The sequence below is a fragment of the Danio rerio genome, chromosome 21, assembly GCF_052040795.2.
Source record: "Danio rerio strain M-AB ecotype USA chromosome 21, GRCz13ab, whole genome shotgun sequence".
NCBI lineage: Eukaryota > Metazoa > Chordata > Actinopteri > Cypriniformes > Danionidae > Danio > Danio rerio.
Window position 1 is genome coordinate 14777243 of NC_141041.1, and position 66828 is coordinate 14844070.

General features: G+C 35.3%; 1 protein-coding gene and 2 long non-coding RNA genes across 6 annotated transcripts; 2 read left to right on the forward strand and 1 right to left on the reverse strand.

Moving 5' to 3' along the window:
• The first annotated feature begins 983 nt into the window (after positions 1-983).
• On the forward strand, positions 984-6908 carry LOC147838796 (uncharacterized). The gene is made up of 5 exons (XR_015520067.1): positions 984-1098; positions 1212-1312; positions 1667-1736; positions 2229-2330; positions 6778-6908. It is a non-coding gene; the product is annotated as an uncharacterized LOC147838796 (long non-coding RNA).
• LOC147831868 (uncharacterized) lies at positions 6580-23610 on the reverse strand. 4 transcript variants are annotated; one of them, XR_015520101.1, is made up of 10 exons: positions 22921-23384; positions 21223-21347; positions 19320-19478; positions 17536-17562; positions 17086-17140; positions 13331-13401; positions 10704-10817; positions 8992-9064; positions 8820-8873; positions 6691-8096 (listed from the first exon to the last, which is right to left on the reverse strand). It is a non-coding gene; the product is annotated as an uncharacterized LOC147831868 (long non-coding RNA). The 4 variants fall into 4 exon arrangements; XR_015520103.1 differs by lacking the exons at positions 8820-8873; positions 17536-17562 and having other exon boundaries at positions 6580-8096; positions 8992-9090; XR_015520100.1 differs by lacking the exons at positions 8820-8873; positions 10704-10817; positions 17536-17562 and adding an exon at positions 14425-14545 and having other exon boundaries at positions 7040-8096; positions 8992-9090; positions 22921-23386.
• Positions 23219-28628, forward strand: si:dkey-248f6.3. Its single transcript, XM_087300903.1, has 9 exons — positions 23219-23659; positions 24459-24956; positions 25626-25934; positions 26118-26215; positions 26316-26366; positions 26460-26841; positions 26925-27101; positions 27218-27347; positions 27508-28628. The coding sequence occupies exons 1-8, from the start codon at positions 23530-23532 to the stop codon at positions 27334-27336; spliced, it is 1764 nt and encodes a 587-aa protein (XP_087157029.1). The 5' UTR covers positions 23219-23529; the 3' UTR covers positions 27337-27347; positions 27508-28628.
• Positions 28629-66828: the final 38200 nt, after the last annotated feature.

Genomic DNA, 66828 nt, shown 5'->3' on the forward strand with positions numbered 1-66828 from the left:
GGTCATACTCTAGACAAATAAATAAATAAATATCGCATTTGCAAAAATAAATTCTGTATCACTTAATGTCACTTAATGTTATTTACACAAAAACATTCTTGATTTAAAAGAGGACAAACCTGCAATGTTAAAAAAAAATAAAAAAAAAACATATACACTCACCGGCCACTTTATTAGGTACAACTTACTATGACCGGGTTGGACTCCTTTTTGCCTTTAGAACTGTCTTAAGCCTTCGCGGCAGAGATCTAACAAGGTACTGGAAATATTCCTCAGAGATTTTGGTCCACATTGACATGATAGTATCACACAGATTCATCGGCTGCAATCTCTCGTTCCACCACATCCCGAAGGTGCTCTATTGGATTGAGCTCTGGTGGCTGTGGAGGCCATTTGAGTACAGTGAACTCTTTCAAAAAACCAGTCTGACATGATTCACGCTTTAAGCGTTATCCTGCTGGAAGTAGCCACCAGAAGATGGGACATGTGATCAGCAACAATACTCAGGTACACTGTAAAAAATTTCTGTAAATTTACGGTGAAAATAAACAGCAAAATACTGTTTTAATGTAAAAACAGCAAGTTGCCGTTTTTTACAATGCATCATGGGAAGACTTGCTCACTTCAGTTTGAGTGGTTGAGCAACAACAGTAAGGGCACTGTAATTTAACGGTTTTATACCATATTTTTTTCTGTGTACACAAGACGCCATTTTGGATTATCTACATGAGGTAAGTTTGCAGCTCCATATGTGACTAACTATCTGTAAAGTTTAGTAAAAAAACTACCTGTTAGTTTTTAAAATCACATGTAAACATCCAATAAACACACAACTGCAACAATGATTTGACTGTGTGAATTTGAAAAGCAAGATTAGCATAAGGACTCGGTAACGTTAGTCCTCACATCTCCTGGAGCCTGGATGGATATTTTACCTTAACTTTTAGGAACAGTGCAAATGTTGAACGTTATAATTTGTGGTTACATGAACTGGTACATTGCCCTGCATTTTATGACAGATTTGAACTGCGTGCCTGTTTGAAACTCCAAGGTACTTACAAGAAAGGATAATTGGATAATTTGGATATTTTCGACGAGGTAAGAAGCTATATCTGTAAACGTACTATCTTTAAATTACTTATTAAATTTAAATATCATGCCATAAACATCCAATCAACACATAACCAAAGCACCTGTTTATTTAATTGCAGGATCCGACCGTGTGAATGTCTTGAGAAGAGAAAGGGGGTAACTTTAGCCTAATTTAGCAAGCTAACGATAGCTGGAGGACTCATTTTCACATCACACACAGGTAAGAATGTTAAACCTAGATTTTACATGAACTTTGAGTGAAGATTGTACAGAATCTTTTTTTTTTTCATATGGTTACATGTGTAACTTGCATATTTGGTCCATTTTATTACAGATACACCTTTTCATTTGCAACTCCGGTGCTTCTAAAAATAACATTTTAAGATCGAGTGAGACCTTTGTTATTTTTACGTTATTGCAGTTGGTTTATATAGAAATTGACTAGAGTTACGATCAGATTTTATGCTTGGTAACGTTACCTAAAGTGGCAGAGCTTTTAATCTTTTTGATGATGTGAGTAAGGAGTAACTGCTATTATAATGAAAATTCTTTACAATTCATTTTTGACCAATAGATGTCTGCCACCACTGCTAATCTTGAAAAGATGGGTAACCTGCCTGTGACTCCTCAATTGATTCTGCCTGGTAAGTATTTTGTGATTAAGATAGGGAAAAAATCTAATTTGTGTCCCGCTATAGACTTTGCTGGTTTGTATTTGACGAAATAGATTCATTCATTTTTAATTCATTAAAGCAAAGTCTCATTTAGTTAGAAATGTATGTATTTGTTTTGATCTGATACCCAAAGAAATAAACTTGCCTTTTAGAAGCCTAGTTATCCTTTAGTATTACTATTGACATACTATTGTCAATGTTTTAACACATGCTTAAGACATTCTGTCACTTTTCATTATCTTTGAATCTCAGATTACCTGGTTTGATTTCATGTAGTTGCTTATTATAGTTATTTAAATATTTATTTTAATTTTAAAAAAATATATTGTATGGCTTTATCACGTCTTGCATAATTTTATCATGGCCCTTTCTACACCAAGCCTTTCAAAACAAATGATAAATCACAGAATTAATCTCCAGAATAATTCCTAAATAATACTTTAATCAACCAATTTATTAAAGGTTCAGATGATACTTTGGGCCAGTGGATAAAACAATGGATGATCAGCATGGAAGGCAGAGTAATCTGTGAGGGTGAGCATGCACACTGGAATTCCTTCAAAGGTAATATGTTTGCACTTACATATTTTTTGTTTAATTTAGCATGAGGACTTCATAGAATAGAATATTGTTATGTCCAGCTTGTCACATGTGTGTTTGTGTGTATACACTACAAGTGAAAAGTTTGGAATCAGAAATATATATATTTATATATACGTTATATATATATATATATATATATATATATATATATATATATATATATATATATATATATATATATATATATATATATATATATATATTTGTTGTATAGTAAGCTTCTTGTGCTCACAAAGGCTAAACAATACTGTAATAGAAACAAGGACAAATACAGCAAAAACTGTGATATAGTGGAATGTCAGTTAAATAGTATATATTTATCATAAACTAATTAAATCATGTACTGGTATTTTATTGTATTTAGTTTAAAATGTGATTCTTGTATTTTAAAGTTAAATTTTGATCATCATTAAAAATACTAGTCCTCAGTGTCACATAATTCTCATGGTGCTTAATATAACCATCTGCTAAGAATAAACATTTATTGTTGTTGTCATAACTTTGTGGAACAATACAATACACATTATTCATTCATTTTCTTTTCGGCTGAGTCCCTTTATTATTACAGGGTTGCCACAGCTTAATGAACCGCCAACTTATCCAGCACATGTTTTATGCAGTGGATGCCCTTCCAGCTGCAACCCATCTCTGGGAAACATCCATACACACCCATTCACACACATACACTACGAACAATATAGCCTACCCAATTCACCTGTACCACATCTTTAGACTTGTGGGGGAAACCAGAGCACCAGGAAGAAACCCACGCGAACACGGGGAGAACATGCAAACTCCGCACAGAAACGTCAACTGACCTAGCCAAGTCTCGAACCAGTGACCTTCTTGCTGTGAGGTGACAGCACTACCTACTGCGCCACCATGTCAGTACACATTATACAATACTATTTCAAAGTACCATTGAAAATTAATTACTTTTACTCATCAAACTAAATTGTTCAGGCATGAAAGTAAATTAGACAACGCGGTGGCTCAGTAGGTAGTGCTGTCACCTCACAGCAAGAAGGTTGCGGGTTCAAGCCTCGACTGGGTCAGCATTTCCGTGTGGAGTTTGCATGTTCTCCTTGTGTTCGCGTGGGCTTCCTCCGGGTGCTCCGGTTTTCCCCACAGTCCAAACACATGCGATACAGGTGAATTGGATAAGCTAAAATTTTCTGTAGTGTATGAGTGTGAATGAGAGTGTATGGGTGTTTCCCAGTGATGGGTTGCAGCTGGAAGGGCATCCGCTGCGTAAGACATATGATGGATAAGTTGGCGGTTCATTCCGCTGTGGCGACCCCAGATTAATAAAGGGAAAAAGCCAAAAAGAAAATGAATGAAGGAATGAATAAAAGTAAATACATTTTTTATAATGCAAAAAAGATTTTTAAAAAAATTTACTTATTTTTTTTTATCAAACAATCGTAAAAGAATGTATCAGTTTCCAAAATACTTTGAAGCTTTTTTTTAGCACTGATCATTATAAGAATCAATATTAGTGGTTTTGTACCAATAATATAATGATTTCTTAAGGATCATGTGACACTAAATTAAATGTGAAACTACGTTCAATAAGAAAATTTTTTTTTAAAAATTTGAATTATTTAAATTGTGTAGTAACTAGGGATGTAACAGTATTGTAAATACCGTCATACCGCAATAATAATTTTTTTCAATATTACCGTAGGCGCATGACTCAATAAAACTATTTTTCTGAGAAAAGTTTGCTTAGGCGAATGAAGTGAACGGGAGGTAGCGGGAACTACAATTCCCATCAGCCCAGCCGTGGCCATCATCCTTTGTAGTCTGTTGTCGCTACAGATCCAGTAATGCGGAAATGGAGTGTGTTGCTAGTAGCGGGGAAGAAAAAGAGCTGGAAATGATCGAACCTAAAGCGGGTTTTAAACCGGATGTGTGGAAGCATTTCGGTTTCTCTCTAAAAAGATACAAGAAAGGAGAAAAGGTGACAGACAAAGAAAAAAAACAGTATGCAGGCACTGCCAGACTGTGGTGAAATATAAGTCGGGGAATACGACTAAAAACAGTCATGGGGACTGCAGAACACAGCACACCTGTTAGATTGATGCAGACATTGATTTGTACCGCAAAAAGACCTCTATCTCACTCATGGCTTGTCCTCTCAAGTGGTGGAAAGACAATGCACAGTGTTACTCACTGCTGTCAACCTTGGCTTAATCATATCTCTCTGTCCCAGAAACCTCAGTCCCAAATGAGAGGGTTTTTTTTTCTGTTGCAGGGGACATGCCCAGAGATCCCAGCTTTTACAAGATTAGTTATATGATCATTTCTTTAAAAAACCCATCTCTATCTAAGTGAGTGAGTGATTAAATGTTGAATGTGATGAGTTTTCAACAATACTAAATTGAAACTTTTTTTTTTATATATATGGTTTAATAGTTTTTTGTTGTTAAAATTTAAAAATTGAAGTTCCTGTTTCGAAACTTACAGATAAATGGCTAATTTGTATGTCATTGATATGTTCAGTGCTAAGGTAAATAAACACTTTTGGCACTTTTTTCGAGTCTTTTCATTAGTTTTATTTTTCCAGTAAATTATTCAATAAGTATGCCATTCATACCGAGGTATTATCGTACAGTGTATCGTACAAATTCTGATACTGTTACATCCCTAGTAGTAACACTTTAAAATTCAACATTTTTACTTTATTTTTGATCAAATAAATGCAGCCTTTGTGAGCAGAATAGCCTTTTTAAACATGACCTCTAAAAAATCTGTCCTTCAGATTAATATTTTGAATAGAATGCTTTACAATTATATATTTGTGCATAAACATTAGATTAGTCAAAGCCAAAATTGGAGCTAATAAACTTAGTACACGCCAGTGAATATTTTGATGAAAAAAAAATAAATACAACTTTAATAATAAACATGAAAAAAATATTACTCTGTTTAATAAAACTGTTTTGTTTAAATGCACCAATATATATTTGTCTATATTCACTGAGGGATTTATACAAATAAACATTTTTTAAAGGGGCTGTTCATTTATGCTGAACACTATATGTGGTGTGTGTGTGTGTGTGTGCGTGCGTGCGTGCGTGCGTGCGTGCGTGCGTGGTCAAAATTATTAGCCTCCTTGATTTTTTTTTCTTTTTTCAATATTTACATATTTATGTTTAACAGAGCAAAGAATATTTCACAGAATTTCTGATAATATTATTTCTTCTGGAGAATTTTTTTCTCATTTTTAGCTAGAATAAAAGTATTTTTTATTTTTTTTTAAAAACATATTAATGTCAATATTATTAGTCCCCTAAAGCAATACATATTTTTGATATATTTGACATATTTTTACAGAACAAACCATCGTTATACAATGACTTTAATTAACCTAATTAACCTAGTTAGGCGTTTATATGTCACCTTAAGCTAAACACTAGTATTTTAAGAAAATATAGGCAGTTATTATCTGCTGTCATCATGGAAAAGATAAAAGAAATCAGTTATTAGTTTTTACAAATTGGTTATTAAAACTAGTATGTTCAGAATTGTTGAACAAATCTTCTCTTTGTTAAACAGAAATTGGGGAAAAAAATATGTATTATATTATATACAGTTGAAGTCAGAAATATTAGCCCCCTGTTAATTTTTTTCCCCAATTTCTGTTTAACGGAGAGAATTTCTTCTACACATTTCTAAACATAATAGTTTTAATAACTCATCTCTAATAACTGATTTATTTTCTCTTTGTCATGATGACAGTAAATAATATTTGACGAGATATACTTCAAGACACTTCTATACAGCTTAAAGTGACATTTAAAGGCTTAACTGGGTTAATTAGGTTAACTAGGCTGATTAGGGTAATCAGGCAAGTCATTATATAGCAATGGTTTGTTCTGTAGACTATCTAAACATTATATAGCTTAAAGGGGCTAGTAATTTTGACCTTAAAATCAATATTTAAAAAAATTAAAACTTATTTTTATTTAGTCAAAATAAAACAAGACTTTTTTCCTGAAAAAAAATATTATCAGAAACTGTGAGCATTTCCTTGCTCTGTTAAACATCATTAGGAAAATAATGAAAATAAATAATTCAAAAAAAGGGGCTGATAATTCTGACTTCAACTGTACATATATAATAGCAAATAGGGACTTTAACTATGTACACACACATCACTGGTGTTGTTCAAAAATCAAACATTTTAACATTTGAATGCCCTTTTCATGTCTTTAATCTTCATCATATAATAATAACCTTTTTTCAGGGAAAACCATTTTAGTGCTGCAAAAATGCATGTGCTTTTTCACTAAAATTTTCTTTCAGAACAGAAAATCACTTTTGCAGATAGTTTATTTATTTTTGTAAGTCATACAGTTTTAAATACCTTGTTCACAGAAAATCTTTTATTCTTATTATTCAGATGCTTTGCTGGCATAAATCCAGAGAGGGGAACCAAGGCTGAGAGAGGAAATGTGACGTCAAAAAAAAAACTGGCAAAACAGTTCAGAAGAAGACCATGACTGTAAACCCCAAGGTTTCAAACCTTTTAAAGAAACTAACGGACTTTGAATGGGACTTTATTTAAAATGCAGCTTGCTTGCACCCCCCTACTTTTGCAACACAGAGGCCTTTTTTTCTTTATTTGCTAAAGCTCATTTTGGGGCTATATATTTTTATATTTTATATCCAAGACTAAATTGTAAAGTGGCTATTTATAAATTTTTTCTATGACATTCGGTAAGTTGCTTCTTGTTGTACAATGCTGAAAACGATCTTAACATTTCTGGAGAACTTACAATTTTTGCTTGTCTTTGGCTTAATATTTTCACAAACACAATGCAGATTTTATTTTGTGTTGTTTGAAAATAAAAAATGTGAAATATAACTTGGATTTATTTCTCTTTTTGAATCATTTTAATCTAAAATAATATGGTTAAATATGGATTGCAATTTAACAGCTTTATGCTTCTAAATAACAGATGCATGCTGTAGATAAAATGTAAAAAAGGTAGGGCACTGTATTTTTACATTAGAATAACAGTGGTATGCTGTATTTTACAAAACAGTATCATGCTGTTAATTTAAAATGGCAGGGTACTGTATTTTTACAGTTCCATAACAGTAGATTACTGTGGCTAAAAAAACAGTATCATGCTGGTAATTTAAAAAACGGTAGGGCACCATATTTTTACAGTATGATAATGGCAACCACAGCTGCCAGTAGATTACCGTTTTTTTACAGGGAAATTTTTTACAGTGTAGGCTGTGGCATTGGCATGATGCTCAATTGTTACTAATGGATACAAAGTGTGCCAAGAAAATATCCCCCACACTATTACACCACACCCATCAGCTTGAACCATTGATACAAGGCAAGATGGAGCCATGCTTTCATTGTGTTGATGCCAAAATCTGACCCCACAATCTAAATATCGCTGCAGAAATAGAGACTCATCAGACCAGGCAATGTTTTTCTAATCTTATATTGTCTAATTTTGGTGAGCTTGTGTGAATTGTAGGATCAGTGTTCTTTTCTTAGTTGACAGGAGAGGCACATGGTTTGGTCTTCTGCTGCTGTAGCCCATCCGTCTGAAGGTTGGACGTGTTGTGCATTCAGAGATGCTCTTCTGCAGACCTCATTTGTAACGAGTGGTTACTGTTGCCTTTCTATCAGCTGCAGTCTGGCCATTCTCCTCTGACCTCTGGCACCAACAAGGCATTTGCAATAACAGCTAAACTCTGAGAGATGATCAAAATAATTACATAAATGCTTACACAAACTTATTAACTTATGATTTTAACATTTATACAAATATTTATTAAGTCCTAAGTTTATACAAAAGTCCAAAGACACTAGAGATATTTATTCTAATACGTATTTTAATATGATAAAATATTTAGTAATTTAGCTAAAGTCATTGAGCTGTTTGAATTTCAATTGATATAATCAGTGTAATTTCAGTGAATTTCTATGTGAATAGATATAAATATTATATATTATTAATATATAATAGATATAAATATTGACCTTCCATGTTTCTAGAAAAACATCTTGCAATTCTTAGAGTGCTTCATGCAGGTGAGTGGGCCTGACAAATGCTCGACTGGAAAATAAAAAATAAATAAACTAAATCAGCCTTGTCATAGGATTTCTATTCTGCTGCTAGCGGATGATTTGAAGTGCTTCTTTTATCCTCACTTGTAAGTTGCTTTGGATAAAAGCGTCTGAGCTAAATGAGTGAATGAAAGCAAAATGTAAATGTCTTTTTTATTTATTTTGTGCCTTCTTTTTAGCATTTTTAAAATGTAAACTTAATAAAACCTCTTATCTATGCATGTCTGAATGCATAAATATGTACATATCTACATTTTCCAGTAAATATAACTAAAAAACTCATACTTTCGTGACAGAAAAGTCATCCAAGGTAAACATTTACAATCCAAAACTGAATCTATTCTTACCTGTTGTTTCACTCTCATCGCTGTTGTGTTTTATTGGAATACAGTAAGTGTTTGCTTTGGGAATGACATTATAAAAGAAACAAATTTTATAAATGACACCGAGAGCTGTGAAAAGAAATCAGTGACAATTTCAGAATATCACCAAATATGCAGCCAAACAACATTTACTCACATAATAATAAATCAGCCGTAATCACATCCGTCACGACTCCATCTCCTCCATCTCTCTCTCTCTCTCTCTTACACTGCAGCAGAGGAGAAGATGAGCAAGCTAGGCACATGAATAATGATGTTAATGTAATGTAAATGACAGGGAAATGACATTTCAAATGCATGCATAGAAAACATATTCCAGGACTGAACTTAGCATCTCAGACTCACAGAGCTTGAACAAAATGAACAAAACTGATCTTAAATTCAACACGAGGGAGCAACAAATAAAAAAACTCAAACACAGTCAAACTGTACACTATCTGACAAAAGTCTTGTCTTCGATCCCAGTCGTAAGAGCAACAAATAATAACTTTTCTTCTAGTTGATCATTTGGAAAAGTGACCAAGGGTCGATTTTTCTGATTGATTATCTATCTATCTATCTATCTATCTATCTATCTATCTATCTATCTATCTATCTATCTATCTATCTATCTATCTATCTATCTATCTATCTATCTATCTATCTATCTATCTATCTATCTATCTATCTATCTATCTATCTATCTATCTATCTATCTATCTATCTATCTATCTATCTATGCATGTATGCATGTATGTATGTACATATACATATACATATATATACATATATATATATATATATATATATATATACATATATATACATATATATATATACATATATATACATATATATATATATATATATATATATATATATATATATATATATATATATATATATATACACACACATACACACACGCAACAGTTCTGTCTGGTTCTCAAATCTGATTGGCTGATAGCCGTGCAATATTCTGCAATATCAGAACTCCTACAGACTCTTTACCCTTTGTGTATTACTCCGCCCACATACAGCCAGCAAGAGCAGACACTACATATCTAAAGTTTAAAAGATGCACGCTCAACTGTTTTAACTGTCAGCTTAGGATTTGAATCCAACGTGGAGGAAAGTAGTCCCACATACAAAAGGGTTTTTGAGACTCTCCATGTTTGATTTTGTTTTTATATACACAATTACAGTATGCCGTCAAACTTTTGTATAAACGCAATATCACACTCGTAGCAGTGCGATATGGCTGTATATCGGCACTGGAGGGGGCACTAAGGCACGAGGCTGCACGCCTCCCACCAGTGCCGATATACAGCCATATCACACTGTAACAAGTGTGATATTGCTTATATATATTTATATATATATATGAGGTAAAAGAAAAAAATAAAAGGGGGCACTTGGATTTGCTATAGCCCTAGGGCCCAATGTGTTCTTAATCCGGCCCTGAGCATAACATACAGTTCATTAAAATAAATAACCATTACTACAGCAGTTTTCAACAATAAAGCTTTCTTTGTTCATAATATTGCAGCCCTACTGTTGTAAAACTTAAAATGTCATGTTAATCTCTGAGCTGAAGTGATAATGAATCCTTCACATCGTTTCGAAAGAATCAGGTTGCAAAATGTGTGCTAACAAGTCTCTAAGAAAAGATCTGATTTGGTGTTTTTGTGCTTAAAAATAGCAGTTCTCCCGTCTGAAACGTCTCACATGGTGTGCATGGTCTGTGTGTGTGCGTGAGCAGCCACGTGTGTAGTGGATCTGTTTTTAGATGCAGCACGCGCAGGGTGACGCACTTTTGCAAGGGGTGAAGTTCCCACCTATTTCTCAGCCCACAGAAATAAACCATACCTGCAAAAATAGAGGCGCTGCAGACGCACACAGACCCGCCGCCGATGCTGCAACCTTTAGATCCAGATCAATCAAGTCTGGACACGCACACACATACGCGCTGCACGGTCGTGACTAAAGAGTGAGGAGAGATAAACAGAGGCACAGAGAGATGAAGAGCAGAACTCAAAATCCCTGCTTCAAACAGCGCATGAATCAGCGCTGCCCGAGGGTCCAAATCATGTCTGAAAATACTACCATTTTCTGTTCAAACTTAATGCAGCTGTATTTTTGTAAGTCTTCCTCACATTTAACAGGTCATGACACCTTCCAAACTCATGCTAAAAGAGATATACAGATGCATCTCTATATATTAGAATGTCAATGATTATTTAAAGGGCAGCACGGTGTCGCATTGGTTAGCACTGTCGCCTCACAGCAAGAAGGTCATTGGTTTGAGTCCCGGCTGGGTCAGTTGGCATTTCTGTGTGGAGTTTGCATGTTCTCTATATGTTGGCGTGGATTTCATCCTGGTGCTCCAGTTTCTCCCACAGTCCAAAGACATGCGCTATAAGTGAACTGAATAAACTAAATTGGACTTCCCAGTCCTAGTACTTTATATATTTTACCTTTAGGATCTATTTTTGGTAAATATGGGGTGGCTTTTCATTTTTATGCTGACGACACTCAGATTTATGTCCATTTTAAAAAATAATGATAAAATGGTCTTGACTCCCTAATGAGATGTCTAATCAAGGTTAGGAATGAGGAAGAAACTGAGCTGGTCTGGTTTGGGGATCCTGCCCCTTTTAGGTTTTGGTGAGCTATCAACTTATCAAAAACCTGTTGTTAGAAAATTAGGGTTTTAGTTCATTTGCGATCTGAAATTTAATAAACATCTCATACGCAATATTAATTATTTTTCCACTGCACCATGACTTTATATTCTATATACATTAGTCCTGTCGCCTATCCAAGTTGTAGGAACAACAATTAATAACTTGACTTCTAGTTCTATCATATGGTATCATTTGGCTCATATGAAAGGCAAAGGCCTTCATACGTCTCAGCAATGACTTAAAATAACTTAAATTAAATGGCAAAGAAAGCGTTCTTGCAGGACTCACAGAGTTCATCAAGATACTTTAGATTCATCTTCAATGTCTCCTCCATTTTACTCCATACATGCTCAATTATGTTCATGTCTGGTGAGTGGGCTGGCTAATCCTGGAGCACCTTGACCATCATTGCTTTCAGAAACTTTGATGTGGAGGCTGAAGGATGAGGAGCAGTGCTATCCCGCTGAAGAATTTGCCCTCACCTGTGGTTTGTAATGTAATGGGCAGCACAAATGTCTTGATACCTCAGGCTGTTGATGATGCCATCCACTCTGCAGATTACGGAACTCCGGAAGGGATGTAGTGGAGGAGAAAAAAATTGGCTGGGTAATAAAAAAAAAAAATGGGTGAAAGAAAAAAATGGATGGGAGGAAAATATATATTTCTAAGTTTTTGCATTCTCTTGCTAAGATGTTTTGCGTTCCCTCGCAAAGTTTTGAGTTATCTCGCAGAGATGTTTTGTGTTCCCTCGCAAAGATGTTTTGCATTCTCTCGCAAAACTGTTTCTTCACAAACACTTCACTTATGTAAACCCTCCCTTTTTAGCCAAAATTATCCCATATTTTACCATTCTACCCCACTTTCTTTACATTAAATCTGTGCATCTATCGTCGCCTTTCACTTTGCAACCTCTGAACCAGCGAATGCATGTACAAGCGCTGACTGACAGATGCGCTCCATACAATAAATGAATCTCATGTTTTGTTTAGTTTGATAACAGAGGTGTCTCTGTAAGAATGCACAGATCAATAATGAAAGCATTCCATTACTTTAGAAACTGTTTGTGCTCATTTAAGAGAAAATTAGCTGTTTAAAATAAAACATGCAGGACGGAGATGTTTATATATTATTCAGTGTATTTGTCTGTTTAAACATACATCCGCTCCTCTGTGATCCTCTGTAAATGGCGCGTACAGACGCTGATCTGGGATCAGTTTATTGTATGGAGCGCGTCTGTCTGTCAGCGCTTATACATGAATTCACTGGTTCAGAGGTAGAATATGAAAGGCGACGATCGACGCACAGTAATGTAAAGAAAGTTGGATAGAATGGTAAAATACGGGTGCATTTCGGCAAAAACGGGAGGGTTAACGTGAGTGATCTTTGCGAGATAACGCAAAACATCTTTGCGAGGGAACGCAAAAACTTAAAAACAAAAAATATATATTTTCCTCCCATCCATTTTTTTCTTTCACCCATTATTTTTTTTTCACCCCTCCAATTTTTTTTTCCTCCACTACGTCCCCTCCGGGGTTCCGTAGCAGATCTCTCCTTAGCCCTCACACTGAATGTAACCCCAAACCATGATTTTTCCTTCACCGCTCTTGACTGATTTCTATGATTATCTTGGGTTTATGTGGGGTCCAATAGGTCTTATGCAGTATTTGTGATGATTGGGGTGCAGCTCAACAGAGGATTTAAATCTACCTTCTGCCACTTTTGCAAGTGACCAACAAGACAGTCAAGTAATTTTTTGCTGCTCTTTCAACTGGGATCAACGACAAGACTTTTGTCAGTTAGTGTACTTACCTTCAAAAAGTTCTTGAACCTCTAAAGGAAAGGTCACTTATTGAAGGGCTTTCATTTCTCTGGCACTGAACCTGAGGAACACAAAAAAACCAAAAGCCAGTGAATTAGGAAAAACATCACATCCCAAAGATTAACAATGCTCTAAAAGCAAAACCAGCTGTGCTACATGCTGAAAATGATAAAAGATCGATAAAATAAATGGAGATGTTCTGTAAAACAGGCTTAACAGTGAAAGAGATCGACTGATAAAAATCCATGCAGGTAAAAACAGAAACTGTTTGGTCTTCGAGGCACTGTTACAAAGGAAAGTTTTATATGTTATATAACATGTTGTCACAATATTGCAATTACTAACTTTGATGCGATACCTTGAAAAAAATGACATTCAACACCATTTTCAATGCCATCAGGAAATATTGCAACAGCATTAATTAAAACAACAATATTAGGATAATGCTTATCTTCATTTGTTCATTTGCCAGAGCTAAAACAAGAAGTACTGCATGTCTCCTATTGACTTTTACCACTGGTAATCAGGCCAGTAATGTAGATCATCATGTGTCCTGCCAAAATAATAGCAGCAGATTGCTTAAATCAGTGGTCACCAAACTTGTTCCTGGAGGGCCGGTGTCCTGCAGAGTTTAGCTCCAACCCTAATCAAACACACCTGAACGAGCTAATCAAGGTCTTACTAGGTATACTTGAAACATCCAGGCAGGTGTGTTGAGGCAAGTTGCAGCTAAACCCTGCAGGGACACCGGCCCTCCAGGACCGAGATTGGTGACCCCTGGCTTAAATAAATGAATGAATGAACGAAAAAGGGAATTAAATAAATGAACAAACGAATGAAAAAAATGAACACATTATGTATGACCATGAAAGAAAGACTGAGCTAATAATAATAAAGCGCTTCATTCCAATAACGGCATTTTAGAAACAAACAATTCTGCATACAAAGTGTCCAATCCAGCACCAAATCCCATAAGAGATACAAATGTCCTGACAGCAGTGGCGTTACTAAAGGAGGAAGAAAAGCCCTGATATCAACAACACGCAGAAGGCTAATCTGGAGCATTGTGATGAACTGGATTTACAGCAGAACCGATGAGGCGAAAATAGGCTGGAGTGACCATAACGGTTTAGTTCAAAAGAGTCCATCAGTCAGCCATGCATTCAACATCTGACCAGCAGTGTTCATGAGGAAAACTGTCCGAACTGCAAAAAATAATAGATGTTTACAAACAGGTCTTCTGAAATATTTTTATCACAACTTTCTTAACATTAAAGTCACTTTTAAATAAAAACTTTTAAAACTCAATGGTAGCAAAATAACATTAATAATAATTATAATAATAAAAAAGTTATGGTAACACTTTAGAATAACGGGCCATTAGTTTATGCCTTTACTATTAAGAAGGCTAATAATCTAGTAAACAATTTATTACTCATAGTTCAACATTTACTAGTGCAAATCTAAATTCATGCGTGAATACTTTAGTGAATACTTTAACTAATGGACTATTATTTTAAACTGTTACCAAAGTTACATAAAACATGAGCAAAATTATATTTCTGTGCAATCTTTCATACCAAATAAAGGTGTGTGGGTTTACAAATTGTTACAAATATAATTATATTATATTATTATATTATATTCTATTATATTATTCATTCATTCATTTTCTTGTCGGCTTAGTCCCTTTGTTAATCCGGGGTCGCCACAGAGGAATGAACCGCCAACTTATCCAGCAAGTTTTTTACGCAGCAGATGCCCTTCCAGCTGCAACCCATCTCTGGGAAACATCCACACACACATTCACACACACACTCATACACTACGGACAATTTAGCCTACCCAATTCACCTGTACCGCATGTCTTTGGACTGTGGGGGAAACTGGAGCACCCGGAGGAAACCCACGCGAAGGCAGGGAGAACATGCAAACTCCACACAGAAACGCCAACTGAGCCGAGGTTCGAACCAGCGACCTTCTTGCTGTGAGGCGACAGCACTACCTACTGCGCCACTGCCTCGCCTATATTATGTTCTATTATATTATATTATATTAATAATAACTTAATATAATAATCATTAATAATTCTAATTAACAGTATTAAATTATCATAACATGGACCTACACTACCTGACAAAAGTCTTGTCACCTATCCAATTTTAGGAACAACAAATAATTACTTGACTTCTAGTTGATCAGTTGGTTTCAGAAGTGGCTTATATGAAAGGCAAAGGCCTCTAGATTACGCTTATTTTACCAAAATAAAATATGAGCATGCCTTGATTTTTAATTATTTAAATAGGACAGTAAGGCCTGATTTTGCTTAGACAAAAGTCTTGTCACTTAACAGAAATAACGTACAGTATAGAATATAAGTCATGGTGCAGTGGAAAAAGAATGAATATTGTGTATGACTCCCATGAGCTTGCAGGACTGCATCCATACATCTCTGCAATCACTTATATTAAAGCCATCTGGAATGGCAAAGAAAGTGTTCATGCAGGACTCACAGAGTTCATTTATTTTCAATACCTCCTCCATCTTACCCCAGACATGCTCAATAATGTTCATATCTGGTGACTGGGCTGGCCAATCCATGAGCACCTTGACCTTCTTTGCTTTTAGAAACTTTAACGTGGAGGGTGAAGTATGAGGAGCGCTATCCTGCTGAAGAATTTGCCCTCTCCTTTGGCTTTTAACTGCAGATCTCTCGCACACTCCTATACTAAATGTAACACCAAACCATGATTTTTCCTTCACCAAACATGACTGATTTCTCTGAGAATCTTGGGTCCATGCTGATTCCAATTTGTCTTCTGCAGTATTTGTGATGTTTGGGATGCAGTTCAACAGATGATTCATCTGAAAAAAAATCGACCTTCTTCCACTTTTCAAAATGATCAACTAGAAGTCAAGTTATTGTTTTTGCTGTTACAACTGGGATCGACGACAAGACTTTTTTCAGGTGTAGTGTACATTACAATAATATAAAATAAAATGTCAAAATAAAACATTTATTTTTTGTTTTAAATGTAAAATGATTTTAAAAATATTATATTATTATATTATATTATATTATACTATATTATATTATATTATATTATATTATATTATATTATATTATATTATATTACATACACTGAACCAACACTGCATTTACTTACACATACCATGCAACCTACTTTCCAAATGAGGGATGCAACAGAGTGATTCATCCTAAACAAAGTAATTCGTCTTAAATGACAAAAACGTGATTCATCTTTAACTAAGCCATTCATCCTCACACTATTGCTTGAGTCCAACTGCTGTTTTAATATGACACAATCATGTCAAATCTGACAAACGTGTCTCTTGAAAGCCAACAGCATCCACTGATTTAGAAGATGCTGACAAATACCTGAGTGACAGTGAAATTATTGTGAAATAGAGGAGATTCGGGTCAAAGCAATTTCCATACAGTTTGTTCAATTCTGATAGAGGTGACTTGAGTCAAAGCTTCACACACACACACACACACACACACACACACACACGCACACACGCACACACGCACACACGCACACACGCACACACGCACACACGCACACACGCACACACGCACACACGCACACACACACACACACACACACACACACACACACACACACACACACACACGAATATGTAAACAAACATTTGTACAGCATGAGGATGAATACTGGTCAGAAACCCAAATACACAAGTAGGGAGAATAAATACTTGCCATCAAATAATTCATCATGCACCTCAATGAAGCTCTGAAATGCATTCAGCCAGGCCTACAAACAAACACAAAGAGGACATAATAAAAGCCCAACAAGAACATTCGTACTGATTTAAACATTTGTGCACATCAAAGCTTTAATTGAAAACATCTAATGATGTTGCTTCAAAATTAAATGAGTTTTCTTGATAATCCCAAATCCAAGGGAAAGAAGAAAACCAACCGCAACATTTTCACCTTAATTGCTCTTTTAGCCTGTGGCCATTTCATTTTCACATTTCGGCTCTGAATGAGTGTAGTTGAGGGCTGATCTTCTGTACTCATTCACCTTTGAAGTGTGCTCAATGTTTCTTTCTATGCTCTTAAAGTTTTAAGTATAGTATAGCAGCTATACTGCTTAACCTCTAGTATAGCAGTTTTAAAATATTAATACTGTAATTAATTACTCACCCGCATGTTGATCCAATCCCTTGAGACCTTTGTTCATTTTTTGGAACACAAATGAAGATATTTAAGTGAAATTTGAGAGCTCCAACATCCTCCATACTCATCATTACAAAAAAACATCCTCAAAACAGACCATTTGATATCCTTCTCTGTATCGTGTTGTTCAAATTGTCATTTACAGGAGTCAATATACACTTACTGGCCACTTCATTGCTTATTCAACTGCTTGTTGATGCGAAACAGCCAATCACATATCAGCAATGCATTTAGTCATGTAGCTGTGGTCAAAAGCAGATGACCTTAAATTATGATGAACATTTTTTTATTGGGGACAAAATAATTGAGGCACATGCTGTAAAGGCCCACACTTTCTGAAAGGGGGCAGGGATCAGCAGTTCATTTGCATTTAAAGAGACACACAAGAAAAAAGAAAATCTTGCGATCTGGATTAGGGTCAAAATTTGGCATCAACAACATAAAAAGCATGTATTCATCCTACTCTGTTTCAACAGTTCAGGCTGGTGGTGGTGTAATGGTGAGGGGGATATTTTCTTGGTACACTTTGGGTCCATTAGTAACAATTGAGCGTCTTGTCAAGATGCCACAGTCTACTTGAGTATTGTGGCTGACCATGTCAATCCCTTTATTACCACAGTGTACCCATCTTCTGATGGCTACTTCCAGCAGGATAACGCAAAATATCAAAGCACAAATCGTCTCAGACCGGTTTCCTTAACAAGAAAATGAGTTCACTCTACTCAAATGGCCTCCAAAGCTACCAGAACTCAATCCAATTTGGGATTTGTTGAAATGGGAGATTCGCATCATGGATGTGCAGCGCACAAATCTGCAGCAACTGCGTGATGCTGTCATGTCAATATGGACCAAAATCTCTGAGGAATATTTCCAGTACCTTGTTGAATCTATGCCACGAAGGATTATAGCAGTTCTGAAGGCAAAAGAGGGTCTAACCCGGTACTAACAAGGTGTACCCAATAAAGTGGCCGGTAAAATATGTATTTTTTTAAATCTAAAAGGACAAACAAATCATACAAATAAATAAATAAATAAATACATAAATAAAAAAAAGAACTTAAATCTATAAAGCAGAGCAAAGTCAGACTGTCCTTTTCCAATGCATTTCCCAGATAAAATGGTCAAATGGAAACCGGGGACAGATTAACTTTGAAAGAGGGCCTAGGAAATCTAATGAAGCACAATGGCTTGTTGGTATTAAATAAAAGCATAAAAGCCAAACTGAATAGTTTTGCGTAAATGGGCAGCGCAGTGAGCTCAGCGTTCACAGTGGAGACTCATTATCAGGGGAAATAAGAGGTCATTAGTAAACAGAATTCTGCTGGTCAGCAATAACACATGCTTTTTTCACACTGCCCACTCAAAGTCAGCAGACGCCAGAGGCTTTTTTGTTGTTTTCTGAGAGTCTGATGGAGGTGTAGGAGCGTAATGTACATGTGCGTCAGAGCAGAGGGAGATCCGGCTTCTACACAGTGACCCATTTACCTGTTGTAACCCACAATTGCTTTTTAAAGACAGGAGATGAATGGGATTTGGGAGAAACGGAGCAGCAGACAGAAACTCCATTCCAGTTACTTTTGGCCATTTGTATGTGACTGATTTTTTATTTTCTCGAGGATTTTTTCTTTAATTGATGACTAACACTTTTTTGATATAACAAACCTGTTGAAAGTCCCACTGAGATCAAGAAATATGATGATAAACACACATTCAAGTGGAACAGTTCAGTGAAAATCTGTCTGTTTACTTGCCTTCATGTTGGTTTGCGACGGGGGCGGGGGCGGAGGATCGGCGATGCGGGCTCAGCATTGTGTTGTCTATTGGCCATCAGCGATGGACGATGGCATCGTCTATCAGCCCAACTCTAACACACGTCACCATTTTTCTCAGAAAACATATTTCTAAAGGTGCTGTTGACGTGAAATTTTCATGAGATGTTGGTAACAACCAAAGAAATCCACATATGCAAAGAAAACATCTATTTTATATAAAGTAAACACCCATCAGATGATGAGCACTCTGAGCTTGTTAAGAAAGGGCCTGTTCCAATAAGATTTTCCTGTGAAACGACTGCCAATTCACAAACTGCAATTACTCAAATCATATGAAAAATTGTTGTTAAATGTTTAAAGTTATAATTTACTCACAGATTTCTTAACTGAAGCTCCAGAGCGAGAGAAATTGTTCACTTTGAGTTTGACGATTGCTAATGGAAAGCTGAAGAATGTTGATTTAGTTTCAGTAGCCCCCCTGAATTATCAGAACTAACTAATTAATTAGAACTACCTGTTAACTAGGTAGGTTAGGGTAATTAGTAGGCCCACACGGAAACTGCGCGCACAGAATTCCACAGATTTCTGCAGATTTTCAGCCCATCATTTATTCTGTTTATTTACTTGAGTAAATGTGTAAATCTGAATTTACTCATTTTTTTCAGTAATTTATTACTTTTTATTTCATATATTAAGGTTTTAGTTATGATACTCTGCTGGATACTCCCAAAATGATTCCGCAGAAATCCGCTAATTTTTTTACCAAAATTCAGAAATAGCAAAAAACGTCCGCAGATTCCGTCTGGCCCTGGTAATTAGGCAAGTTATTGTATAACGATGGTTTGTTCTGTAGACTAGCGAAAAAAATAGCTTAAAGGGGCTAATAATTTTGACCTTAAAATGTTTTTTAAAAATTTAAATCTGCTTTTATTCTAGCTGAAATAAAACAAATAAGACTTTCTCCAGAAGAAAAAACTGATTTATTTATATATATATATATATATATATATATATATATATATATATATATATATATATATATATATATATTAATAATATATATATTCACTGTATATATACAGGTGAAGTCAGAAGTATTAGCCCCACTTTGAATTTTTTTTCTTTTTTTAATATTTCCCAAATGAGGTTTAACAGAGCAAAGCAATGTTCACAGTATGTCTGATAATATTTTTTTTTCTTTTAGAGAAAGTCTTAATTGTTTTATTCAGGCTAGAATAAAAGCAGTTTTTATTTTTTTAAATTAATTTTAAGGTAATTTTTTTTTTTTGATAGTCTACAGAACAAACCATCGTTATACAATAACTTGCCTAATTACCCTAACCTGCCTAGTTAACCTAATTAACCTAGTTAAGCCTTTAAATGTCACTTTAAGCTGTATAGAAGTGTCTTAAAAATATCTAGTCAAAATTATTTACTGTCATTGTGGCAAAGATCAAATAAATCAGTTATTAGAAATGAGTTATTAAAACTATTATGTTTAGAAATGTGTTGAAGAAATCTTTTCTATGGTAAAGAGAAATATATATATATATATATATATATATATATATATATATATATATATATATATATATATATATATATATATATATATATCAGGGCCGCTGCTGGCCAAAAGGGTGCCCTATTCAAAATTTTACTGTGGTGCCCCCACAGAGGAACAAAATCACACAAAGATTTAAACGTAATTATCTATTTATGTACAAAAATATGCATATAAAGACTCAAGTTATACTTAAACATTCACATATTTGCATTACAAAATAATAGTTTAGATCAAAATAAATACTGACATGTCTTCTGCAGAAGCATTACCAATTTCAAACATTTACACAAGATAAGGGATAAACCCTGTCTGTACCTGTAGAGATGGACGGTCCTCAGTGCTGCATCCTGTACTTGTACCTGTGCAGCTGCTGGTGTCTTTGGAGCAGTGCTGGTCAGGCCACCTCATCTTCTTTTGTGGCAAACTTCAGCAGCATTGACCTCCATGTACAATACAGACGAAATTAGTCATTTAAAGAAAAACTCATGACATACCATTAAAACAACGGGCTAGTCAAGCACTCTTCATAATATTTACAAACTACAACCAAAATATTTCATTTACACTGTAATCTATGCTGACAATAGCTGACCCTTGCTTTCGGTATAAATCAAAGACATTTGTGTTTTTCAAGAATTAATTGCTGTAATTTTAAACCAAAAAACTTTATAATATTCAGAAAAAATTATCATTAATGAATTCATGCAATAAAAATGGTTTCTGGCCAGTGATTTACCGTAATTTTACTCATTTTATATTATTGATCTTTCAGAAATCACAGAATATTACTCAGTTTTGTTATTTCATACTGTAATGTACAAAAAAGACTAAAGAGACTTTATTGTCATTGCAATGATACAAGCAATAACAACAGCAACAATAAGAAATGTAAAGAAATAGATAAAACACTAAACAATAATAATTGCAGTCTGCAAAGAATGAAATAATATATAACATATATACAATATACAATATATATAATATATACATAATAATAACTATAATAATAAATAATACATAGAGTGAAGTAATTGTGCAGTGCATGTGTATTTACAGTTGGTGTGCAAGCAGAATTGTATTGCACAAGTTAATAACAATAATTGAGTTTGTGTTATTATCAGGGGCAAACGCGAAAAGTCATAGAACATGTCCTGTCTAAAGCACAATAGCAGTTGTGGCGAAGTTTAAACATTAGCCTCACTAGTATACTTGAATAACCAAAAATAGGTTTTCCAGATTCATGGAAGCTACCCGAAAGTGATGCATGCGATTCATATAGTACTCTCTTCCTCTTCTCGGCTCCAGACGGCTGTTGTCTTTTCCCGGGCATGAACCTGCAACTTGCATCTATTATAATTATATGCAGCTGGCAGCCGCAAGGATAGCCGCGTGCGCGGAAAAATTACGTCACATGTTTGTTAATGTGTCCGTCTTAAAATAATTTTTTAAACGTATTTAACAACTTATTATCAATATATATTTGATGTAAACTCAGTTTATGTTGATATCAGTAAATAAATATAAAAAAAATTTGAGCAACCGAGATGGTGCCCCCCTCCAGAGTTGAGGCTCTACGCAGCCTGCGTACTCTGCGTGTAGGGAGCGATGTTACTGATATATATATATATATATATATATATATATATATATATATATATATATATATATATATATATATATATATATACTTTTTATCCTGCAGCTTATTTCTCTAAAATGCTAGGGCCCTGAGTCTGGAGTGGTTTGAAGCTAAAAGATAAATCACACACAACAAACACTTTCACTGGTCACTTTTTTCACTTGGAACTTGCAGTTTTTATTGAGCAACTCAGCAGTTTTTCATCATTATAATGGGTTTTGATATAAACATACATCAATATCAATTTTTAATCAAATAAATATATATTTTTTGTTTCATGTTACTTCTGTGATCTTTTCATATTAGTCAAACATCGTACAGCATTAAACAGTGACATATCAATGATAAACTAATGACAAATTAAAAACACTCACCTCCTCTTTCTTCACCCATGTGGGACATGGACAATCTCCTCCAACCTGCAATAAAACAAGAAAATACAGATGAAATATAAAAATCAATTTAAAACAAAGTAAATAAATAAAAATGTAAATACAAGAAAATAAATAAATAAAAGTAAGTAAATAAATAAAAGGAAAAAACGAAGTAAAAAGTACAACAAAACAAATGTTTAATGAAATAATCTGAAAACAACTGAAATAAAAACTGATTAAAGAAGTTGTGCTCTTTTATAATTAAGTTTAGTCTTCTCTCAGGAATTCACGAACAGCTTCAGGATTCGCACAGAAATGCTCTGCAAAAAATCGCCTCGTCTCTCAGACAACAGATTGCGATGGTTTGGGTTTTTATTTGCAGACAGAACTTATATTATAACACGCTCAACGAACTTGACCGGTATCTTGGATCAACCCGCGGCCTGCCAACCCAACCCCCCCTCTCCCCCACCACCGATGACGAATAAATAGAACGAATTCGATTGCCGTTACGTCACTGGACAGAATTCAGATTTTCCTCAGAGTGACAAACGAACGAGTACAGTGAACATTGATTTAACGACTTTAGCGAATTGTTTTGCATCTCAAATGGCAAATAACACGTCAGCTGCGTTTTTTAATCGAGTTAATACGATCACGACTGAGTTTGTCAACGAAAATCATCGAAGTGACACGATGGCTTCTCCTTCACCTCCTACCGTGTTGAGAAGCCCAACAGGTGAGATGAGAGTTTACAAAAACGCTGTATTCCCACGTATTATTTAATAATACAGTAAATTATGAAGTTAAAAGTAAAATAATATTAATATATTGCCATGTAAGGTTATTAGTGTAGCAAATATGCAACGTCTCTTCATTGTAATGTGTTTTTTGTGTGTGTAGTTATGGTTTTGTATGATTTTGTGATAGAGCCCTGCTCTTATATGTAATGACATTCTGGTTTTTAAGTTTCTCCTTTCCACTTAACAGAAATTGTGCCTTGTTAATGTTTCTGATAAAAATCATTTTAATTTTACTTTAATTTAAATCCTTTGTGTAGACCTGCACAGTCATTTTCTTAGTTTTTGATGGTGTGGAGGAATATTTGTTATATTTTAGCAAACTGAGTGAGAATATTATATTTAAGTCTTTATTTGTTCAAGCAGGGATGAATACAATTGAGGTAAAGTTGGTTTTATAATTACACGTTCTGACTTTCTCCTTAATAATAATATAACAGAAAATTATTTTTGCTAAGTAGTTGCTTTTAGCTTTTTTCCTGATGTCTATCTAATATGGTCTTATGATTTACCGACTATTTGTCAGCTTGTGTTTGTCATTTTACATCATAGAAATGATTTGCAATTCCACATAATTAATTTTAGTTTTCAAAAATTTTCTATTATAATTGTACATTTATTGTTGTTGTTTCTTTTGTGTGATTGTCTTTCATATTTCTCATTTACAACAGTGTGTTTATTTTAAACCTGTGGTTAAAGAGTTTTCTAATATTTCCCTGTTCATTTCCTTTATTTCAGAAAACACAGAGAAAAGAAGGAAAGGGAATAAAGCCTCTGCTTTCTTTAAGAGAGCATGGAAGGCTGTGAAGCGCCCTTTCCTTTGCTGTGACCGGAACAGAGTGGTTCCCTTTGAACCACGGTCAGATGTCGACGATTTCCAGCATCTGCCTGTTCCAGGTCCCTCCAGGACCGTCGCAGCACATGCAGACCTTGAGCCGGTGTGGCAGCCAGGCCAGGTCTGTGAAGATCTTCAGCCGTTGAGTGTTCCGGGCCCCTTCAGCATCGAGCAAACAGCAGATGTGCCGAATGCAGATCCGGCCCGTCCAGAGTCCTCGACGGCCCTCACAGGTCATGTTGATACTGAGCTGGTGTGTCTGCCAGGCCAGGTCTGGGAAGATCCTCAGCCAATCAGTGTCCATGACCTCTCCAATATTAAGAACATGACGGATGCAGATTCGGCCTGTCCTGAGTCGCCTCCGTCTGTTCAAGACCCCTCTGATATTGATGGGACTGATGGTGAGTCATCCTGAATGTGGTTCATTTTATTTCTGCCGTCTGTTATTTTTTATGCTTTGTTGTTTTTAGCTTATAAATCAGACAGTGTCATTTGATGTACTGTTGGTTGTGTATTAATTAATACAGTGCTAAACATATATGAGTGCACCCCCCACTAATCTCTCATTTAAATTCAGATTTTCTATAGGAGGCTTTATAATATTATATTTGTGCATGTACATTAGTTTAGTCAGAACTGAAGCCAAATCTGGAGCTTATCTGACAAAATAACTAAATAATGGTTCAAAAATGAGTAGCCCAAATGTATATGTTCAGGGAAAATATTCAATTAATTTTTTTTAAATTAGCAAAAATCAAAGAGAAACAAAAAATATTGACAATTTTGTTGAAATTTTGTAGTTTGTAAATTTTGCAATATTTTGCATGATATTAATTGTGTTATCTTTCCATTTCTATAGATGTTCTGTGACTAAATTATTATTGTAATAAATAAATCTGTTTGATAAATGTGTTTTGTTCAAATGCACCACTATATATTACCCAGATTCACTGAGAAATGGATAAAAACATTCATTTTCTAAATGGGGTGTACTGCATATATGAATATGCTGAGCGCTGTAGCTGCAGCTCTGTTCATGGAGATGTTTCTGTTTGTTTTCTTCATTTTAGAAAAACCCAAGAAAGGAAGGAAAGGCAAAAGAGTCTCTGCTTTCTTCAAGAGAGTATGGAAGGCTGCAACGCGCCCTTTCCTGTGCTGTGACACGGATGTAGTCCAGCATCTTACACCACAACCTCAGCCCGAGCCCGAGCCTGACCCTGAGCCTGAGCCTGAGCCCGAGCCTGAGCTGGAGCCCGAGCCCGAGCCCGAGTCCGAGTCTGAGCCCGAGTCCGAGTCTGAGTCTGAGCCCGAGTCAGAGTCAGAGCCAGAGCCAGAGTCAGTTCTTGAGGAGCCTAAAGAGGCTTCTGGGCTCACTCTTGGTAAGTGATCATTTCCTTTTATTATTATAAATTAGTAATCAGTTTACTCCTGCAATTCTGATGGAAGTTTCTGCTTTCAGCTCATTGCATTAGATCCAGATTTAAAGGATTCGAGTCATTTATTTGATCCGTTTCACACCAGACAATGCAAGTAAATCTCCCTGCTGTTTTTCTGTGTTTCAGGATCTAGGGTGGGTCTTTTTGAAGTGAAAGACCTGATTGGAGAAGGAAGTTATGGCAAGGTGTATCTGGGATCTCACGTATTTAATGAGAGAACAAAGGTATAGAACTATTTTTCAAATTCAGTCAACATTTTCCTCCTGATTACTCAATATAAATTATTTGTGGGCTTTAATTTCATTTGTTGTTGTTTTTCCGCAGGTTGCCCTGAAGTACATCAAGAAGCGTAAACAGGACCGTTATCTCGACGTTGTAAGTTGAACAATTTACACAAAAGTGAAAATGTTTCTGTACTTTGTGCCATTCTGCTTTGGTAATATTTTTGAAATCTGTTTTTTTTTCTAGGATGGTCATTCCAAACCTGTGCTTGCAGAAGTGGCAATCATGCTTAAGTTGATGAAGGACCCACCTTGTCCCAGCATCATCACATTACACCACTGGATTAAGAATAAGAACGACTTCGTTCTCTTTCTGGAGTACGCCGAGTCATCCCAGATTTTGGCTTATTATCTCAGAAGTTCATTGGACATTGATGAAAACCACGCATGCCGGTTAATGCGTCAGTTGATCCAAGCTGTCAAGTTCTGCGCTGAGCGTGGAGTTTTCCATGGAGATATCCACTCGGGGAACATCCTGGTGACTCAACCCCGATCAGAGCTCAAACTGATTGACTTTGGTTGTGCTCGGCTAATTACCAGCGAGCCTTTCAACAGCAGTGATTATCGAGGTGAGTGGGCATTTTGTGGGAGTTTCTTTGGTCACAGTATTGTCTTATGAAATGACTGAATTCTGAAAATGTCTCTCTTACAGGAGCCTTACTTTACACACCGCCTGAGGTTCTGAGGGATCCCACATTCTTTCCTAACCCGGCGTACGTCTGGACATTAGGCCTCATCCTGTATGAAATATTGCATACACGATTGGCCTTTTACGACACGCATTCGATAATCGTTGGAGACCTCCAGACAGACCTCACCTTATCTTTAGGTAAGCAGACTCTTCTGAACAATCGTTTGTTTTGTAATTTGATGTAGTGAGATTTAAACACGTTCATGAATCTTGAGTATGCAGACATATTTCACACTCTCTTTGTCACTTTTCAGATTGCCTGGACCTGATTTCCCAGTGTTTGGTCCGCAATCCAGAGAAGCGACTGCAGTTACATCAGTTAGAAGAGCACCGGTGGTTCAATCCAACGAGCCCAAATCCTGTGCAACAGTGAGACAAGAGGAGGTAGAGGAACACACCGAGCACAAAACTACATCTTCAGTCTTTCTTTGCTTCATGCTATTCCTGTTCTTTTAGCTTCTGCTCTTTTTAGAGTCACAAGTCTTCTTTGACAGCCCTTCATATCACTGCTTAAATAACTTTGTGTTGTTTTTCTTCATTTTAGAAAACACTAAAGAAGCGAAGAGGAGAACAGCAGCATTTCCAGAAATTTCACAAGACTGTTAAAGTTATTAATTACTCCCTCATGTCATTCCAAACCCCTCAGATCTTACTTTTCAGTGTCAGTGTGTTGATGAGAGCTCTGTCCTGCACTGTGTGTGTGTCCACTGCTGACGTTTACCTCAGATGTGCCCACGCTTTGTTTAAATGAGAGGAAGTCGCGCAGGCCTCTGGGTTATCCGTCAGCAGTGTGACACACATCCAGTGCAGTACAGGACTTCTGAAGTCATTATTTTTGTTTTAATATTTTTGTGTTTTTCTTTCTGCATTAAAGAAGTTTAATGCTCCAAACCCCTGACACCTTTCCTCATCTTCAGAAAACAAATGAAAACATTTGAGATGAAATCAAATCATCAAACCATGAGAGCTCTGTCCTGCACTGTGTGTGTGTCCACTGCTGACGTTTACCTCAGATGTGCCCACGCTTTGTTTAAATGAGAGGAAGTCGCGCAGGCCTCTGGGTTAAACGTCAGCAGTGTGACACACATACAGTGCACTGCGCTCTTCTGGACGTGCGGTTTGAGGGTCAGAGAGCTCTCAGATTTCATCTCAAATGTTTTAATTTGTGTTCTCAATATGAACTAAACATGAATTTGATCTAAGGACATGAGGTGAGCAATTAATGACAATAATGGTGATTAAATACTGCAGCTCTGCACAAGACCTTTGGCCACAGGAGAAATGGTCGTGCCCAACCGAGCCTGGTTTCTCTCGAGGTTTTTTCCTTCACTTTTGTCAATTAGTGAAGTTTTCTTCCTCGCCACTGTCGCCGCTGGCTTGCTTGGTTGGGACTTGTGGAGCTGCGCATCGATGGATTTGCTCTTCAGTGAACTGAACTTGAACTCCAGTGCTGTCACAGTTTTCTCCTCTAAAGTGTCATCAAAGATCTGCTCGACTATTTTCTCCCTCATTAATGAATCTGGTGTTCTGTCATAAGAGAGACTGATTGTTTTATAATTAAGTGTTCATGATTGTTTTGTAATGAAATGTTCTTTGAATTGTTTTGTGATGAACTGCTTTTATGTATTGTTGGCTAATAAGTCAAATAAAATCCTGTGAATCAAACTGAAGCTCTGATCATCATTTCTGTGAGTTTTCTAAATGACTCAATTAAAGAGAGAGTTCTCCCTCAACTATTCACTCACATGCTTCTAAACCGATGAGGTTCTTTCCTCTGTTGAACACTGAAGAAGATACAAATCTGAAAATCTGTAACCATTGATGTCCACAGTAGGAGAACAAATACAATGGAAGTCAATAGTTACAGGTTTCCAGCATTTTCCAAAACATCTTCTTTTGTGTATAACAGAAGAAACTCATAGTAAGGGCTGAGTAAAATATGACAGGATATTCATTATAGGGTGAAGGAATCTCTTTAACAAACCAGTAGTGCCATATACTGGGTTTACTATGATTTACTATGAGTCTGTTTAGCCAAATGGAAGCACAGAGAAGGTTTTACTGTTAGACAATATGTTGTTTTATATTACAGTATCATATACTAACACAACAAATAGTGTACTTAGTCCTTATAAACGATCAGTTTATAAAATACACAATTTACGGATCAATGAAGAATAAGAAGAATATGCAACGCATTATGATCCTTGAATGATCAGAGCGCATTTATATAAACTATATATTTTATATAATCCATAAATATTAAAAAACATTATACATTTAAAGTAATGGAACATTATATGTTATAAAATCTAAACTATTATTTAGGCTACAGGCTAAATAAAGGCGCCTTTTCGGGGCTGTTCACCGCGTGTGTCAAAGAAAAGACATGACACAATCTCTATAAAAACTTGTTGTTTATTTACAATATCTAAAGGGATATAAAACATCTAACATGCATCTCCATTCTTAACGAGTTTCTGTGTTCTGCATCCTTCACAGACCGAGGTCTCATTCCGAGGTAATCTGTAAATATTCTCATTTGGTTCTGGCACATTCTTGATTAAAGGTGAAACTGACCGGCGCAACGGATGATTTGTCATCTAGAGTGACTACAGTTATAATACAGGTTATGGAACTATTTCACTTTAATTTCATATTATTATTTTATTAAACAAACAAACCAGTTTTTGTTTTGGCTCTGCATGCAGCATATTGGATCTTTGAAGCATTGCACTTCAAATGTTATTCCTTTTTTTTATTGTATTTTTAATATTTTTAATTATACAACACAAAATTGGTTCTAAACAGATACATTTTCCTATAGGCTATGATGAAGTGTATATTTTTGTTCACAGAGGTCCTATACAAAACTGTGTGGATGGATGATTTGTTTCTCCGTGAAAATCACTCATTTAATAAGCAAAACAGGCCAAAATGTTGTTTAGCTTGCGTCAAACTGGATGGACAATTTACAAACATGTTGAATACAAAGGCTGGTTATTTTATGCAATGAGGGACAATAGGCCTATTACAAATTAAAGAAAATTATTTGCATATTAAAACGAAAATATATAATACAACAACAGATCCTACCTCGTAAGAAATGACTTTAGATAATGTAAATAAGCATCAAGTTTTTTTTTTGAGATTGTGTGTCTAATTCAGTAGTGTGGTGCGTTCACGTGGGTTTCCTCCGGGTGCTCCGGTTTTCCCCACAGTCCAAAGACATGCGGTACAGGTGAATTGGCTAGGCTAAATTGTCCGTACTGTATAAGTGTGTGTATATGTGTGGATGTTTCCCAGAGATGGGTTGTGGCTGAAAGGGCATCCGCTGCGTAAAAACTTGCTAAATAAGATGGCGGTTCATTCCGCTGTGGCGACCCCAGATTAATAAAGGGACTAAGCCGACAAGAAAATGAATGAATAATGTGCAATACTAATTTAAAATACTTATCACTAACCTTATATGTGAAATAGCAGGGCCCGCTGTAGCACTTTCTCAAGAAGAGCAAATGTCAAATTATTAGCGCAACGCTCATGTAGCGAGCTCATCTGTTTGTCGGAACTACTAGACACAATTTTTTATCAACTATAATGTGTTTAATTGGTTAATTTGAAATTTATTTCATTATTCCAGCAATAATTGTTGAGTGAAAGAATGCGCTAGAAATATGCATTGTGGCTCCCTTTATTGTACAGGCTTATTGCACTTAAACATTTTTAGGTTCGGCTCTCGAATTAGTAAGGTTATGAGTAAATGTTATTTAAAATATTTAAAGCCTGCCATCTAGCCTACAATAAAAGCAAATTTAATTAAAAAAATAATAAGACAGGCCTACTTTGGCGTTGCAATAAAATAGTATTAATTATCAAATAAATAATTACAATATATAATTAAAATAGGAAGAAATAAATGAAAACAAATGGTACCCTTTGTTTTTATAGCAGGGCCCAAAGTGTTATTATTCTGGTTCTGCTAACATCTATTAAAAAGAAAAAAAAACACACCAAACAATAAAAACACTAGTAACTGATAATAATAATAATAATAATAATAATAATAATAATAATAATAATAATAATAATAATAATAATAATAATAATATTGTGGAAGAAGCAGTCAAATTGATGTCAACAGAAAAGGGCCGTCACAATAAACACATAAGCAAATATTAGTAAAACAAACTCTTTTTTTTCAGGAAACTAATTGACTTCTGAATTCTAGGTGATGTAAAGGAATAACTGTTCACCTAAAGAATAATAATGTGCGTAAGCAAAATAAACATTGCAAATTTTGATTTCACAGACTACACAGAAGTCCTATACTGAAGAAAAAAATATACATACATCAGGCCTTAAGAGTAAATAAATTACACAAATTAAAATTTCTTGGTGAAACTTCTCTTTAAATTTCCATTTATTTTTTTATTTATCTATCACAGACTTGGAATAAAGTGCACAAGTTATATATAGGAGCATTTGTAGGCTTATTTGACCTCTTTTTTGCTGCTTTGAAACTTGGCAGACCTCATTAAACTGAAAAAAAGAGTAGGTTTAATTCAACTTTTGTGTCCCACAAAACAAAGAAGTGATGAGGGTTTGCTCATAAAATGATGACAGATTTTTATTTTAAGGTGAGTATTCCCTTAACCACTCACTTTCTCATAGACTATGACCCATATTTCCCCTCACAAACTCATTAATTAGTGCTGACGTTTGTGCCTATTCTTGGGGGAGAACAAGACAATGAATTAACAAGGCAGGCAAAATATAAGTGTGCTTCAGCGGAGTGGAAAGGTCACAGCGGCCCATTCTGACAGGAGCTAAACAACAGAGTAAATAACCGCCCTTTACCTGCTCTTAATCACCACACGGAGAAGGCATGATGATGTGGAGGAGACTGAAACACAGCGCCACCTAATGGCAGATCCTGGAAGAGACGAGGACAGTCAGTTTTGCAGAGTCATTTCTGCAGTGTCAATTATGCAGAGCAGACAATAAAGGAATCAATGCTAATGTTTAAATATAGTCACAGAGATGATCTCACAATGATAAATCATATTAGCAATAATTATTAATAAAAGTATCACATGAATTTTCGCATACATCAAAACACGCATATATACTGACAAAATAAAGAACAATGTTATTTCACATGAATATTAATTTGACATGCAAAAAGAGAAGACCAAAATTCTGTTTGCAAATATTATGCTAATTTCATCGATGCTTGTTAGAGTCCAAATTTCTGATATATTTAAAAAATGATAATACATTAAGAAACAGATACAGCACTTTTAAAAGTATTTATATGATATGTAAAAATATTTGTGTGATATGTAACTAATTTAATTTAATTCTACCATATCCATTATGAAAATTAACATTTATAGCAGTCTCTTATTATTGTTTTCCACAATTACATAGTAAATAATAATAATAATAATAATAATATTAATAATAATATATAACAATTTTAATTATAATGATAATACTAATATTAATACAACTACTACTACTTCTAATAATAATAACAACAATTTCTACCAAATTTCAAATAAAAATTGTCATTTATTTCCCAGTGATGGGTTGCAGCTGGAAGGGCATCCGGTGCGTAAAACATGTGCTGCTGAGTGGGCGGTTCATTCCGCTGTGGCAACACCAGATTAATAAAGGGACTAAGCCAAAGAGAAAATGAATGAACGAATTAAAACAGCACCTATTCCGAATTAATTCATTTAATTTATTCATTCTACCATATGCATTATGTCTACTCAAGTTAAAATACGACATTGTTTAGTCTTAAAATGAATACAAAATGCCATCTTTTTGTTTTTTTATGCATAAATGCTCTGAATTGCAACAATTTCATGTGAAATTTGAAAGGAATGTCATGGAAGTTAAAAGAATAAAACAAAAAATGTAGTTTTACTCAATATTACTTCACAGTTTTACTCAAGCGCACAACTATAAACCGTAAGCACTTTAAGTAGTCTCGTATTCTTTTTTTTACATAATTACATAGTAAATAATAATAATAATAATAAATTGAACAATTTCTAACAAATTTCAAATAAAAATATTGCCATTAAAACAGCACCTATTTGTAATAATTCATTTAATTTATTTATTCTACCATATCCGTTGTTTACTTCGGTTAAAACATGAATTGTTTAGTCTTGAAATGAAGATAAACATGCCATCTTTTTGTCATTTATGCATAAATGCTCTTAATTACAACAAGTTGAAAGGAATGTCATGGAAGTTAACAGAATAAAACAAAAAAATATAGTTCTACTCAAATGCACAGCTATAAAATATAAATACAAAGAAAATGCATATTCAAGCAGTCTCTTACTATTTGTTCCATAATTCCATAGTAAATAATTATAACAATAATATCTAATAATAATCATTTCTACCAAATTTCAAAGAAAAATATTGTCATTTAAAACAGCACTTATTTATTTCAGTTCATTTAATTCATTTATTCTACCATATCCATTATGTCTACTACAGGTAAAACATGGTATTGGTTAGTCTTAAAATAATAAAAATAAACATAAATAAAATGCTAATAAATATACAAGTATAAATAAAAAGGATAATTTTACAATGTTAACTGAAATAAAATATAATAATTTAATTTCAGCAGGTTGTCTAGGAAACATTTATTTTTTTCTTATACTAAATGAACAAACAAATGTTTAAAAAAAATTGGAAAAAACCAACGCATAAAAAATAACAATTAAAGCTTTAATTAAAACAACAATTAAAACAAAAATGTAAATGAATTCAAACTATTACTATATGTTAAATGGTTAAACCTGAATTAATGGCAGAAATTAAAATAAAATTAAGAAAAGAGAAACAAAAATACAAAAAAGGTAAATATATTTTCCTGTTTCATACTCTTAAGACTGCATAATTACCACACTGTCATTGGCGGCGCACTGAACCTTGAAAAGTTTTGACAGTTTAAATAAAGACCAGCTTTAATAGCTTCCCTCTCTTACATCCAGACACATTCCTCACCTTTCACCCAAACTCTGCCATCTCTCATTATCTTATTAGCACTTTCACAAGCGCACCATATCTGCTCAGCCGGACATGAAGGCTTGTGGGTTTTTAAACATCCCTGTAAACGAAAGAAACACTTTTGCTTTAGATTAGTTAGTGCATCAATGAGGACGATTTAAAGTTATACAATTAAACGCATTAATTGGACATTGAACGAGGCATAAAATATGAATGTATGACAGAAGAATAAAATAGAATCAAAATTCCATGAAAAAAAGTAGAATGATAGAACAACAGAAGAACATGAATGAACAATAGAACAAGAGATTAGATCAAACAGAACACAGAACAAAAGATTGAAAGACAGCACAGTATGTTGTAAATACGCCAAAAAAACAACAACACATAAATAGAGAAAACTGAAAAAAATGAGTAGAACAAAATGATAGACAGAACTATAGACCAAATGTATGAATAATAGATTGAACAAATATATGAATATACACTCACCAGTAACGGGTTGTATGCACTTTTACCTTTAGAACTGCCTTAATCCTTCGTAGCATAGATTCAACAAGGTACTGGAAATATTCCTCAGAGATTTTGGTCCATATTGGCATGATACCGCCATGCAGTTGCTGCAGATTTGTCGGCTGCACATCCATGATGCAAATCTCCCCTTCCACCAAAGCCCAAAGGTGCTCTATTGGACTGAGGTCTGATGATTGTGGAGGCCATTTGAGTACAGTGAACTCATTGTCATGTGCATGAAACCAGTCTGAGATGATTCACGCTTTATGACAAAATGCATTATTCTGCTGGAAGTAGCCAATAGAAGATGGGTACACTGTGGTCATATAGAAGGATGGAGATGGTCAGCACAATGCTCACATAGACTGAGGCATTGACACGATGCTCAATTGGTACTAATGGGCCCAAAGCTAACCAAGAAAATATCCCCCACACCATTACACCACCACCAGCAGCCTGAACTGTTGATACAAGGCAAGATGGATCCATGCTTTCATAATGTTGTTGATGCCAAATTCTGACCCGACCATCCGAATGTCGCAGCAGAAATCGAAACTCATCAGACCAGGCAACGTTTTTCAACCTTCTATTGTCCAATTTTGGTGAGTCTGCAAATTGTAGCCTCAGTTTCCTGTTCTTAGCTGACAGGAGTGGCACCCAGTGTGGTATTCTGCTGCTGTAGTCCATCCGCCTCCAGGTAGGACATGTTGTGCATTTAGAGATGCTCTTCTGCATACCTCAGTTGTAACAAGTGGTCATTTGAGTTACTGTTGCCTTTCTATCAGCTGAAACCAGTTTAGCCATTCTCCTCTGACCTCTGGCATCAACAAGGCATTTGTGCTCACAGAACTGTCGCTCACTGGATATTTTCTCTTTTTCTGATTATTCTCTGTAAATCCTAGATATGGTTGTGCGTGAAAATCCTAGTAGATCAGCAGTTTCTGAAATACTCAGACCAGCCCGTCTGGCAGACAACCATGCCTTGTTCAGTCACTTAAATCACCTTTCTTTCTCATTCTGATGCTCGGTTTGAGCTGCAGCAGATCGTCTCAACCATGTCTACATGCCTAAATGCACTGACTTTCTGCCATGTGATTGGCTGATTAGCAATTTGCGTTACTGAGCAGTTGGACAGGTGTACAGTACCTAATAAAGTGACCGGTGAGTGTACACACGACAATATTACAAGCCCTTCTATACAATTTTAATTCTTTTCTAATCTTCACCAAGTACTGTTAAACGGACAGATTTGTTCCAACACAATTCTTAATAATAGCTGTAATAACTAATTTATTTTGTCTTTGCCATGACATTTATATTTGTTTTCCTCTTAAAGTCCAATTTAAAGAGTAACCTAAGCCAGTCATTGAACAAGAATAGTTTGTTGAAAAATTCAAGATTGTATTTTTTTTTGTTCTGTTACCCATAAAAAAAGTTTTTTCTAGAGCCAATCGAAAAAAAGTGTGAACTGAGCTAATAATTTTGACCTCAGCAGCTTATGCATGTATTATTATTATTATTTATTCATGCCAAACTAAATGAAATAACACTTCTTATATAAGAAAAATTGTACATTAGAAAATATAGTGTGGGAAAAATGTCCTTGCTTTGTTAAACATCACTTGAAAAATATTTGAAAAAGAATAAAAATTTCACAGAACTAATAATCGAATCTTCAACTTCATATATCAATATAGCAAGAATGACAGACAAAACAATAAATAGAGCTTTGAAATTATACACTTAACAAAATATAATAGGGTTTTAAACAGCCCTGCATACAAGAGAAACAACTTTGCCTTTAGGTCAGATTGTGTAACAGAAAATTTGTAAAATTTGGACTTAACTAATTTGAGAGATTTATCATAACATAATAGAAGATCTGACTGGGAACATATAAACAATTCAGCACCACGCTCTGAAATGTAAAACTAAAAGTATGAAATTAAAACAAATAGAATGCAAGGAGTGTTTGACTCGTTCATTAATCATTTCACTATTTTCATGCTGGTTTGGTAGACACAGGGTGTCTATTATAATCTGCCATTTGTCTACAGCACACCTAGTGAGAAGTGGACAGCAGGTGACAGAAAGATGCATGTTACCTGAAAACACTGAATGAATCGCTCCATCTCTACACAACGGACTGATGCAGGCAGCACCGCCATCCCAAAAAGCCCTGCTCCATGGATAGACAGATCAATTAAATGATACAGTCTTGAAAAACTGCTGGGTTATTTCAACCCAATTTGGGAGGAAAATATGGAACCAACTGCTGGGCTAATTTTTTGCTATGAAATTTATAGAAACAAATTTACACTAACGTCTGGATTTGTCCATATTTTACCTAATTTGGGTTGAAATATCCAAGCCTTTTTAGAGAGTAGATCATAGATGGAAGGACAGACCTAACAACACACCAATAGATAGAAAAAAGAACGATAGAAAGAACAAAAGAATGGCAGAATGACGCATTGAACAACAAACAGAACAATGCATGGCAGATGGAAGTATATGGAAGATAAGACAGAAGTACAGAATGACAGATAAATTTAATTAAATACAGTAGATAGAATGGCCGAATAGAGAGAATAAGAGAACAAAAGACAACAACAGTGTAATGTACAGAATAAACAAAAATAGAAGAAAAGAAAGGCTGAACAATTACAAGAACAATATAAGAAAAAAACTACAAATAGGACAATTATACAACTACACAATATAAACAAACTACACAACAACACAAAGTATAACAGAAGACCGAATGAGAGAACAATAGATGGAATGAAAGACTAATAGATGGAAGAACTGATGTAATGTCATAATTACAGAGAGAAAGAGAACAATGAAATGATGTATGATAACACGATAGATACAACAACAACAAAGTTAAAACGACACGACAAAATAAAGTTGGACAAAAATAGTTGGAACAGAATGATAAACTACAGAACAACAGAATGAATGACAGAGAGAGAGAGAGAGAGACAAACAGACAGGTAGAACGAACAATAGACAGATAGAACAACAGATCGAAAGAACGATAGATTGAATGACAGACAGAATGATAGATAAAATGATAGAACTATAGACTGAATGACTGATAAACTGAATGATAGGATGATAGAAAGAATGACATATTGAACGATAGAATAGATTAAAAGATAGATACAGACAGACAGACAGACACAGTCAGACAGATAGATAGATAGATAGATAGATAGATAGATAGATAGATAGATAGATAGAACGATAGAAAGAGATCATTAGAACGACAGATTGAACAAGAACGATAGATTGGACAATAGATTGAATGATGGAATGATAGATTGATTGAACGACAGATAGATAGATTGAACGATAGAACAATAGATTGAATTAAAGATAGAACGACAGATCGACAGATTGAATGATAGATTGAACGGTAGAACAATAGATAGAGCGAATGATAGATTGAACGATAGAAAGACAGATGATAGAATGACAGATGGATTGAACAATATATAGAACAAGAGATTGTATGATAGACTGAACAACAGACATAGATTGAACGATAGATTAAACGATAAATAGATTGAATGATAGATATATTGAATGATAGAATAATAGATAGAACGATAGATTGAATGATGGATGGATGGAACGATATAATGATGGATAGAACGATAGATTGATAGATGGATGGACGGACAGACAAAAACACAGAAGAAACAGACAGATCAATAGATTGAGAGAAGGTCAGAAAAAGGTCAGAACAGTAGAAAAAACAAAAGAACAGACTGATAAAACTACAGGGGAAAAACAATAGAACGTCTGAGCTACAGAAAACGACAAAACTGAACAGAAACACAAAAGATAGAATGGCAAGATAGAACAAGAAACAACTGACAAAATTAGACAGAACTGTAGAACAATACAAGAGCAACAGCTTTAACAACAGACTGAAAGAATGACAGAACAGTGAACACTGAATAAAACAGTAAACAACATAGAACAACGCATTGACAGACAGACTGATAGATAGAACAAGCTGATAGACAGACAAACAGGCAGACACAATGACAAAGATAGAGAAAGAGGTAGACATATAGCTAGACAGATATTTTTTAAAAAGTTAAATATATCTCAGCTGAATAAAACCAGTTGATTAAGATTTTAGGATACTGTTTTATAACAAAAGCCAGCTATAGAAAGAGCTGCGAACTTCCTTTCCCTGGAGTTAGCGGTTTGGCTCAGAGTGGGTCGAGCACAACCAGAAGGGTTACGCTAACAAAACCCTTGATCTTCTCCACACCCAAAGCAATTGCACACACTTCAGAGCATGTGAGAAGTCAGATGTTTGTTCGTGTGTGATTATCTGCTAGTTCTCGCTCCACAAAACCCGTTTGCGAAGTGTTTTGTCTTCATTACATGTCTGAGAGCATTACATCTCACGTGCAGGGGCCTGCTGAGGACGTTTTTGCTCAGAGTTGGCACCGAGCAATGATTGAAGATGGCAAACTCTCCATTAGGCAGAAAAAACCTTGGACTTGTAGCCGAATTCCCATAATTCATCCTGATAATTACCACCGGGCACACATGGCTCCTGGAGAGCGCCGTATATACAGCAGACAGGGTAATTGTGAGTCATTCTGCATTATGCAACATATGCTTATAAACAAATACTTCAAAAGCGTCAACAGTCTTGGAATACTGAAACAAAACTAATGCAGTTTATTAGAAATCAGCATTTTCCGAATGACACCAGCTTCTCTCATTATTTCAAAACAACAACATGAAGTGGGTTTTCAAACGTCCATATTGCCAGTTTTTACACTTGACTCTAAACAACAAATGCTGACAAAGTGCTTTATCACAGTGTCACAATAAACATAAGTGAAAGTATTGGCACACGGTATTAGAGGTTACAAAATATTTGAAAAACTATGGCCTTTGACCACAAACCTTCAAGTTAAAGTTATTCATTGTGACATGAACAAAACAAATGAATCAATACTGGCATTGTGATTAGACTGTTAATAATATTAGACACATTACTAATCTCCCATTGTCTCGTAAGGCTAGTATTAAAGGGATAGTTCACCAAAAAATGAAGATTTGGTGTTTATTTACTCACTCTCAGGACATCCAGGATGTGCTTTTATTCTTCAGTAAAAAATTAAACAAGTCAACAGCACTGAGAGTAAAAACCAAACAAAAACACAAGCAAAACTAAATAAATACACTTGGATTCTGACAATACATTGAGATCTTCTGAAGCAAAGTGATCAGTCTGTACACGAAACATCTAGGATGGTCTAAAAGAGTGAGCAAATTTTCATCTTTGGGTGAATCTTTAAGGTTAAAAGGCACTACATGTATCATAAGGCAAAAACTAAATCATGAAGTGTAAAAAATATTGCATTGATAGGCTTGTTTGTGTAGTTGTATGTATTTGATCACATTCAGTTAAAGCAGGGGTGCCCAAACTCGGTCCTGGAGCACTGGTGTCCTGCAAAGTTTAGTTTCAACTAGGGTTGTCACCAGGGGCGGGAAAAGCTATTATAGCTCAGGCCAAATAAGGTGCGATCGCGCATATGTGAAAAGCGGGGAATGGAGGTGGTTCAGCGGCAGGCCAGATTGACTGTCAGGCCACCAGGTGTTCCTTATGGCCAGTCCACCCCTGGTTGTCACGATACTGGAATTCAGTAACAATCAATACTAAAATTTTAAGGACATCTATTTCCTGCTAACATTTGAGCGCTGTTGAGCACATTCTTAAACAGCGCTGATTTGCCATTGTGTTCACATGCTCAACAGAAGTGACTGTGATTGGCCATGAATGTCATCAGTTCACCGAACTCACCGCTGTTTACTGAATGTAACCACAGATAGAGGGACACTGGAGACACTGGAGTGCCACAATTCATCAGCAGATCTCTCAAATGCCAGCTTATAGACAAACTAGCTGATCGAGTGACTTTGAAATGCTCCATTTGAACTGATGATGTCATTTCTATTGAGCATGTGAACACAATGGCAACGGTGTTTAAGAACGCGCTCAATATCGCTCAAATGTATGCAGGAAATAGAAGTATTTAAAATTTTAGTACTGATTGGTACCAAATTCAACTATTATAACAACCCTAGTTCCAACCACAATTAGGCACACCTAATCAAGCTCTGATTAAGTACACTAAAAACTTCAAGGCAGGTGTGTTAAAGGAAGCTGGAACTATCCAAGACACCGGCCCTTCGGGACTAAGCTTGAGCACTCTGAGCTAGAGGTACTATTAACTTAAATAACATTTTTGGTTTGATATACGACGCTGGTTAGTTCATTCACCGGATCATTCACTAGATCAAAAAAAATCTCAAATCAACTTGTCCAATGATTTCTGAGAGATTTAAAAGAAACTAAAATAGTCAACATCACCCAGTAATTTCTTTTTTTCGTGTTTAATAGACATCTAAACGTAGACAGCTTGGCTAAAACAAGGCTAAACTTGTGCTGTCAGTGAAAATCTAATAGACGTTTAAGAATAGCCCAAAACTAGACCAGTCATCAAATAGACAGATTAGACAGACTAATCATTCAGACATGTAATGATTGTTTTCAGTTTATTTGATGACTAGTCTAGTTTTGGCCTATTCTTAGACGTCTATTAAGTTATAATAAGTTAAGTTAGCCTTGTTTTAGCCAAGACGACTATGTTTAGATGTCTAATAGATATCTATTAACTAAACTAAACTAAACTATTAGACATCTTTTAAAAACATAAAATTCTGGGCAATCATATAAGCTTATAAATCAAGAATTGTATAGCAAATATAACCTAACTCAATCATTATTTTGCTCTCTTCTGCTACTTTCATTGACAGTAGAAAGAATCAGCCGTGAACACAATCTAATCTAATTGTTTGTACAAGCTGATTGTCTAGCTCATTGAATTTGCTCCTCTATTGACTAACCGGTAATTTGAACTGAGCCTTGGCAATCAAAAGAGCTCAAAGTCAGCATGTAAGTTCACAGATACTCCTGGGATAGTCCGTCTTAGTCAAGCACAGGTATTATTTCAGCCCCATCTCATGTAGCCCAGCATGTTTACCTTAAACTGCCAAGACACCAGTGGATGTTTTCTTTGGGATTTTGCATGAGAGAATTGGAATAGTCCTGAAGGCCTCAATAATGGCTGGATTGTGAATGGAATGTGTTTAAACCCTAAACCACTGGAGTGTACAGGTAAGTGTTTGTGCACTGCCATACTGAAGCCTTGGTCAGTGGTCAGAATGGGAGGGTTTTTGGCCAAGTGTTTTTCTCATGTGGACGGTTGGAGGGCTGTTGGGGATGGAGGTTTTAGATGTTTTGAGTGGCACTGGACCCTGATTTTCCCCTTGAGAATGCAAGCGCTGTCTGTGAGTCCCCTCCAACTCTTCATCCTAAATAACAAGGATTAACAACATCAAATTTTACATTTCTTTTTTATTTGATATGCTATGTAGACACTAACTACCATTCAAAAGTTTAGGGCAAAGCCGAAAAAGTCTTCACTTTTCTAAGAGGTAGAATTGGGATTGGGCCTTATTGTCCCCCCTTTCGTTAAAAGAAATTTACACCCATGGACACAAGTCACCATTTGAGTGAACAGCAATACTTCTAACCTATTCATTCAAAATTTGCATTCAAAACTCACAGTGTCTGCTGTAAATTCCTCCTCTGTGTGTTCACCATAATTATTGTAGAGCTCCATGTCTGACAGCGCGCTCTCTGCCATCTCCTCTTCATAATCCGTGTGGTAGTCTGATTCCTCTATAGGAGAGATGGAAACATATTCAACCCATTAGCTTAATGATATTTGTACACTAAACACTAAATGACATCCAACTTAATAGCGGCCAAAGACGGATCAATATGCTGTGAATGTAAGCCAAGAAGTTCAGGTCTGCCAAATGTGCTCTTAAAAGGTAAATTTAAGAGGTTTAACATTGATTTACCATCCACAAGGGCTGGTTTTACTGGCTCAATGCGTGAGACTATTTCAGCCAGATCAGTGAAGGAAGCATTTGGACATGTCACCACCTGCAGATGCACAACAAATAAGAGTTTCAGCACACGTTACATCTCAAAAGGTCTCGCTTTTAGGTGACGTATGGCTCACATTGTTGCTCTGTGTTTTGTGAAATTCTTCCTGATGTCTGTCCTTCATCATCTTCTCCACCACTCCACTTCTGCACCACACATCGAACACCGTCTTCCCATGCTGGTATCCAACTTCCTATACATGCACAGAATCAATTGATTGATAAAATAAAATATACAAGTAATCATGTTCACTTTACCCATACCCATTAAAAGTGACGTCACAAAATTGTGCATAATTAAAATGTAATAATTTAACAGTATGATGTTTACAGATAGAAGAGACTGTCACAATAGACAGAAAAAAAGATAGACAGAGAGATAGTACAATAGATAGAAAAATAAAATTAAAGAGAATGATAGAAGAAAAGATAGATAGAACGATATATAGAAAGGTGAACAATAGAAAGAACGACAGATAGAATAATAGACAGATAGTTAGAATGACAGTCAGAACGATAGACAGAAACAGAGATAGAAAAATAGAATGAAAAATAGAATGATAGAATGAAAGAAAACAACGATAAATAGAACAATAAAATGATAGATAGAATGAGAACGATAGATGAAGAGAATGATAGATGGAACAATAGAACAAAAGAGAACAATAGAACAATAGATAGAAGTATAGATAGAATGATAGAACAATAAAATGATACATAGAACGCTAAAACGCTAAAACAATAATTTGATAGAACGATAAAACGATAGATGGAACAATAGAAAGATAAAATGATAACTATAAAAAGATAGAACGATAAAACAGAACAATAAAACGAAAGATAGAATGTTAAAATGATAGATAGAACAATAGAACAATAAAATGATAAAATAAAAAGATAGAATGATAAAATTACAGATAGAACGATAAAACAATATAATGATAGAACGATAGACAGATAAAACAACAGAACAAGAGAACAATAGATAAAATGATAGATAGAATGATCGAACAATAAAATGATATACAGAACAATAAAACAATAGATAAAAACGATAGAACAATAAAACGATAAATTGATAGATAGAATGATAACAATAGATAGAACGATAAAATGATAGGGCAATAAAACGATAGATAGAACAATAGATAGAAAGACAAAACAATAGATAGAACGATAAAAGATAGAACGTTAAAATGATAGAACAAAAGAACGATAAAACGATAGAACAATAAAATGATGGAACGTTAAAAGGATAGAACAATAGAACGATAAAACGATAGAACAATAAAATGATAGAACGTTAAAAGGATAGAACAATAGAACGATAAAACGATAGAACAATAAAATGACAGAACAATAAAACAATAGATAGAACAATAAAACCGTAGATAGAATGATAGAACGATGGATGGATAGAACGATAGACAGATAGAACAATAGAACAAAAGAGAAGAATAGAACAAAATATATAACAATAGATAGAATGATAGACAATAAAATGATATATAGAACGATAAAACGATAAATTTATAGAACTATAAAACAATAGATAGAACAATAAAACGATAGAACGATAAAAAGATAGATCGATAAAACAGTAGATAGAACGATAAAACGATAGAACGATAAAATTATAGATTGATAGAACGAAAAAACAATAGATAGAATGATAAAACAATAGAAAGAATGATAAAACAACAGATAGAATATTAAAACAATAGATAAAACAATAAAAAGATAAAACAATAAAACAATAGAAAGAAAGATAAAATGATAGAAAGAACGATAAAAAGATAGAATGATAAAACGAAGGATAGAATGATAATAGGCTGGATAAAATGATATAACGATAGATAAAAGAATAGAATAAAATGATAAAACGATAGAGGGATAGATAAAACGATATGATGATCAAGCGATAGAAGAATGGATAAAACGATAGATAAAACGATAAAATACATTACCAAAACAATTACATTAAAAGATAACCTTGCACTTTATTTTACCCACAATTCACATCATTTAAAGGATGAAACTAGACATTTAGCTTGCATTTACATGAAAGGTCTCCATATATAAAAAAAACACCTAATGTAAATTGTTATGGGGCATCTCATGCTTATTTAGAGAAAGTGTGACTATTTAGAGATCATAGGGGAAAATAAGTAACAGATAAAACTCACGCTGATCTCATCGAACTTGCCGAACTCGAGTGTGCGGTATCTGTCGATGGGAGGTCTGATGTATTCACAGTAATCATTATTCTTAACAGACTCGAGCTGTCTCACTGAGCACACATAAGCCAGCCGGGCCTGGATCTCAGTCATGTTTAACACCTGAAACATACCCACACACACATCCACAACATTAATAAAAAAAACAGATTTTAAAGAGTGTTTTAAGCACTTGCTCAATTAAAAGTGGCCATTTGCTAGCAGATTCTAGGTGGTTGTGAATACGATGCTTAAGTGTTCTGGAAGGTTTGCTCAATGTTGCTATGAGGTTACCAATGCACCTTTTTCCCCTTGTTGCTAGGGTGTTCAAAGCAGCTGCTATGCCATTGCGATGCAGTTGCTAAGGCATCCTTTGTGGTTCCTAGGCAATGATAAGACCCGTCTTTTCCCAATTAATAAAATCTATGGGATATGTTTGCAAGTTTTCCTCATTTAAAATAAATAACATGTTCAAAGATTGATATTTTTCTGACCCCCCAAACTCTTTGGTTAGTTATTTGGAAAATATAAACAGATGCTCTAATATAATCGCTAACAGTTGACTCTTAGGGTGTATTCACATTGTCTATTGTCAATAGTGTAGTGTTATATGGTGCGCAAATCCCACAGAAGTCACTTTCAAACTTGATTCTGTTCTAGAATCTAGATTTCACCCAGTAATACTTGCAAAATGGCAGTGAATGCAGCTGCACCATGAGTAATGGTAAAAGTCACACTTGCCAAGAAAGCAAATACTGCACTCAGCAAATGTTTCCTTCACCTTGACTTTCTCAGCCAGTGGGTTGAGACGTTTCCATAGCAGCCACCAGCCGGAAAGGGCGTCGCCATAGTTGGTGAGGTTGGTTTCATCTTGGCTGCCCACATCGATTGCAATAACCACCTTAGCACCCATGGAGCGTGCTACGTCCGCTGAAACAAGGAAAGAAGATAACCTTTACACCAACAACTGACTACTAGTGGTGTAACGGTATACATAAATGATGGTTCAGTATGTTTTCGATAAAGTTGGAGGAACGAAATATTAAGCAGCTTTTTTAACAAACAGTAATTTACTATTTAACTAGTGGTTCTGTCTTTAATTAAGCTAAATTTTAAGTATATTTTCCTTAAGGACAAACCAAATCTCTCTCTAGCAAACCAACAATTGTGAAGCCTGAGTATATATTTTTTATATATTTGAAATTTTATTTTATTTATCAGGATGCCCATTAGCTACTACCTAGGTTGATGAAATCATTCGATAAGACGTTATTTTATCGTTCTATCCATCGCTTTGTATATATAAAATGGCTATAATTAAATAAAAATATTCTTAAGAATAAAATATTATGTGTTCCTTAGAGGAGTGTACTTGCATTGTGATATTATATTGTCATTCTGGCAATATATAATAAGTGGCTTAAATTGACAATAATATCATTTATCACAATATATTTTGGTATGATATATCGTACAACAAAAAACAGATTGTGACAGGCCTTGTAATCAGGCTCAAAAAAATGTACATCAGGATTTGTAATTTACTGGCCTATATCGGTTACATTAGGAAGCGTTATTTGCCATTGATGTCCAAATTTCTATATTGTGGCATAATGATATTTGGTTTATAAACGATTTCAATGATGTGGGCAGAATTTGAAAATGAGAACTTCAAAGTTGGATGACAGGTGCACTATATAAACTGTTCATCCAGAGAATAAAACATGTTCTGAACCAAACAATTAGTATGAATGCATGTACTTTTACATCTCTACTAACTACTATTATAGAAATTAAAGACCAAAATTGCTCGATCCACACTCACAGTCCTCCCACAGTATATATTCACTCCATGCTGCATGGTTATTTCACACAAAAATGACTTGAAACTGCTTGAAAGTTTCATTTTTGGGGTTTTGACTATTTCAGAACACTCCCCCAGATAGATGTTTCCTCTCTAAGTAGGTGGTTCTTGGCCAGAATAAGCAACAAATTGCTACAGACTTTTGCCAACAGTTAAACGTTTGGCTATGTTAAACTATTTCAGCAAGCTAAAAAGAAGTGTGTTTGTCATGGCTTATTGGGAGCTAAAGTGTCTTCCCCGTGGGGAGCTAAATGTCCTACTACACACCTGGTAGGTTATTGATGTAGCCTCCGTCCATGAGCAGGTGTCCGTCTTTTGGATCGCACAGTGGTGGCAGATAACCAGACAGAGACATGCTGGAACGCACATACCTCCACAGGGAACCTGAGACGTAGAGACAGGGAACGTCAGACATTTATCCTGGTTAAGCAGAGGCTGATAAATGCAGGTGGAGGATGTGACAGCACTGACCGTCAGTGTGCACTCTCATGGTGGAGGCGGTGATGTCCGTGGTGATGTTGAAATATGGGATCCAGAGGTCCTGTAAACAAGCCAAGCACATTTGAGCTGTCGAATTTGGCATACAGTGATGCTGTGTAGGATTCTTTCAGTCCGTTTCCCACCTCTATCTGTTTGTCCTTGAAGACAGCATTAATACTGGAGTTAAACGAAGCTCCGGAAAACATGGAGGTGACTGGGTAGGTCAGGTCCAGCACTTTCTTAAACACTGATGTCATTTCCTGTAAAGGAGGAAAAATAGTTGGCTTTGAACGTCCAGTTTAGGTGGATCTACTACTGGATAAACTTGAAATAGAATGAATGAAAAGGTAAACGATTATTGGGAGAAAAAGATAAATGAAAAGTGGACAAGAAAAAACTAAAGGAAAAAAGGAGGGAGACAAAAAAGGAGCAAGAAACTGAAAAGAACTGAAAAAACCCCAAACAAAATTAAAATGTCTGAATAAGGCAAATGAAAAACAATTGAAAAAAAAAAAAACACAGAAAAGGGAATAAATAAATAAATAAATGAAAAAGTATAACCAGGCTTTGTGCCCCATGTTACACAATTACTGGATTAATTATTTTACAATTATATCTAAGGTGTAGCAGGTAAATATAGAACCATACCCTAATGTCAGCATTTTTGGGGTTTCAAAGATTTGGCCCCAGTTTAATTCCAAACAACTTGATATTTGGCCTTTGTCTTATTATTAGCCAGGCGTCAAATTCTACTTCACAGAAAATCAAATGAGCCTCCAACTATATCCCAATGGCTTGTGCGATCCCAGCTCAGAGCGAGTTGGGTGCAGTAGGACTGGTGGGTTACATATGGGGGCTCGTCTAGGATGGGAGTGAGGTTTAGGGGGGTGAATGTAACAGAAGGCAGCTAGCGAAGTGCTATGCAGGTAAACCTCACTCCTTCGACCTCTAAAGGTGCTCTAGCGACAAATGCTAGAGGCCATAGTCTTTAGCCTCCTTGTTAGAGCAACCGACTCCCATGCAGAGAATCGCCAGTTCGATCCCAGCTCAGTGGGTTAGGTGCAGTAGGATCCGTGGGTTACAATAGTAATTTAATTTTTGTTTGTTTTTAACCATTATTATCTTATACTGTTTATTTGTAAATATCTACTTTCAACATTGACAATGTATCTGAACATTTGATTGTGATTGGCTAAATGACTGCTTTCAGTTGGTTGTAATTCTGTAAAAAAAAAAATTCTGTACACTTTTATTAATCAAATTTTTTTTATTCCTTTTTATTATTTTAATTTTTTTGTAAAACAACAACAAAAAAGACAATTTGTACTGTAATAGTGTATGTTTTTCACAATAATAAAAATTGAACAAATGAATAAAATACATTTATTTATATAAATATATAAATAAAAGGAAATTTTAAATATTAGGAATGTGTTATGAAAAAAAAAATAGGAAAAAGGAATGAAAACTAAAATAAAAAAATGGAAAGGAATGGAAAAATGAGAGCAAAATGAAAAAACAGGAAAGAAAACGAATATGGAAATGACAGAATAAAGACAGAAAAAAAGAGAAAGTAATGTAAAAATGAAAGGGAATCAAAACGAATGAAAAAGAAAGAGAAATCAAAGAAAACTAAAGTAAAAAAAAATCAATTAACATAAAACTAACAAAAAATAAAGGCAAAAGACAAAAGGAAAAAGGTTCACAGGGTTCAGTGTTCTTTGGAAGGCACTGTTATTTTCTCACCATTGCCCACTCTCTGGCTCTGATCTTCATCCTGCTGTAACTGCGGTCCTCCGCGTAAAGCGCTCCCATCATAGAACCAATAGAGGTGCCACCCACCAGATCGATGGGGATTCCTGCTTCATTCAATGCCCTAATGATGCCTACCTGAGAACAACCCCTAAGAGCAAAGATAGGGTAAAAAGAGGGATGAGAGGCAGGTAGACTATGATAAAAGCCAATAAATACCACATCCTTTCACTTTGGTTCAGTTCAATCAGTCCAAAAAAAAGGCACAAATATGGCTTGGTATAAAATCAACAACTCTGCTGTTGTTGGCTCTAATCGAGCACGCTGTTGACAAGCACTACTGTAGGTGGGCTTTCTACCCTAAAGCAGAGTAAACACTATACACAAAATCAATCACAAGAGGAATCAAGGGAGAGAAAAAAAAACAGCAACCAACCTTCAAACACCTGCTGCAAACCACACACAAAAAAAGACAGAATAGACAAACAGAGGCTGTCAGAAAAAATGTAATTGACAGAAAGAGAGCAACAGAGGCAAGAGGTCAAGCAAAGACAGCGAGGGGGAGGTAAAGGGCTCTTAAAGGAGAATGCCACCGTTGTGTCAATAAGAGTGGGAGTGTGGAAATGCATTCAAAAGTGTGGCTTCTTCATGGTTTCACTTGGGGTTTTTAAAAAGTGAGTACCTGGCTCCTCCACCTCCCAGCACCAGAGCGATGGTGTTTCCGGTCAGAACTCGAGCCAGACGAGAGAAATCAGAGTGACGATCAGCAGGTTTCTGGAACACACGCTGGTACATCTCTCTCTGAAAACACAAATCCCACAGACAAATCACATGCAGTTACTTGTTCAGATGTATTACAGAGGTTACGTCCTTTTCGAGTTGAAAAGAAGATCATGATGTTGTTTTATAAATTAGCTCTTTAAAGCATTGTTAGATATGGTGTATCAGTGTGATTTGGCAACCTATCTGCTGTGTAAATCTAAGTTGATGCATCTCTTAAAGACAGGAAGGAAAATTGTTTGGCACGTTGAATATTTTAATCCTCAAGTTTTATATGAGAATTGTGTCCTCAATCAGGTGGAAAGTATTGTGAATTATCCAACTCATTTTTTGTTTCCACATTATGAACTGCTTCTCTCTGATAGAAGATATAGAGTCCCAAAGTGTAGGTTGAGCCGTTTTAAGAAATCCTTTGTACCCGTTTCAGGGGGTTTATTTAACAAGAGTCTATATTAATTAGCATTATAAAGTTTGTAACTGCTGTATTTTGTATTGTTTTTATTGCTTGTTTTTATGGAATGTCTGCAATATGGTGATGCCCATAACAAATTTCCTGTCAAGGACAATAAAGTTTACTACTATTACTTCTCTTTACACCTTGAGTTTTAATCTCTTTTGTCCACTACTGACCCATTTCCTGGTTTCTTTGTTGGAAAAGTCGTTGGGCTTTTTTAAAATCTTTTGATCTAAAATGATGAAATAAGCTCACAGAAGTTACATATGATCATATGAGGAGGTATTGGAAAATGCTAAAGAGAGTAGCAGCTTTCATTCCCTCTCTGAAATCCTTAAATAACTGAATTTGTATTTAGAACAGGTGAAAGAACATTGTGAATATCGTTTAAACTATTTTTAAGATTTCAGACGGCAAAGTTAAGCACACTTCAAGTCTTCTTTAAAAAATTAGGCAATTAAGCAGAAAGTGTAAATGGTCTTTGTAAATTTCCTTATAAAATAAAATAAAAATGATGCAAAAAATCCTCACATTAACAGTTTTATTGAAAACTTTTTTAATTGTACTATTCATGCTCTGGATTCGTTTTTGGGAGATGTCTGTTGAGTTGACATGGTTTCAGTGCCTCGTACATATTTTGTGTACGAGTCATCACATTTACAGTTTTCTTCTGTATGAATTCTTTCAGATGAGAGTCTAAATTTATCCCAAGATTTATTAGTTTCAAAGAGTTCTGTCATTAATCAGCATGTTCATGACTCTCACATGATGTTAACTGTACTGTGAACTAGTAATACTACAGTGGAGGCTGTAGTGTTTCAATGAGTTGAAGTTTTTTTATTTATTTTTAATTAATATTTATTTGTGAATTTATTTAGGTCGAAAATCCTGACTTGCACTGATGAAAAATAATTTCCTAAATGCATTCTAGAATGGGGTACTCAAGTTCAGAGGCAAAGGGGCCACATTTAAACCCCTTAAAAGGCAAAGAGGCACAAATGATACTTCGCATGATTTTAGCAGTTTTGCAGATTTTAAAATGTCATTACCAACTTGTTCTATTTAAAAATAATAACATTACATTTAAAATTAGTTAAATTGAAAACAATGTGGAAAAAAAAGTGGATTAACATCTTGAACAAAAATGCATTTATACTCAGAAAAACAGGATCATGAAAGGAACATTGATAAAGCAACTCATGTAAACACCTTAATCATATTATTGTCTTATTCAGATTAAGGAGAATAATTTGATTACTGATGTCCATGTAACTGTATTCACTGTCTGTCTCCTCTGTGTTGTGTAGTGCTACGCAAATAAAGGCGACTTGTTTAGAATATGTTGTAAGAAATCCTTCAGGCATCATCTTGGTCTGAAGTTCTGTTATTTTAACTGCAAAGCAACTCATTGTGATAGCAACTATTGAACAATAATCCAATTAAGAACAGAGTTATTCTATTGACAATGTTTTGTAGCCATTCGTCAAACATTTGCTTGTCTTTATTTCATGTTTAGCCATGCAGAAGATCAAAAAGCTTGTTTAAGTTACCTCAAGGATTTTTTGTATTTAAGATTTGTTTGTAAAAGGTTTTACTTTGCGTTTTTTTTACTCTTAATACATAAAAGAGACTAAGATTTGCATTGACATAATGCAAAGTCAATGGAGCTCAAGGACAAACCGGCAGCAGCCTGGGAAACTTGACAGGAATATCAAGAGAGTCTGAAAGTTGCCATTAAATAAAAATCTGCTAGTGTTAGTTTTTTTTAAATGGAATAATGCAGTATGTAGTTATTAAATTTCAATTATTCAACTCACATTTAATAATAAAAATAACTTTTATCGCTTTTTTTTTTTTTTAAATAAAAAGTGGTCTTTTGCATTTTATTCTAAATAAAACAATTTATATGCAGTCCCTTGTTATTAATAGGAAATACATTCTAAAAACAACCAGCAATACTCGAAAGTAGTCAGCTTTATTTTTTTTTACAATCATTATAGATGTTTTAAGGCTGTAAAACCCTTCACTACACACTTTATACACTTTTCTCAGACAGGCATTAACATTTTCATACCTTTCTCTCTTGTTCAAAGTTCAAACCTTCGTAGAAAAATAAGTCCTGTATTATAGAATGAAACTAAAGATCAAAACTATTTTGAACACAATGCACTAATCAGGACACAATGCACTGTACAAGAAAAAGAATGTCAAATTGCACGAAAACAAAAATTTGTGAAACTGCGAGGCCGCGAAAAGTAAATCACGTTATAGCGAAGGACCACTGTGTATATATATATATATATATATATATATATATATATATATATATATATATATATATATATATATATATATATATATATATATATAATTATTATTTTTTTTTTCAGAATTTTTATTTTTTTTTTGTCATTATTTTACTAAATCTGTAATGTAATATTGAGTGCTGTACCAATTTTGGCAGGCTCCTCTTGGAGAAGACTCTGCGGGGGCAGGACAGATGAAGGTGCCTTGAGATCCAGCTTCGCATGTTCAGCCATTCAGCAGTTCCTTTGGGAGGAGGACCGTCCTCACGGTGCAACAACACCAGCTGTTTCTGCGCTCTCACCGCACTCCCCTCTAACATGCGCTCCAGCTGAGAGACAAAGAGACCGACAGAGCATTTAAAAACTAGACAACACTCTGTCCAAATGCATTACAATAATAAAACCCTTTCCTTGATTGGAACACAATGAATACATATGTATCTTTTCCAAGGTCGTCTCATTTAGAAGAATAATCATTAATCAGGATGGGACGTGCATTTAAAAGAACAATCACATCCTCTATCTATTCTTTTCATATGAATAAAATTACCTATTGCAGACTCATTTAAAACAGTCTCTGATTCAAAGAGCAGCACTACAAGTGGCAGTGCCCTTTAAAGCCTGCAGGATATACACGATCAATAGAGATGTTGCTCTACCCCAGACCTATGATCCTACTTCAAAAGCACAGTTCTGGCCATCCAAACCCCTGGATGTCTAAAACCGCTCTCTCCCTGCCACAAATAAATGATTAATCTCTTGCTCTCCAGGAAAAGAACCAAGCAAGCCTGCAGTTCAACTGGAGTCCTGCTAGGAAGGTTCATTATTGCCTGATCATGGTAGTCGAGTAGTGACTTAAAGTGTAGGAAGGGTAAAACAGCACCTGGATGAGTAGTAGCCATTTTCAACACAGTGTGTTATGGTTCAAACAACTTAATGTTATTCGAGCTCAACCTATAAAAGTACCTGCCATCCTCAGCAAATGATAAATTGCAGGCCTTGAAGCCCCATTTCATTTCAGTCTGTTAAGCTGAAGGGTTTTTATATTAAAGACTCTTCAATTTGCAGTGGATGTAGCAAGTGTTGTAGCTCTGAATCTTGGAATGGAATTTTACGTAAGTGTTTTCACCTTGTGATGATGTAATAGCATCATACCTCTCCCACGGCTGGGTCCTGCTCTCCTAGTCCCACGATGATGATGCAATCAGCCTGTCTGATGCAGCGCTGAGTCCACGGGGTGAGTGACACATCTGTCTGATACAGGACTATGCGGTGAATGTCTTCCTGTTGACCCAGCCAACTTGATAACCTGTACTCATGTACACTGAAGTAGAGAGAATATTTTCAGTTACTTATACAAATAGCTTGAGTTGTTTGACTGGTTGAATTAATGAGAAGTAGAGTTGAGTGTCATTAAAATAGAAGTGGTGGGAAAAGCAAAATTTCTAAATCATAGATTGAAGTGATACCATGTAAATGGAAAAGAGAAGTGGTCCAAATACTGAGCCCTGAGGTACCCCAGTAGCTAGATGACGAGATCTGGAAACTTCCCACCTCCAAGACACCCTGAATAACCTACCTGAGAGCTAATATCTAATGGCCCATTTCCAATGAGTGGCACGATACAGTTCAGTATGCTTTTTTTACTGTTTCCATTGTCAAAAGGTGCCAAAAAGCGTACAGTACCGTACCACTTTTTGGGTACCCTTTCGGAAAGGTACCTAGCACAACAAAAGGGCACCAAAAGCAACGAGTCAACATTTTTTAAATACAGCCGAGACATTATACCGTAATAATACATACGTATAATAACGAGCCATGGTCGACCCGAGCATAAAGAAACCTTGTCGCCATCTAGATGAACAACCACAAAGGCAAGAATAGCAGAATCTAACTTGTGCCTTGTAGTTGTTTACAAGGGAGTCTACAGCAGGAGCGGTTTTGCTTTCTGGTGTGCGCTCGCTGCGCATCTATATTTGAAATAAACTTCTTGAGCTGATGATAATAACGTGCACGTGATTATAGAAGTGCTTCTGACATCCGATCCTTTCAGAAACAGACAAATGCAAGAGTGAGATGCAAAAAAAGAAGCTGGAACAAACAAAAGAGAAAATGATTCTTTCAGCAACCTAAAACATGAAAAACTGCCATGTTTAATTTTTATCATCGCCTTTGGGATTATTATGAACTATGAATGACAGAATTACTTTCTAACGAGGTTATGTGTGCTAATGAAGATTAAAGATACAGATGAGAGGTTTGCACTGACTGTGGGCTATATGTTGTATGTTGTTTTTGAACCCAAATAAAGACTAAATGTATGCTGTATGTAGTTTTTCTGTAATTGGTAACATATCGGCGACTGTAAGGGTCTGTATGTGTTTTATATATTATTACATTTGTTTTATATAATTGCAGACGTAGCAGTAGGCTATTTTACCCGATCATTGATCTGCAGTTATAATCAAATCCTGTTCACAGAAAGGTTAGCAATGTACATTTATCCCGTACAACTTTACTGTAGACATTTTCTCGAGCGAGAATGATGTCGACTGAAACTCCACGCACGCCCACTAAAAGGGTACCAATGGTAGTGGAAATTCAAGCCTGATTAAGGTAACCCGTACCGTACTGTACCACTCAGTGGAAATAGGCTGCAAACCACTTGAGTGTTGTTCCTAAGATGCCCATGTCTCAATGGTTGACAGGAAAATTTTGTAATATGTTTTAAATTATAGTAATACTTCTCTTATCATACAGAACCAAATAAATTCAGCTTGGATAAATTAATGTTTAAAAGTTTGGGATTTTAATGCAATAATAGCATGCTTTCAAAAAACGTAAAGCAATCAGGTCAAGCTACTCTGTAAAACAAACCTGTTCTAGCTTCTCTGATGAATCCATGTCGGATGCTTGTCTCTGTGGATCTATTGTTGTTAAACTGTCCAATAAACACATGACGGATGAAAGCTTGTCAATAATCGTGACAGAAACCAGGCCACCATTGGCACTTTAGCACAAGTTGCTCTAAATTAAACTTAAACAGAAAAAAACCTCATAACGCACACAAACATCAGCCAACTACAAGAAGAGAGGAAGACCTCATGCTGGTTTAGAGGGAAAAGACTGATGTGAACTGTTTATTTCTGGGGTTAACCGAGTTGTTCATTTACATATTATAAAACTGCTTTCATCTCACTCATCAAACGACAGTTACTTTAATGTGAGAAAATAAAAAAAGGATTAATTTGTTGTTGTTTTTTAGGCAGATGTAACACACTCGTCCTGACAATCTGCATGTATTAACAGTGAATTTGCATATTCTGAAAGATGAAGTGCACACACATTATAGACTAATATTTGATGCCATAAAAAGCCATCATCTAATGACGCTTTGTTTCCTACCTGTCTAAAGCAGCAGAACCAAGGCGTTGTTTGATGATGTCACTATTTAAAAGAAGAGTGGGACCTGGAAGACATGAATATGACTTATGACTTCTTTTCCCAAATGTAAACCTTCACATCTTTTAAATACTGTATAAAATCTACATAACTTCGCTGTCCTCACCGATAGCTAAAAGCGCATGCTGAAGTTCCAAAGTGAATGCGGTGAGAGGAACTTCCTCTGAAACCGGGAGCACAGCGACAGTGGACAGGTTTGATGCTGGATTCCCTGCGTCCCATTTACTGCTGGGTGTGTGTAAAGCTAGACTGCGAGCTGGATGTTAAAATGAAGACACAAAGCAGTTATGCATAAAAGCAAATGTTTGATGAAACACGGGTAGTTTTACACACACACACACCTGTCAGAGGACCATTAACTTGCTGAAGGATCTTCTGCCCGAGCAGGTGGATAAGCCTTGTGACTACCTGATGAGATCAAATGGACAGAACAAAACTGACATTATACAGGCACAGCGGGGCCAGGCAAACTCCCATCACTGCAGTTTCTGGATGAAAAGCAAATTTGGTGTGGCTGACGTACCTGTGGGAATTTTCTCTTGATAGAACTGAGAGCGCCCTCAGGTAGTTTAGCCAGTTCAGAGTCCCGAACAGCGTGAACAGTAGTTGCTCTGTTCTGATGGGTCAGAGCTTCCACCTGCGTTCACATACACACAGACAAATGGACTGATTGTCTGTGAAGCTGTCTTAGGTACAATTCACATTATTATGTTCACTTTAATTGCATGAAAATATTGATTTTAACTAAAAGTAAAACTGAAAAATAGTTTCCATCTAGATAGATAGATAGAAAGAAACTATCTATCTATCTATCTATCTATCTATCTATCTATCTATCTATCTATCTATCTATCTATCTATCTATCTATCTATCTATCTATCTATCCATCCATCCATCCATCCATCCATCTATCTATCTATCTATCTATCTATCTAGTAAATCTATATAGAAATATAGAGAAAAAAGCTTCTTAGACAAAAAATAACATGAAAAGTGAAAAAATAAAAAGTAACTGAAAATAATTAATATATAATACAATGACACTAAGGTATTGGGCTAAATTTTCACCTTTAACTAGCTAGTTATCATAGATATATACACTAGACATCGCATATGGATCTTGAGCATATTTGTGCAGTGGTCCCAGGGCAAAAGTCATTCAACCACACTTAGTCAAGTCTAAAGTTACTACTTAGTCAAGTCTACCTGAAGATGCTGGACTTTTGCAATGCGTATGGGTGTAGAAATGAGCAAACAAAGAAAACAAGGCATAAAGGCAGAACATTTCATAGGTAATATTTCGTTTTTTACAATTTTGTATGAAACGTTTGTGCTCAACAGGTAACGTTATTGATGATAACACAGTCACTTACTGCATTGATCATATGGCAAACACTGGAATAAAAAGTATTTCTTACATAGATTTTTTGCCATGATTCTAGTCTAAAAATCTAAAAAGTCTTAAATCAAATAATATGCCAAAATGAATTTTGAGTTTTTCCTTAAAACAAGCAAAATAAACTCAGAAAGAGGTAAACAAAACAATCTTATGGCAGATGGAAAAACAAGATTATTTTGCTTACACCATTGGCAGATTATTTTGATTGTTTTAAAGGAACATGCTGTTTCCTAAAACAAGACAATGTTTTACTTGTCTAGAATTTTTAAATATTTGGACTAGAAATAGGACAAAAACTCCAAGTTAGAAGAGCATTTTTTGCAGATAAGTAACACCAACTCGCACTAAATACTAGGCTTATGCTAGTTTTGTTGAATATGAATAGCAAACAATGTAAATGAAATATGACAACAAAAAGCTGCAGTGCCAGAAACTTTTTTCTTGTCGGCTAAGTGAAGTAACGGCAAGTTTCTGAAGTAACCCATAAGGGTGCCTGATAACGTAACAGTGCCTGCGCCTCAATGTGCATATGGTCCACCCTAAATTATTGAATATTACTAATGGTATAGACCATTTACATCAGAAAGATGCACACTTAGATGCAGGGATCTTGATGGTTCACATGAATCATTCACAAACGAATCATTCCCTCCATTAGGATTAGAAGTTAAAGCTGTGGTGTGTTTCAGGACATGGATTAGATCAAATTTAACAGAGTGGGTGGATCATACATTTCCATGCACACAAACACATGCTCTTCGTCGGTAATGCCTGTGTGGTCACTTATCCATCGTATGTGTATAAATGTACAGCTCCAAATAGAAGTACTCCACTGCACCCTTGTCTCACATTTATTTCAAAGGAACGCTACCCTGTATTAAGATGACGGCTCTATTGATGCATTCAGTGTGTAATTTGTTAATTGCAAGGTCAACAAACAGATTGGGGTAACTGATGTTAACTCCCATATTACCAGAGGAGGGAGAGGTGTTGCGGGTCAGGGCAGGATGGTTTGTTGGTGTCATTTCTAATCCACACATTAATATGTTGATCTGTATGAGTTAGCGCAGTGGTTAGCACTGTCACCTCACAGCAGGAAGGTTGCTGGTTCGAGTCTCAGCTGGGTCAGTTGGCATTTCTGTGTGGAGTTTGCATGTTCTCCTCCAGGTGTTCCGGTTTCCCCCACAAGTCTAAAGACATGTGCTATAGGTGAATTGGCTAAACTAAATTGTCCGTAGTGTATGTGTGTGAACGAGATTGTATGGGTGTTTCCCAGTGATGGGTTGCAGCTGAAAGGTCATCCGCCACGTAAAACACATGTTAGATAAGTGGCGGTTCATTCCACTGTGGTGACCCCTGATTAATAAAGGGACTTTGCCAAAAAGAAGAATGAATATATGACCATATCCCATACCTAAATTCAATGCTTCAACAAGCTTACTAACTATTAATAAGCCATAAATTCTGAGTTTAAGACAAAAATCATAGTTAATAATGAATATGTGTTCCCCATTCTAAAATATTGTCTAACACAAAATTAAGAGTAGAAAAAGATAAATGTACATCACAAAGACACTTCACTGTGATACTTCACTCAATACAAACATTTCTATGGTTGAGCCACGGTATAAAAACAACACTACAGAACTAAGGCTGTACTTTTTTTCTGAAGTCATACAACTGCTTTCGGGATTTTATTTTTCTAGCTTCACATTTATAAATATACTAATCAAATAGCTCACATTAAAGTAAACATGAGCGCAAACAAAACTCCAGTATCTAGAAATACAAATGGAGTGAACCCGTGACGTAGATTGAGACTAAATTTGGATCCGCAAATAAGGCCTTCATTCACATTCATGGACAATGCACCGCCACTGTTTTCCAGGCAACGTAACCATGGCATCAACATGGACAGGTATTCTTAGCAGCACCGGCGTCACCACAGAGACGCAAAAAGGTGCAAGCCAATCACAATAAAGCATTACAAATGACGAGATGGAGGGATCTCCTGGGAGACAGAGTTTGGCTTCTCTGATGCACACCTGATTAGGTGGCAACAATTCACTGAAAACAATCAACAGCTGTAAATGTCACTAAAACTATTCTAGGAGATGCTGTACATATAATAGACAGACTTTCCATAAAGTACACATACGATGTTATGTAACAATTTCTGATTCATCGGAGAGTCACATTAGCAAAACAAAGCCATAAAAAGGTTATGGGAAAGAAATAGTTGTGAAAGGGTACAATAATTTGGATGTGGACTCGATTTATATTTACATGACACCTGATCACAGTTTAGATAGTAATGTAACATGTAATGCTCTCTTTTTGGAATAAGAACAGGTTGTTCTTTGCTCTTTTAATCTAGTGTTTCAACATTAAATTCAGAGTTTCACTGTACTGAAAATTATAATTTAGTATTTTTAAGATGGCAGTGCTATCATCCAACATGCATTCTGACCATAAGCAACAGCAATAAAATTAACTGCTTAAAATTAGGGCTGTCAAAATTAGCGCGTTAACGCACAAGATTAATTTGAAATATTTAATGTGTTAAAAAAACAGAATAATGCAAATAACGCAGTTGCAGTTTTATTTAAATTTCCTGTTGTGGCCAACGTGTGTTCAGGGACGGCGCGTGCATAGAGGCGACAAAGGGGGCGACTTGGGCAGCAGAATAGTGAGCGAAGCCCCTGGTCTTCACTTTCACCCATCCCCTCCCACGTAGTCCGCGCTTTCATCCGTGAACTAGTCACTTTCGGGCTGAGGGCGGTGTGATTGCTGTTTGCCTAGAGTGCCAGTTCAGCTTGCTCCGGCCCTGCGTGTGTTTAACGTGCAAAGAAATTTGTATTTGAAAGCTTCAGTATAAAAAACAATTAATGTTTAATGTAACCAGGCTATCCTGCGTTTCCTCCAGAGTTTCATGTAATTTCAGGTGTTTCATTTTTAATCTTTAGACTTTAACTGCAGTTCAGCAGTTCACTTTCATTCAGCATATTTTCATTTAGGATGTTTTAATGGAATTTGATACCGCATGGCGAACGGAAAGAAAAACCTCAGCATTTTGGGACCTGAGTGACCCTTTAAGGTAATCAAAAAACAAACAAATAAATAAATAAATAAATAAAAAATTGTTGCTTGCGTGGTAGACTCATAATCAGTATTATCTTAATCATAAAAGCGGAGTATTGGTGTCCATGTAGATGTACTATAGTGAAAGTGGCAGATGAAGTCGCAAGCTGTAAAAGACAGCCCTATTCTCTGCTTTTAAGCTGCTTCCATGAGCCCTCACATTTTATAAGTTTGACGCGTTGCCCCCCCTACACGCAACTTTAGTAAGGCGTCTGCTTCACGATGCTGTGTCAGAATCCTTGCTTGTAAAATACAGCCATAGTTTAGAACGCTTAGTTTAAGCAAATTTGATGAACGAGATCATGCGTGTTGATGAATCTGAAGGGATTCCTCCCTCGCTCACAGCGTGCGCTGTACTGCGTGCGTTGTCAGTGTGTCTGTGTTTGTAGTCCACTTAGAATCCAACATGGAAATCATTTTTGTTTGTTATTGGCATTGGTTGTTTTTAAATTCAAATGGCACTTACATGCCTGTGTTTTTATTTCTGTAATAATTATGGTGTTTCGTGATTAATCATGATTAATTACAAAAAAAATTTTTTTTTTAATCATTTGACAGCCCTACTTAAAATGTAAAAGAAGGATATACTTGCACAGCTAAAGAAACAGGAAAAATGTAGGTCAAGAAACATTTTGGAATCAAATTGTGACTCCCAGAATCAGGATCGAATCATTCCTGAAGACTTCGACTTCTAGCAGAGCGGAAAATAAAAGTGTTACCAAAAATAATGGAGTCAAGTGCCAAAAACACATATAAATATACGTTTTGTATCAATAAGATGCAAAGAAAATTTGACTGAATGGTAAGTTTAATGGTAATGCTGGTTCTCCTCACTTTCGGTTAAAGGCAAAAATCGCCTTTAAAACTGTCAAGACTTGCTCCAAGATTATTGGTTTGCCTTCCCATTCTCTAAAGTCTTTTTTTGTACTGATGCCCTCTGGAAGAAGGTTTAGAAGCATTAAATGATCTTCTAACAGGAATAAACTCACCTGTTCCTGGGGCACTAAGGCTTTAAAACCTTATATTAAAGTTTTACATTTTAAATGTATGGGTGCTTGCTTTGTTTTTGTTTTTTTGTACTATTTATAAAGTTATTATGAAGCATGCTGGATTGTGTTTTTTAATATTGTTTGTAAGTAATTTGTCTCTTTATGTGTTTGTTGTATCATGATGATACTGCCCTAATTTTATTGCCCCTGATGGAATTAAAGTTGTTGAACTAAAAGTTTATTAATTTACTGTCACGCTAAGTCATAAGCATGATCAAATTTACTTCATATAAATTGACTGTTTTTAAAGCTTACTTTGTGCAGTAGACAATGTTAAGGCCAAATGGAATCAATTACAAGATATAAAATAACAATCGGGACACACCAAACCAACAGTCGGCCATTCATTGTGCCTTATTGTGCCATTGGTCAGCATCAGTCCAGCTAATTGAAGCATAAAGGCAGAACATTTCATAGGTAATATTTTGTTTTTTACAATTTTGTATGATATGTTTGTGCCCAACAGGTAACGTTATTGATGATAACACAGGCACTTACTACATTGATCATATGGCAAACACTGGAATAAAAAGTGTTTCTTACGTAGATATTTTGTCCTGATTCTAGTCCAAATATCTAAAAATTCTTAAATCAAACAATATCCCAAAATAAACTGAGTTTTTCCTTAAAACAAGCAAAATAACCAGAGAAAGGGGTAAACAAAACAATCTTATGGCAGACGGAAAAACAAGATTACTTTGCTTACTGCATTGGCAGATTATTTAGATTGTTTTAAGGGAAAACTCATTTAATTTTGAGTTCTTACTCCTAAAACAAGACAATGTTTTTTACTTGTCTAGAAAATGCTTCTTGATTTAAAAAAATTCACATACTTTAATAGAAACAAGAGCAAAAAAAAGAAGAAAAGCATTTTTTTGCAGTGAAGTAGCACCAGCTCACACTAAATACGAGGCTTATGCTAGTTTTGTTGAATAAGATCAGCAAACAATGTAAATGAAATATGACAACAAGACACTGCAGCACCAGAAACGTTTATTCTTGACGGCTAAGTGAAGTAACGGCTAGTTTTTGAAGTAACTAACAAGAGTGCCTGATAACACAACAGTTCAATATGCATACTGCGCCTCAATGTGCTTACTTTCCACCCTAAATGATTGAATCGGGACACACCAAGCCAACAGTCAGCCTTTGTGCTTCATTGTGCCATTGGTTGGTGTCAGTCATATTCATATTGAATAATAAATTATTAGATATATTTGCATGAGCAAATCCCACCCTGGTAAAGTGACAATTACTGAGATATGAATTCTAAATCCGTTGTTCAATTCAATTTGTATAGCGCTTTACAATGATCTTTCAAAGCAGCTTTACAAAAGGTGCACATTATTCTATTACAGTTATTAATACAGTATTAAGTTATTGTATACAGACATGGTCAACCTGCAATTTAGTAGTATATAAGTAATGTCTATGTGCACATGTTTATTGAAGTTTATTTCTGTATTAAGTGAATTTACTTCCCTCAAAGTTCTCTAAGGTTGGAATCATCTCTTCATCTTTGTCTGTGTGCATTTCATCTTCCGGTTATCCTGTTTGGTCCAGACAAGTCCAGACACGAGTTAACGCAAGTCGATAAAATAGTTGGTTTTCATCTGTGCTAATTGTTTTCCATCAGCTTGGTGTGTCTCGCCCTTAGCAAAGGTGTCATAGTAGGCAGGCTGCCAAAAAATGCTTTGTGATCAGCGCCTCCTCACACACAGACACCTGACTTTACTGCAAAATGCTTTATGATTTAAATGATTTATGCTATCTAGAGGGCCTCTCACGCTGAGCGTGACCCATTTTGTGGAAAACTATGAGCTTTTTAACTCTGCAGATCTTTATGCAGTCACACAACCAGATACACTACAAACCAAAACAAAAGGAAAAATTGAAAAGCATCATATAGCATCAATAAATAGAAAAAGAATAGAATGATTCCACGTAGAAAAGCTCACCACTCCAATGAGATCTCCTCTACCATACTCTCCAGTCAGTTCCTTTTTCCCATCCTCCTTCAAGATGACGGAACGCAGTCGGCCACTGAGCACTATAAAAGTACTGTCAGACTTATCACCCTGCCTGAGAGAGAAAGAGAGCCAAGGGATGGGGTCATTTATCACAGAAGATTTATGAAATGCTGAGAAAGCTTATCTTTCTCAGCCAGAGGGGCTAAGGAGAAGAAGAAGTTGCCAAGTTTATTAGATTGTATTCTGTCCACTTCTCTTATTGAGAAGGCATAGAAGAGGAGAAGAGAAAAAGATCATAACAATAGAGTTTATATGGGAGCTCCTAACAAAACCAGGCCACAAACACGGTTATTGACTTTTAAGGTTAATATATAGACCATTTTGAGGAATGTAAACAATAACATTGGTCCCAATGTATTTCCTGTTTTACATTTTACATCTTCCGAGAACACACAGCTGTTTTAACATTAAGTTCTGATTGAATTTCGTCTTGTTACGGTTATGAAATGACATGACCACATTGAAATGGTCTACATAGCCAAAATCATGTGAACAATCTAACATTACAAGTATGTACAATAATATCTACAAGTTTAGGGTTTTGCAATGTTTTGAAAGAAATCATTTACATGTATTCATTTAGATAAAGGTTATGTCCAAAGTGACAAAAAAAATACAGTTGTGCAAAATACTGTATAGAAATATCGCACGAGCATATTGCAAAATTAAACTGATTTGTTTTATGCAAGAGAACAAAACATGTTTGTTCACTTTCAGAAATTGTAGTAATGCTTTGTCTGAAATAATATGAAACTGATGTCGATTATAACATTTTTTAAATATCACATAAAATATAGCATTATTTAGCATTCTATCATAATTAACTTGGTAAGACTTTATAAAATCTACATACTATGAATCATTTATTAAGCATTAGCAAATAGTTTATTCATTACCTGTTAAGTAATAATTCTGCATTAATAGACGTTAGTTAATAGGCAGTTTATAAATACAGCTACAAATGTTTTACTCTTGACTTAAAAGCTTATTTATAATGTGCTTAATAATTATGTTTTCATACTTTGTTAATGATTCAAAGTATAACATTATTTACAAACTAGTTATTTAAGAATAGTTGGTGCTATTTTAAGATCATTCAGAATGCATAAGTAAATCATTAAAAACTATTCAGGCAAAGATTTCTATATCTTTTTATTCAGGCATATACTAATAGTCAATTTGTATGTCAATAAATGCTTTATTATCTCAACTTCATCTAGTTTTGTGACCTAATCTAAAGTGAGGACTATTTATGCTTTATAAACCCCTTATAAATGACAATAAAAGGCTCAGTTATATTCTAAATAGGAAAAAAGAACATAAACTACATTATTCGTTTCTATTCATTTGAAGATACACAATGAATCTGTATCAAATGCAAAATAAATCTTTGCAATCTTAACTAAAATAAAATGACAGTTTAACTGTTGTATCATAATATATTGTTAAATTTTTAAATTGTTGTTGTTTTATCCAATTGTATTTAATTTAATTTATCACCTCAGGTACAGATTATGTGCTTCATTCAGTGTTTAATTCTACCAATGCGAGTTTAAATGACATTTTACGTGACATTTATTGCCATACTACTGAAAGCAGCAGCAGATTTTTACCTCAGCCCTTGAAAATAAAATAACTAGCAAATGGTTTAAAAAGAAAGTGTGAACTGTGACTATGCCAACATCAGTCACAGAGTAGCCTGTTAATAATGTTAAAGAGGATTAATATGCGTTATTTAGTAGTCTTTACCATTTCGTTGGGAGTGCAGTGGCAGGAATTTAAATGTTTCTGTCATGTAGCGTCAGGTTTGATGCAAAAAGCCTAATTGTATGTGTTGCGTGAGCCACCTGATCAATCAGAGCACACTGACACAGTGTCCTAACTACACGATACGGCACTGCGACAGGCAATCAAAGGTATCTTATCCATAGAAATTAGTTTTTGTTGTAACCATCTGACATGTCGATGCATGAAATTTCTGTTTTTGAAACCATTTCTATTTCTGCAACATCGCGGCAAAACATCGGTATATTACACAGTACGTTTAAATACATTTAGTAAATATTAACTTTTATTTTGGATGCGATTAATCATTTGAAAGCACTAATTATAATATATTAATTTTATATTACGCAATTCTAAAACCAGGTTTATAAATAGGACATTTCTGCTTCTGATACACATCGTTGGTTTGTCTATTGTACAGAAAACCTTGAGGCATACTGTATGTTTTTTTTGTAACTGAATGGTACTCTTTATACTAATAAAGATGATGCTGAGAAAAAAAATTAGGGTGAAGGAGGAGAAAACAAATATGTAAACAGTAAACAGATAGAGGAAATGAAGTGGACCTGTAGACAGCTCTGCCCGCCTCCACTGCCATCCAGTCAAGGGCAAAATCAATCTGTCTGACGAAAGATGACATCCTCCTTACAACTGTATGAGCCACATTCAGCACCACTGTGGGCTCAGCTCGCATGATTCTGACAACACACACACACACAAAAAAACAAATCAATGTGTCAGCTGGAGAAACATTAAAACCAGCAAACAGAGTGAGTTTACATTAAAATTGTTATTTGCAGCAAACGTCAACAACAAGATAAATTTGAATTAAATACATATAACTTTGCCTTTTACTGAAATCGCAAGAATACATTTCATATGCACAGAAATTACCCAATGATCTAGGTTATTTATGTATTAATTTATCCTAATTTTGTCTGCCTGCTGTGTAAAGGTCATGGATGTGACAATTATCTGAATTCAATTCATCTTTCCACTCAATTTATCTTCATTTCTATAGCACTTTATGCAATGCAGATAGTGTGTCAAATGTGTCAAAGCAGCTTAAAATGATCATGAAAATTTACTTTAGATAAATAGAAAAGTGCACCAGACTTTATGCAGGAACTAGAAAGGGGTTGAAAGTTAGAATGGTAAGAATTTTTGGTCACCAGTTTGATCACCAATGGTCTTTGTTTTGCTAAATAAAAAATGTATGTGAAATAGCATCATGAGTAAATACGTTTCTCATTTTAATATACATTGTAAATCAATTTTACAATGTGTGAATCTGTAATGGTCACATAACAGGATCTGCAATGTCGAGTTGGGATTAATTGACCAAGAACCACAGTTCAGAAGATGAGAGTCACAGTTTAACTTTAATCTAATAGTTTGAAAGATTTTTATTTTGAAGCATTTTTAAGACCTGTGCCTGTAAGATTGTGAATTTAAACCATTTGGGTACAAGAAAATAGGGCTGCACAATATACCGTTTCAGCATCGATATTGCAATGTGCAAACCTGCAAT

Coding starts and splice junctions, on each gene's coding strand:
- si:dkey-248f6.3 (XM_087300903.1), top strand. CDS start 23,530: ATGGCAAATAACACGTCAGCTGCGTTTTTTAATCGAGTTAATACGATC. Junction 24,957..25,625: donor TGATATTGATGGGACTGATG/GTGAGTCATCCT, acceptor TCTTCATTTTAG/AAAAACCCAAGAAAGGAAGG. Junction 27,102..27,217: donor AGACCTCACCTTATCTTTAG/GTAAGCAGACTC, acceptor GTCACTTTTCAG/ATTGCCTGGACCTGATTTCC.